This window comes from Bombus vancouverensis, chromosome 1, assembly GCF_051014615.1.
Source record: "Bombus vancouverensis nearcticus chromosome 1, iyBomVanc1_principal, whole genome shotgun sequence".
NCBI classification, from domain to species: Eukaryota; Metazoa; Arthropoda; class Insecta; order Hymenoptera; family Apidae; genus Bombus; species Bombus vancouverensis.
This window is the reverse complement of record NC_134911.1, coordinates 15754713-15815660: the sequence shown is the minus strand read 5'-3', so window position 1 is coordinate 15815660 and position 60948 is coordinate 15754713. Positions and strand designations below refer to the sequence as shown.

At 46.0% G+C, this 60948-nt stretch overlaps 1 protein-coding gene across 2 annotated transcripts; it reads left to right on the top strand.

The window, feature by feature from the left end:
- The first annotated feature begins 2851 nt into the window (after window positions 1–2851).
- On the top strand, window positions 2852–38125 carry mirr (iroquois-class homeodomain protein mirror). 2 transcript variants are annotated; one of them, XM_076621057.1, is made up of 6 exons: window positions 2854–6116; window positions 15755–15829; window positions 21372–21863; window positions 24322–24434; window positions 35228–35532; window positions 35680–38125. In XM_076621057.1, exons 3-6 carry the CDS (start codon window positions 21525–21527, stop codon window positions 36600–36602), a joined length of 1680 nt encoding a protein of 559 aa, XP_076477172.1. In that variant the 5' UTR covers window positions 2854–6116; window positions 15755–15829; window positions 21372–21524; the 3' UTR covers window positions 36603–38125. The 2 variants fall into 2 exon arrangements, with proteins under 2 accessions (XP_033183473.1, XP_076477172.1); XM_033327582.2 differs by lacking the exon at window positions 15755–15829 and having other exon boundaries at window positions 2852–6116.
- The last annotated feature ends 22823 nt before the right edge of the window (window positions 38126–60948 follow it).

Genomic DNA, 60948 nt, shown 5'->3' with positions numbered 1-60948 from the left:
ACGTTGGTGAGTTACTGGAAATTCAACATCGACGGCGACGACAAACGAAACGTCCAGGTGTCGATTCGAAACTCGTGTTGAATCTAGATTCTAGCCACTGGCTTTGACGTTTGAAGCAACGCAAATGCATGAGGATATTGCCATACACGGTGTTATCGAAGGAATCGTATAGAACACGAGCAAATCGAATTACGTGTGGCACGCGCGCGTTGTCGAATCAGATAAGCTTTGAGGGTAATTTAGAGGAATTGCAACGTTTGGATATATTAGATAAACGTTTCAAACGTGGTTGCAACATGTATCGTGCGAATAATTGTGGATTCAACGAACGGTTGAATCTATACATCGGATGAACTTTCACTAGGCATTACGTGTGCTCCTCGTATCATGCATGATCTATAATTATAGACCCTGGTCGTGACAGTTTTTATGCATTTTCAAAGTAACAGATAAAGAAGACGTACGCTTGCATATAATAGTTATTGTATGCCTGAACTTACGGACTTCACTTAAGAATCTTTATTACAGCGTGTATCGCTTACCGTACGTTATCTTAACCTATGTTCTCGTATTCTAGGGAAATCCCGTGATAAAGAACATGATAACTATGTTTAAATGTATTGTTACAGTCGTATAATGTGCTTTTATTACACAATCTGATTAACAGTTCGTATTTTTATTTTTAGCTCTGCATAAATTATTTAATAATATCTTGGAAGAATTTAATTACGATAAGAAAATGTATATTACATATAATAAATATGAATGACTTATGTAAATACGGGATGTTAGCGTGCGTCGCATCAGAGAATAGGATTTTTATACATTACTTTAATTATTTCTTCCATAATTTATTAACACTTATACAAGCTTAGAATTGCAAACACACAACTCTTCAAAACGCCACGAGTCCATTCTGCATAAGGTGGCATGTGTATATGTAACGTTAAACCGTATCATCTTTCCTTTCATTTACATTCAAATTCACGGCAAAATGCGAATCATTAGTTGAAGCGTAACAATGCGTAGGGCCAATGCATTTAACATGAATTGCATGTACGTACTGTGCTAGACTATAGACTATAGAGTAGGACGCATTAACATGTTAATGCCTTGTCTCGCGCTACAGTTAACTGTCTCATCTCACTACAGCTAAACGTGTTGGTTGATCCACGGCATTAGTAATTCAAAGCGCGGAGACACCTATAGTGCGCACAGTCATAATAAAACACCCCCAACGGTATACCACCGTTTGTAGATTGACTCGCTACAAATTGCTCCATTACGATTAATTCCATTTTGTAATCGATATTCCTCTTACGAATTAACACACGCGAAAAGAAAAGGAAAACGTTGCATAAACAGTGAGATGCGACAGAATTTTTCAAAAGATATGATTTACGAGGGTCGCGCGATAAATAATTCAAGGTTTATTAGTCAATGGTGATGCAGTGATAACACACGATTTAAAAACGGTCCTTTGCCGAGAATTTCGTGACACTGGCGGCTACATCGGTAATTCGATTTATCGGTAACTTGTATAGAGTATGGCGAGAGGAACACGATACAAAGCCACTATTACTCCCTGTTGGCTCCTTAATTCCCGATTCCGAAGACGCACGGTTGATCCTCGTAACACACGCACAGAGACGGGAAATCCAAAATCGATGTGCGACGACATCGGTCAGCGGCTTAGCTTGGGCGTAGTCGTAGCGGAACGTCGACGTTCTGTGCCGTCGACAAATTCGGTGTCGCATTCTCGGAAAGTCACCGTTGTAGGGATAGAAACTGATCAGGCAAGGGGAGTTTAAGGTGGAGTCAAAGAGCGGGAGAGAGAGACGGGAGTGGAAGACTTGCGAGTAAAACAAAGAGAGAAAATCCCTTGAGCAGGAGCATACCTTCTACGACACACACTGGAATGACACTCGCGTATATTGGCTCATACACTTGCACACGAGCTTACAAAGCGTATACGCATAGTAGCGGCCTCTTGAAGTCACCGGTAGAAGGGTACGGAGGAACCATGAGGAGAGGAGTGAGAGTTGCGCGCGGCTATGTGTAGACCGCGGTGTTAACAAACGGTACACTAATGTTTCACGTCTCGGTGTGCCTCACCGTATGCTTCTATCTCGCTCCAGCTTGCGGAATCTCTCTGTTCCGCAATGTGTTCCTCCGTCGACGTCGCCGTGGCGAGCAAGAGCGCGAAGTAGTAGCTCAACGTGCTGCGCACACTGCGGGGTGATGAGAAAGGCAGTGGCACGATTTGGTGGTAGTACGAGTAGCTTCGAATATAGAGGGGGTAGGGAAAGGTGATAAAGGCGGGGCAAGGTTAGTCCGCGCCCACGGAGGGGAAAAAAGCCGAGCTCCGCACCCACCGCGGTGTATTAGAGGGGAGACGAAAGAAGTGTGGAAGGGGACGATTTATCCAGTTTCCTCTCTCTCTCTTTCTCCTATACACCGTCGAACACCACTACAGAGATTCGTTTAAGCGAGAGGGGTAAGCGCGAGCGTGTGAGTTTCACCACGAAACGACAAAAATATCTTCGCTGGCAGGTACTCTCGTAGGTAGGTGTGTATATCGGCAATCTGCCGGCCGGCGAAAAATGTCAGTGCACCTTTTTACCCACCCCGCGAACCACATCGGCCCCTTCGACTGTCCCCACCCGTTCTAGCGAATGTCCTCCCCCGCAACCTCTATGCTCGCGATCCACCACCTACAGCCGCCCCTACCCGCCCCTTTGATCGGCGGTCGCGCCAGGAGGGCGACAAGTAAGCGCGAGGAGGCGAGTTCCCTTGAAAGAACTGCGCAAAACACACTTTCGCGATGCCACGGCCGAAGTCGTCGTTGTCGTCATCGTATCCGTCGCTCGCCGTTGTCAACTTGTATATTGTTAGTGATCATCGGCACGTTGCCGCACTCGCGTACAACGGCCACGGACCAATCGCCCGATTCGGATGGCGATAGTCGACCGAACTTGTCGTTCGACGTGAATCAGTTTTTAAATTCAACCGTGGCTACGTGAAAAGAATTTGAAATCTCGAGGATCAATAGCGAGCGCGTCGTTTGTCATCGCAGGACTTTCTAAAACCGATGAGAATTGGTGGTGAAACGCGCGATGGGACATCCACGCATCATCGGCGCATTAAACTGCCGGTACGCGTTTATGCCGCGTAAACGTGCTCGTGTAATACGTTCGTCAGCTGGTGATCGTGCCTTTCACTGTATAAGTGTCGAGCGAGAGAGACGTCGCGACGGTGTTGGATCGAAGTGAAAAGCAAACGCGAAGTCAAAGTTGGACAGAAAGAGAGAAAAGTTGTGTAGTCAAGTGTCGCGTTGTGTGTGGAGCAAGAGGAAGGATCTCAGGAGGTGGGGGCCAGTGGTGTAGCGAGGGGACACCAAGTAGTTGACGATCGCCGCGGTGAAGGAGAAGAGATAGAAAGAGAAAGAAATAGAGTGGGAATATCGTAGTGGTAGTGGTGGTGGTGGGGAAACGTCAGAGTGTGCGGTCGTGTCCAAGAAAGAGGTGGAGAAGCGAACAGCAACGGGAGAGAGGGCAGCGAACAAACTACCGGGAAGAAGTCAGCGGCAAGTAAAGCAGCGCCGCCGAGGCTAAACTTCAGGATCTATCGAACTAAAATTGTCGTGTAGTTTCTGCCTCCTCTTCTCGCCCCTCCTAGCGCAACCTACCTCTCCCTTGACCCCACCAGAGCCCAACACGGTGGCAACGGCAGCATCTCGGCCGGTTGCGCCCCCTCTGACTCGAGCACCCATCCCCTCCACAAAACGAAAGCCGAACGAAGAGGGAAGAAAGCGGCGACGGTGGGGCGTCACGAGGGACGAGGAGCGTGCGATCGAGGGAGAAGAAGAGATCGGAACGTGTTGAGAAAGAGAGAGACCGAGAAACAGAAAGAGGAAAAGGAGAGAAAGAGAGGGAAGAACGGGTAACGAAGTGAGAGGGGGTAGGCAGGGAGCGCGTTAGCTGGCCCCACGGGCGACTCACCATATTTTATTGTCGCGTTTGCCGACGCTAACCGCTGGTGTACGGCTCCGTGCCCGATCTACGAAGATGCCGACCTGACTCGGAGAGAAGAGAAGTACACAGAACACTCGGCCTACTAGTAGAGTGCAGTACGAATTCGCGTGGGTTCGAGGTGCCGGTAGTGGCATCATCAGCCACCAGCAGAGGTGGCACCAGCTCCCCCACTACACCGCGCGGCGTGCCGGCCTGGACCCTCCCACCCGTCTCACCGAGGGCAAACCATCTCGCAAAAATCGTCCCCCTTTCCATGGAAGGAAAAGAACTACGGCGACGACTCTGCCACCACCACTGTCGAGCCGACCGTTTCTCGTCACTACCACCACCACCATCGGCACACTACCATCGTTATCGCCAGCGCCACCGTCACTGTACCGCCGCCTCCTCCTACACCGCGATCAACCGTCATCTCGGGGAACGAGGATACCAGAACTTACGGATTTCGATTGCGTTGTTCGCTCCTTCGACGAACGCACTACTTATAAACCACCGCTGGATTTACCATCACCTATTTACGTTTTCGGTGATTACCGATCAAAATCAGATGTCAGTGCCGATTTAAAAGAAGTGCGCGTGTGGATTGAACTCAACGGATAATCGAGATACTTATCGTTGATCGAATCATTATCCTTTGTAGCGCGCGCAAAAGAAGTTTCCGCCAAGTTCGAAAGGAGAGAGGGAAGAGTCGTCGCATGGACACGCGCCCTCCTTGTACCCCCTCTAAACAGTGAAAACATATACATACACACGCGTGTAGACGCACACGCACGCGGATCACGCAGAGGAGAAGACAGAAGTGCCGGGGCATTATACACGTGTGAGCCGCGCCAGTTTGTAGTTACTTGTTTAGAGTGCGCGCATGGATTTCGTGGTACTGTACAATCTGTGAATTAAGAAAATTCGTATCGACGAATTTTCGATTAACAAAAAAAAAAAAAAAAGAAAATACAAGCTGTTCCGTGACATCACTACACGGGGTGCGAAACAATCCGCCGTGTGGACGTATTCTACGAGCAAGAGAAGAAAAAAAGGAGAGCGGTGTGCGCGAACAAGTCGAACCTCACCTTTCCTTTTTCACGAACGTCTCTCCGTCACCATCGCTCGAGTTCTCGACCTACCACTCTCTCCCTCTCTATCTCTCGTTTCGCCTCTTGTCCGTCCCTCTAGCGCTTCCTCTCGCTCGCTCCTCCCTCTATTCCGTCTCGCTTTCTCATTTCCTCTCTTTCTATATCACGTTTTCTTCTTCGCACTCACACTTATGTACCTCCGCCTTCCTAACCGCTGAGCGGAGGACTGGATTCCGTCGAAAAGAAACGACGATTCGGAGGATAGTCGCGACCGATCATAGCTGGCGCGTCGATCGGATCAACGACGTGAGTTAGCTACACGAGCGAATCATCCACCGGCGCGTATAATACCCGCATTCAAGTACCGTGTTAATACTGTTGTAATTAGTTTATGGTTTACCGTTTTCTGCTCGTGAAACATCGTTTCTATTACCTGGACAAAACGATCCTTATTTTTCGATCTCGATCGTACACGGTGGCTAGTGTGAACTGTTCTCGTTGACTTACGGTTGTCATCGGTCTGTGCTAGTCGTGAACGAGTCCCGAAACCAACAGTGTCATCTACACGACTGCGTTGCGGTCGAAGCTCGGAAAACTGGTCCCTGCCTCTCTGGTGCCTGCGTCTGTGACAGTGCGAGTGTATACGACTGAAGACCGCTTTCAGGGTTGAGTACAGTTTGGTACTAGACAGTGCAATAAAACACACGTGAGTTACGTATCTATAGTGAAAAATTTCTCTCCGCTTTTTACGCTGTTTTGTCATTTGTGACTATATCTGTACAACTCTATTTCTTTCTCGTCGCGTGCCACGTGGTGAAAAGAAAGAAGTTAAGAAGGGATACACGGAGAAAAGAAAAAAGCAAAAGTGATAGTTGTTTCGAGTGACTTGGTGAGACTGCAACAGATGCCACAGTCTGAAAGGATGATCGCGTAGCGGCGCCCGACCATCACGGCCCTGAGTGGCCGACACATCATGTCACAGTTCTCTTTTCGAGGATCACCAAATCTACAGGTGAGTCCTCCACTTTTCGTGCTTATTCGCTTTTTTCATTCGAAATCTATCGTTTACCAGGATAGTTTTGCGATTGCGTCGAGTGACACGATTACGATAGTGATGGATGTACTTTCGAATCGATGTCTTTCGATGACATTAATCAGCGCGTTCTAACTGAACTCAATCGTCTGATTTGTGAACTTCGTTGCCTCATTGTCGATATCATTCAAGGAAACTGTATCAAGTTTTGATTTAATCGAGCAAACGAGTCTTATAAAAGTAGGAATACAAAGTGTACACACAGGAATTTGCATATTTATACGTTGTGGCGTTATAATAGGAAAGATAGATGCTAGACAAACTGATCAAAACATGTTTATCTATCCCTTTATTCATGCGCATTATGTTAAAAAACAGGGAACAACATAGATTTCTTTCGTTATCTGTGACGTCATTCACATCTAATCGTTTTATCACGAAACTATTAAAAGAATCTTTTTGCTTCTATCATGTTTGAAGGTTCTCTTACAACAAAAAAAGGAAGCTCATTATATCCAGTCGTTATGTTATGTATATGTTTAAATTCAGCATAATTTACCTCAAGTACCTTTTTGTTCATAAAGTTCTGAGCAATGAAGCACTTAGAAATCAATTTCCTTGGTCTTGGAAAAAATGGTCTTATACAAGAGCAGAATAAAGGAAACATTAGCTGTATCTACATGTGACTACGATAACTGGGGAAACAAAACTCGGTATTGAAATATCCGTGACAAGTGCGCGCATATTTCAACGTTAAACGTTCGATATCGGAAGAAACGCAAAGTACACAATTCTAGAACCATCATGATATGTAGTTGTCGTTCGGTCGGTAGATGTACGAATCCGGATATAATTTCAACCGTTTGAAAGTCAAATGTATTCAACGGTCAAAAGCCTCACCTATTTGTGACTATCTGTTCCTTCTCGTGTGTGACTTCGCATATGCCAAGCTAACCAGCGAATGAATCGTTTATGCTGTTGACTATTCACCGCGAAAGCGGATATCGTCCCTGCCGTTGCGGACGCGCTTTTACGAGCTGTCGAGGAAGCTGCTTTCTTCGTTCCCCCGAGTTACGACTGTTGCTTGATTTCGTTGGAAGAGGCTATTAACGAAATTGCACGTGATACATTTTCAACTTCTTTAATCTTTGGGATTTCCCCGATGTATTTAATGTGTTTGTCGTATACTAAAAATGGCTTGTTATGATTTCTGTAGCCATTAGTGTATGAAATACTTTTAGAACTAATATTAAAGTAATAATATTACAATAACGTTACGTTATAGGAGTTTTGAAGATATAAAATAGGAAGAATTAACAAACGAATTGAATATCATAGAGAACATAATTTAGTGGTGGCGCTGCTGAAATTTTAAGTGTAATATGGCGCTCGAATTTTGTGTGCCACGAGAGCAATTTCTTAATATATTCAGTTGAGTTTAATCTTGTCCACCTGAATTGATTACATAGATTAAAGACGTTATAAGCTTTCAAAAATTACCATTTAGATTAATCGTTATATCTTATTAACTTTGAAATTACAAAGTCTATATACATATAGGCATTATGGATAAAACATGAGATTTAGAGATGGCGCTGTCATAAAATCACACCCTGCGAAACATACAAACTTCATACGTGGCATGTATGATATATCACGCGTTTACAATTTTCCAACTTGTTTATGTCGTCCAATTATATCATCAGTAATGAGTTATCCATAAAAATTTCAAGTCGAAAGCCTAACAATTAGTCGCCGCACCGATTCATTTCGGTTGCATGACCGCAACGGATAATTTGTAGCGTGGGATCTTGTTCGTTGCGAAAATGGATAGCCGTTGGCAAGCCTGAGAGATTCGGTACCACGTGTCCTGACATGTTGCATATAGGTGTACGTTGCATACCTATGCACTGTGCATAGCGCCGAGCTGAGAACATGTGTTGCCACGCCTAAAGCAACGTTCCGAAATGATCGAAGAGCTTGCGCCCGGCTAGAATAATTATCTCGTCTTACCATGAACGAGCTTTTTACCATGAACGACCTTTTTGCCGCGATATCTACGCTGTTGGTATGGCTGCAACGCGTCTTTGAAATGACGATTCGAACGCCCCTTTTTCCATCATTAACGTTCCTTAAAGTATGTTATTACTTCTACATAATTTATAGAATATAAGAAATGTTCTTATAGTCTTACATTTGTGTACTGGAAATCGTGTTTAAGTTTAAAAATTAAGTTGGAAATTTTGTCTACATGCTTAAAATATACTTTTTCTGTACATTTTTATTTTCTGCATAAATTAGTTTATTACGTAACGTTTAAAAAGCTTAATCATCTTCGCGAGTTTGTACAAAATTGTTATACTACTACTTTGTAGACGAAAGTGGTTAACCGTGTTTCTACCGGACACGCTTTGTCTAGTAGACTAAAATAACGTGTTTGAAAGGTGGCAATTTTTCACGTGACCAACAATTCAAAATAGCAATCGATAATGCCTTCTGTAAACAAGGCACGAAGCATATAGTGGAATCGTTTGCGTATCACATTGTTTAAGTGCCGATAAAAATTAATGGTTTATTATCTATGAGTATTACTCCACTTATAACACAGTTAAATAAACAAGCAAGCACTTTAGTCACGGTTGTTGTTTTATCGTTGACATACTTTTCTTTCCGATTCCCGTTGCCCGTCATCTTTACAAGTTAATCATAGCGTCGCTTAGCGCACATCATTTGTTATACCATAATAATTAGAGAGAGAGAGAGAGCCGTTGAATCATCGAACGCCACTTTCTCGAAGAGCGTGTGCGACATTTTATCATAATTATGTCACAGCCTAGCTAAAAATCAATGATAAGCTGCATTTATATTCCGTCGTTCGTGAAGCCAAGTTTTGTCCTTTTATCTCCTATATTCTTCCTTTTTTCGTGGTCTGTTCGTCTAATAAACAATAAGATGTTAATTGTAGTTAGCTCTCTTATTGTGGATATATCTGCTTCGTATCGGTTGACATTTGCGCTACGTCGATGACGTAACGAGTCGTTGCGCCCGTCGAAGGAATTGCAAGCCGTAAGTACGTACAACACGCGAAGCGTGTAAACTGATCGTTAATAACTGCAAACTACATTCAGGCGTGTTCAACATCGGCTATCGTTGAGTACTTTCTTAATATTCAACCGATGATACTCGTCTCGACGAAATCACACTGAACCGTTCAATTTTAATTTCTTCATCACGATAGAAATCACTCCGTATTCTTACTTAACCTTACACCATCGTTTCGATTAGATCTCTTCGATTGAAACCTCTGGTGGAATACTTGTTAAGAAGCATTCACGACAACGAACATGTTTCACGTTCGTTCTCGTATGAGTGCAACGTGTTTAGTGTTTACGGCGAGAAAAAGGAATGTCCTCGGTATGGCAACGGGCTTTAATTTTGGCCTGAAAAACACTGAGCGGTTCACCCTCGAAGAATGAAGATCTCGTCTCGCAGCAACGACGACCGTGCATTAAATTTAGAACGTGATGAATTCATATCGCTAATCTGTGTCATTAAATCTAATTGAAGTAACGATACTTCCATCCTTTCCGTCGTATCACTCTTTCTTAAATCCGTCGTGTATTTTTGTCTCTGAACATATCGAAAGCGAAGTGACTCCAGACAAGATCAAGACCGAACGAGTGTATTTTTGTATTTCTCCATGTATGTATCGCGGACGATTTCGATTTTGTGATAAGCAAAGATTGCAAGTATGATACAAAGTTGAAATAACTTTTAGTGTGAACAGCTTTTGATCGAAGGTTATCTTGTTTGCCTATGGGCGTTGAAAATAAAAATCAGCAGAAAAGGTACTATAGACTTTCTTAAATAAGATAATCCGAAGGCAACATTTCTATGTACACTAACGTGTAAATATTACCTTAATACTAATCATTAACACATAACATTCCATATGTAAGTATAAATCATCCTATACACGTTTACCTTCATACTTTCCATTTGGTTTTTACATATCAAGCCGAACATATGTCCAGGATTTACGTAAATATAGCTTCGCGGCGTGTACATTCTTTTTTTGGCAAGCCTCTATCTGTTCTTATCAGTATCCGTCCTTCTAAAATTCCATATGCTTTTCGTATCTTTGTAACACACATACAATGTCTTCGGCATTCGTGATAGCAGTAATAGTCCACGTTTGTAGACGAAGCTACAAAAAGCGTTGAGCGCGATTATTAGCGCAAGCTCGCCACGAAATTACCTTCGTGGCCGCTTCTCGTGACCGCCCTTCTCCACGACTCGAATTATAAATCGAGTTGCCGTGGAATTCGCGGAATTGCGAGGCCTGCGTAATCCGCGTGATATCGAAGCGCGGGGTGGTGGCGAGTGGCGAGGGAAGAAAATTCGGCCGCGTTTCCAGCCTCTACCGGAATGCGGTTCCACACGGGCAGAGCGTATGACGATGGACGACGATCACGAAGTGGTCGCGACTAGAATTCCTGAATGACGCTGGTCGCGTAAAAATTATGAATGGCCATATTATTGCAAGTTGGCAGCGAGATGTGCCGCAGCACGATACGTTGCTATATAGATACGATCTCCGGTAGTAGTTTGCGCCCGGCAGTTAGCGCTGTTTCGCTCGCTGACTCGACGCTACTCGATCCAATCGAGCTGACTCAGATCCTCCGCCCTCACTCTCTTGCACGTTCGCGCTCTCCTTCTTCCTCTCTTCCTTGCTCTTTCACTTCTTTTCTCCGTCTCTTGGTGCTTCGCTGTTGCCTCATTGCATTCATTCACTCTCGCATGCTGGTTCTTCTCTCTCTCTCCTCTCCTTTCCTTTCTTTCAAGTCCTGTCTCTTGTTCCTTCCGATCGTTGTTACCCCTTTCTCTCTCCCACCCACTTCTGCCCTCCTTTTTCTCTCCTTTCCACGGATTCTTCTATTCATTCATTCGAGCACACGCTCTCACGCGTTTTGCACCCGTTTTTCTTTTGCTTTCTTCCCTTCTTTTTTCTCCCTTGCCCACTATCTTGCCACCAACTTTCCTCTTTCTCACCTTTTTTTTATTTAGTTCTCTTTTTAGCCACCGTCTTTTATTTTCTTCGCCTTTAAATTCTCTTTTTTCTTCCTCTTCTATCTTTTTTCTTAATCATTCTTTCTTACTTCGAATTCATTCAGCCCGAGTTTCGCGACCGTCTTTCCAACTAACAGCCCCCTGTCACACCCCTACACTGATCTCCTTTGGAATAAATGCACGGTGCCCGTTGCAGTTACACGCATACAATCGCGTATATAGAGCTGCGTGTGTTGAACGCGTGCAAGGAGCCGTGCGCGCGGCGTTGTGACAGGAACATTGTTGCTGGTTGACGGTCACCATGCGCCTGAGACTTCCGGCGCTCCGGTTACATTTCGACATAGCGGTCCAATTGTCGTCGCCGATAAATCAGCCAGGCTTTATCGTTCGCGATTAGTCTTATGAAATCTGCTAGCCTCTTTCTTCCGCTTCGATTCCGCTGCTGTCGATACTGCTACGTAGAATCGGCAGATAAAGAGTCGAGAATCAAACCTTCGCGGATCAAACATGCACCGTTATTATTCGAGTAATGCATACGAGGTTAACGTTACTCATACACTTTATCTCGTTTTAGCTGGAATAAGTTGTATCGCATAAAAAAGCATATATTAAATATAGCGATATTTGTACATATTTCTTTTTTCTATAGTGATTGAAGGATTCGAGGAAAACTAGACGTACCATTTGTCGTACAAAGAAAGCGTTCAGTGGAAATCTTACGAACGAAACAGAGAGATTATATATTTCTAACTGTGTGTCTCTCCATTTAATCTCGAAAAACTCCTCTCCCCGTCGTGAAGACTAGCCCCACTTACAAACTTCGCCCATGAAGGATAGAGTCTTGACAACTTAATGATTCCCGGATACGAAAACACCAATCCCTTCCCCAACTATGTGTGAGTTCATCAATATCGAAGCCTCTCGTACTTCTCTTCATCCTAACTTTATCTCTTGAAAACAAAAAACCCTATCACTGCATCGACGTTACTGTAAAATAATTCGGTCGAATGAACCGCAGAAACCTACCTATAATGAAACATCCTTACCAGAGTAACCCTGTTACCGATGAAAATCCACCGACAGAATCTTCCCGGTCTAAGAACGTCCATCGAACAATGGGATCCTCCTTCCGTGAGGACGCAAATGTTCGATCAGTTTTTACTGAGAGAAACGTCGTTCCATGGATTTCTCGTTGCTCGGGGATGGGAGACGTCGATGCAGATTCTACGGAAGCCAAAGAGAGAGAACGCTAAGTTCTGAGGTAGAAAGATCGGTGTGTAATCGGTGTTGGAAACGTTCGAGGGAAGGCGAGACGCGCCGCAGATCTCTGATCGTTCGCGCGCGCGGCAGCTGGATAATTTATTGAAATTGTCGTTACAGGAGTCGTTGCTATTTTATCCAAGCAGAGACGTGAGCACACGTTTTCCACGCGCGTGTAACGGTAGTGGTACCCGCGCGAAAGAAGGGTTCAGCCGCGAATGCCTAATCTTTCTCACGGTATAAATCATTGGTTCGCGACCACCGATCTCTGCGTATGTGTGTGTGTGTGTATCGCGTGCAGTGCAATAAATTCCGCGGGGCTGCTTGTAAACGAACCATTACGAATTCGGTGTCCCGTGACTTTCCTGTTTCAGCGGTTTCCCCGTCTGTCTCTCTGTATTCCGAGATCGTTTAACCCTTAGCAGTCCGCGAACATTGCAGTCAGTTCCAATTCGTGTTGGGACGAATTTTTTCCCTTGCCAGCTAGTAACTTGTATGGTGGAATAGCCACGTGGTTGTTAGTCGAAGTACGCGAAACTCGCTCTCGAGAACAGAGTAGATTTCCTGGTAATTGATGTTGTTAGAGACGTTTAGGTGCAGACTGTGTACCTCCTTTGGAATAGTGCTCCCATTTTTTTCTTAAAAAACGCAAAATTGTCTTCAGAAGTAAAGTGAAGTCAAAGAGATTGTTATAATATGTGCTCTACCTAATGTCATTGGTTCTTCGTCATCGTTGAAGGAACTTATACACAAACAAAGAATATCTAACAATGTATTAAGAAATCGTAACTAGTATTATTAATAAACGTGTAACTATATCTCGAAGATAAAAAATCCACACCTTTCATAGGGTAAACCTACACTATACAAGCAAATAAAAAAAAAATTTCCTTATCGAGGTATACATTTAGATAACTGTGGCGGATCGATATCAATAGGACGCCGACAGGTCGAGCCGCGTTTACCAACCGCCAACACTAGAGGGCTACGACGACAACGAGTCTGTCTGTATAACTCGCTAGCGGTCGAATATACGAGCGATCGATATAAATACCGCGAGACTCCCTCTACGTCTAAGGCAGGGACTACCGGACATAGCTCGAAACCCGAGGGAGGCGAGAACAAGTGGTGGCAAAGGAACACACGAGGACCCCAGATTCGTTTCGCTTACAAGCTCAGTACGAAGTTGCGCTCCATACGAGTGTTCATCCAAGCTGTAACGTTCGAGTAGCTTGGATGAACACTCGTATGGGGCGCGACTTCTTATTGAGCTTGTAAGCGAAACGAATCTGGGGTCCTCGTGTTCCTTTTGCCACCACTTGTTCGCCTGCCTGGGGTTTCCAGCTATGTCCAGTAGTCCCTGCCTTAGACGTAGAGGGAGTCTCGCTAGGTGCGGTATTTATATCGATCGCTCGTATATTCGACCGCTAGCGAGTTAGACAGACAGACTCGTTGTCGTCGTAGTCCTCTAGTGTTTGGCGGTTGGGTACCCGCGGCTCGACCTGTCGGCGTCCTATTGATACCACATAACTCTGACTCTGCACAGAGACAAGACTCGATTCGGTCTTCGCTAGAGAAGGAGACAGGATCGAAAGCGAGGCGTGAAAAACAGATCACAGACTAGTCGTAGGAAGAGTGTCTCGAGCTCGAGTTTCGAGTTTTGTTTCTCGCAACGCAACATCTAACACGTTGCTTTGAGATTACAAAGTAACTTTTTTCCGAGCGATAAGCCTCGGTATCGCTTAATAGCCTGGCTCGACTACGTGTGTGTATGTTTAATAGAGATCGAGGTGCCTAGGTATACCGGCACGGAGAATACGATCATGCCAACGAGGACGAAAGTATCGTGCGACAATGCGTAGAGACGGATGTATACCGGTATCGTTCGGCTGACAGTGTTAGCAAATGACGCCGGATGCGCTATTGTATCGTTGCGAGTTCTCTTTTGATAACGCCACTCACGCTGTTAATCGCATTACGGCGAAACTTAGGTGTCAGATGGCGATCCTGCGGAGAGTCCAGAACCAAAGACCGCTCGTTCCTCGTCTGCTCGCTTTTGTCGAAACGCGTGCAAATCTTTCTCGTCGCCCTTTAACCTTCTTCCGTGCTCGGGAACCATGATTGTCTCTCCGTTCGTTCGCAACCCCTTGCCTCGATCTTACGTTTTGATAACGTTCCTCCAGTCAACCGTCTTATATACGAGAGCCACGAGTGTGAAGGAGCGTACCGATTAGTAACGAGCAGCGAATTAATTTAACCGGATACCGCGCAGCACATGCGGCCACAGTGAAACCCCGTGAGAACGAACGATTTCACGGTTTATCAGATTTCGTTTACATTCGGGGTCCTAGGAACCAAAACCGACCAGGTTTCCTGTCTTTTCGATGTGCCACGATTTCCCTGGGATTCCCCAGGGATTTCGTCTTTCACTACGGATCGGCACATCTTTTAGGTTACAGAAGTTTTCGTGTCGTATCGTTCGATTTTGAGAATTTCAAAAGTTCTTTCTTTGCGAGCTTTCAGAAAAGAACTTTGGCTCTCTTTTTGTCCTGTTTATGTCTCGATTTTACGATTGCTCGTGTTTTATGTATTGACTATTTGTTTCATTTCGAGTTTCGATATTTTGAAATAATTTTTGTCACGAATATTGGTTTTTCATCGTTCATTAGTGAAATTGGCGGATCGAATTCTAAGAAAGTACGTGAGCGCTGTTCGTTACGTGTTTACCCGTTTGAAGGTTTCGCAAACGTTTTGGTCAATGAGGTGTGATCGACGAATTCGGTGTGATTATGAATGGTTAGTGTTTTCATTCTGCCCCCATTGCAAAGCGGGAGCAAAGCGGAAGTTTTGTTCGATAATAATACGAAACGCACGCCGATAAATAAAATTCGCGGATCGATGTTCTCAGAAATCGGTTCGAACGAAACGCGATCGGATTATTGATAAAATAATCGCACTTTCTACGAAGCGTTTCTTAATGAACTCTAAAGTTACACTCGGTTTGGTACAATCGAAATTTCAGAATTCCACGAACAATCTACAGGAAGTGCATTTATTAGACGTGCGATCACAATCAATTTTAGTACCAGGATACGTATTTAACCAAACAATTAGTCTTTATAAAGTTGATCAGTTTGGTTTCTGTCTGTTTCAAACGATTCTCTCCATATGTACTTCAAATATTTCAATCGAATCTTAACCAAACATGTCCTCATTCAATCGAGAATAACTATCAAAATTATGACAACGTTAACCTACTATACATTACTATCTTGCATCTTACGTAGGTTTCCCGGAACGATCGAACGAAACAGCAAGGGGCGAACTAAACAGGGACTAACGAGAACAGGGTGGGAACATAAGTAAGTGCTGCGAGGCCTAAACACACACGCGAAGAAGGTCCATCAATCTGGCCTGGAGTCAATATTGACTCGGTTGGGCCTCGTTGCAAAGAGGGCATCATCTCTCGACCGGTCCCTTTTCTCTCGCCAGGACACGCGTGACAAATGCTTCGTGTGCAAACAGCGGCGCATCTGTGTCCACAGGATAACCGATTCTCTTTTCGGATCTATAAATCGTGGAAACACGACGTAGTTCGTTGCTGAATCCAGCTCCTGCGCATCGGTCCTCTATGTACCGTGTGCTCATCCTCGCTATCCGATTCTTCGTTCTAACGCGCGCTTTCTACTCGTATTCTCGCTCTTTAGCTTTTTCCACGCGAATAGGATTGCTCAGCCAGCGTGCTCGCGATTTCTTAAAACACACGCAGCGGTCTCGAATTTTTTCTGCTATGCGATTAGTCGCCGAGGCGGTTATATGCGGCTCGGCATCGCGTGCTACGTTTTTCAAAGAACGATCGATAAAACGTGCTTATATCGGAGAGACACGTTCGTCCAAGCATCTTCCCTTCCTCTGCTTTTTCCCTTTTTCCACGCTTCCGCCCCACTCTGTACTCGTTCCACGGAAACAACGAATGGCGACGATGAACGTGTTAAAGCGAACCATCTGCCCGCTGAATATGGATACGCAATAAATTCGAAGGAGCGCGCCACGTCCGCGCTGCTGTTCCTCGCCACGGCGCGGTGCGAGACGATCCGCACGCCGCGTGCACCGCCAAAAAAAGCCATTGGTCAATCTACCATCGCGATCGCGTGTCTTTCCTTCGGACCCGGTCCCCGATGATCTTTCCTCGCCGCGGAACCAAGAGAAGGGACAGTTCTTGTCGGGGCGAGCAGAAGAAAGGAACGACACGAGATCGCGACGTTACGTGTTCCCACGTCGACGCGACTGTTACATTGTGCATATAAATCGCGTCATAAAACGCGTGTATACCGAGGGCTGATCTCCCGTGGCCATGTGCACGGATCGAGCTGGGCGAGAGCAAGAGGAAGGAGGAGAGCCGAGTAGAGTGTATGTACTGGTTTGCTAGGCCCTTCTCTCGATCGCGTAGCCAAGCATTCTCTCGACGACCGTTTCCACCCGAGGACTTCCAGTTTTTTCCATAGCCGAGATCGGACGTCCATCGATCATCCATCCAGTGCATCCATGCAGTGTCTACGCAGCCCCGCGTGCACGATATATCGCTTTTTCGTGGGGCCCGCCGACACAGGTATGCCGAGCTTAGAATGGCATTGTCCATGAGCGGAATCGCGAAGAATTTTCTGCAAAGCCGCGCACAAGGTGTCATCCGATATCTCGGGCCTTCCGCGAACCCCTCTTTTACCATTCCCGTTCCTCTGCGTCCCGTTCGCGTGATTTCACGCCGATACAGATAATTTCCGAAAATATATACTTGGTGGCTTTGGTATCAGGGGACTTGTTAGAATAACCCGATTCTTTTGCAGTATCATAGGACGCGTTAGAAGAATTGTCTCTCTTTTTTACTTCAATATAATCATCTGACAGTCTACTATCGTAGTATTGAAAATATACGGTATCGGACAAGCTCCGTTACTACAGGACGTTCTATGGAATTCGTAGATAATCTTACGTACGATTTAACTCGACTAAGGCATTCCACCTCTATCTAAACTATTAACGCTACCAATTGCCTTGTTCGAGACATTTACAGCGCTGACACCTAGAAATGTTAGTCGCCATCAAGCTACCGAACACTAAAATTCTTTTTCCACATGTTCTCAACACGTTCAGCTACGATAGAACCTGTAGCTGGAGTCGTGCAGTAATCGTATCGTAATGCATCCTTGCCATACGTGACAGTGGTCGCAGCTTCCGTTTTCCTTTGGCCAAGAGCTGCGTGCGCCCCGGAGAGAAATCGTGGCACTAGCAATTAGCATCGTCGTGGAACAAACGAGCCATCCTATCGGGCTAATGCCTCGATATATCGATCCCTCGGCGCGCGAATAATTGTCGCTCTTCGTGGTAGCCAGCTTCGACGAACTCTCCAGCTCTATAGCCACGACACGGCTACCTTGAACGCTACTTTAAAGGCGGCGAGAGCCAGGCGAATCTGGCGACTACGAGCTCCAAGGTGTGATATAGTTGCCGGTTCTGTGTACACGGTTGCGAGAGTGCTGCACACGGGCTCTCACTTCTCTCGTTCGATGCGATCGCGTGGAGTAACTCAGGAACTGGCGGCCGCTTCTTCTTCTCCTCTCGGACCGTAGCACTGAATTATGGTCCGTGGCTCCGGACACTCGCCAACACGCTTCGTCGTTTAACCCCATGCCCGATCCCGAGCCCCGAAGCGCATTCTTCCCGTCCTCTGCTTTTCTCTCGAGGACCTCTCACAGGATTCTTACGATTCCCGGTGAGAACAGCCGCCTCGCAGTATATCTGCCGCCCCGATGCACTCTTCCTGCGGCTCCTGCGACCTTCTGTCTTTTACCCGATACACAGGCGTACCGAATCTTGTCCATAGAAGCATACCTATAGCGGGATGAAAAACATAGCGGTGCATGCTAAGATTTAGGGAATTTGAATTTCGTCAGGTATTCAAATTTTTGAAAGTATGTCCCTTTAACTTTTATGATTAGATCGTGATTTCGTTCTCTGTCACAGAAAGATACGATGCCGCTTTTACAACAATAAGCATAGAACAGTCTGCTTCATGAAAGTTAAGGTTTAACCTACGCCATTATGTATACGTATGAGCGGACCAAAATTCTTTTCACAATTCTTACCAGACTCCATAAAAATTGATTCGTACTGTAGCAAAAACGATTGACAAATACCGGCAAATAAATCGCGAAATAGAGCGTCGCTCGATCATCGCGACCGCGATTAAAATATCAACCGGTGTAAGCCCCTGTAGCTTACAATTCGCGCGTGCGCGTATTAGCAAAACCGTAGCTCGAAACGCGGCATGATCAAAAAGAGAGAAGGGACGATGTGTATTTGGCGAACCGGGTATTCCAACGCGCGTATCGAGTTTTATCGAGTTCGATCGAGATACTTTTGTCCTTCCTGTCAAACGCGATTTCCAGCCACGGCTGCGTGGATCCTGACCATCACAGTGTTATACTGGCAGGCAGTTGGAAGCGTCAGACAGAACGGCGTAACCGGGACACGCATTAACGCCACTCTCTCGGTGCCATAATGCGCGGCGGGTCACGTTTTTCGTCCCAATACAATGCACGCGCGGTCCTGCCTTTCGGCAATATGTTACGGAGCCATCGAAACGAGGCGATGGATGGATGGATGGATGGATGGATGGATTGATGCGGTCGAATAGGGACGTTCCACACGCAGGGGGTTTGTTTAGGCTCCGCCGCGCGAAAGCCACTCAACCCGCTAATCTATTTAGCCGTGCTGTTTGATATGGAATTAATGAGGACGCCTTGGTATTATGTACGGGCTTGATTTTCGGTTTACCTTCCCGAGGATGAAAAGGGGGGAGCGCGCGTCCAAGACCTTTAGACTTAGCAGTTGCTCCTCTGGCTTTTCACGCCGCTGCGCTGCTGGAAAAGTCCTTTTAGGGTGGTGGTTTCTCTCTTTCACTCTCTCTCTCTCTCTTTCTCTTTCTGGGTGTGGTTCGTTCGCGCAGCTGCTCTCCCGTTGTTGCTCTGCCTGTCGCCGATTATCGGCGTCGAACGTGCCACCGGAGGCGTTTATTGTTTCGTAAATCGGAAACAATCGCGTCGGCAGGTGTGTGTTTAACGGAAGTCCCTCGGTTCCCTGGAGGCTGCGCGCCACGGATATATCGGGTTAAACGGATACGTTTCGGATATTTCGTACACACAATTCGCTCTGAGAGAAAGTCGCACGATTAATATGGAAATGTTACATCGTTTATTAGCGTGTTTAGATAACGCCGAGTAAATTATGCGCGTGTTCTTACGGAAGTTGCTAAAATTCGACGAACGGTTGGAATAATTTGTAATAGTTTCCACGACGAATCGGCTGTCTTTCTATCCGGTCAAACGATCTAACCTACGGACTCGCGTATCAACGAATTCATCGGTCCGTTTCGAGAAACGCTAAACCAACCGGACTTGCAACCGAACACGATATCGTTCGCAGTTAACTCGTGGCGGGTTTCATAACGCCGTTCGATCAATTTTCCCGCGATCAACCACCATTAATTCGTTCTTAACGAGCTCTGGCGCGCAGCAAAATGGGAAGCTTGCGACCTGCTCCACTTCGCGTGCATCCGTGCAATCGGAGAACGTGTAACACGGCTGGAGATCGAGTAACGATTAAAACGTCCAGTCTCGGTGATGCTGGCGTTGACGTTGTCAGCGAATCTTCGACGGTGATACCGGTAGTCTCTCCTGAGCAAACTTTTTTTTATGTTAATATGCTTCCCCATATGTGTACCCAGTTGCGTACGTACGGTCGTAGGAGCAAGTCTCGACGCGTATGGCAGTTTCGAACGAGTGTCTACAAATGTGAAAACACGACGATTACGAGTTTCCCGATTTCGTAACCAGCTAATGGCGGCGCGAATGGACGACGGTTCGTAGCACCTGGTACACGGTCGTTCGCCGTCGCTTAAACGACAAATGTCGAGCGTAAATCTGACCGCGAGTAGGTCAAGAGACGGAGGTAAATTTTAAGCTCGCGATAAAAAATTGCGGTAAAAAGAGGAGCAGTTAGCGTGTAACGCGAGAAAAGGTAAAGAGAGGGATCCATGGAGAGTGGGTGACCTACGGAACATAAACGCACTCTCCCACTCTGGATTGTTTACCGAGAGAAAGGAGCAGGACGGTCGTCGAGGATTTTCAAGCAAACAGTGGCGTTGTAACGAGTCGTTGTTTAAGCTCAGCGTTTTCGGAACGATTTTGTCGAAAGACGCGAAACATCTTGTTTTCGCGAAGATACGCAAGTTATCCTTCCCCCTTTTAACGCGTGGCTCGCAACCGATACGCGGCAATGCAAACAATTTTTAGTCAAGAATGTATCTCCTGTTTTGATTATGATACGTACCGACGAATGTTCAGGGCGCTGGACATGTATACGATCGATCACGTAGCCGTCTGTTGTTTGGTAAATATAATAATACGTCATATCTCAGTCGAAGCTAAGAAGTCTTTTTATCTAAATACGTATTTCTCGTCGAATATCACAATATATCGATAAAACGCTGAAAAAGTTAATTTTTTCTTATACGTCTCTCAAATGAATTTCGTACACTGTCGTCCTAATTATTGCATCAGCCTAGTGATCACGTTTCATAATTTAATATCTGTAACGACGATTACAAAAAAATCAATCAGGGATCTCTTGTATAATTTCTGCACACGCTTCTTATCGCTAATGATACCGATAACAACAACAGAATTTATCTTTTCCTAACTTAAGTAATTAATCAATATCACGCGAGTACTTTCTCGACCATCCTTTTATTTCTTCTAAATATATCTATGTAATCTGTATAATACTATCACACACTACGTATATATTATACAATCTTATCAAAAATTATGCTATCTGTTGTACCAGTGTCCTGTGACAGTGAGCTCGTCGCTGACGTCCTCTGCGGCCTCGCCGGTCTCCGGTACGATCCTGAGCGCAGGCGGTTCGTCGCTGGTCAGCGTAGCGGGCACCACCACGAATCATCCCCTGGGCGTAGCTGCCGGTCTATCGAACGCGAGGATGGCGGTGACCAGCGCGGTGGTTAGGCCGCCAGGTAGCCCAACCACGTCGGTCAGCCCGTCGCAGGGTCATCCGCCACCGACGACCGGCGGCCCAACGCCGACCGGACGGTGTTGCGACACCGGAAGACCCATTTTCACGGATCCGCTCACGGGTCAAACCGTCTGCTCCTGTCAGTACGAGATTCTCGGCGGTTATCAACGCCTGGGTGCGCTACCTGCTGCGCTCTCCATGTACAGCGCACCGTACGCGGCAGCGGCGGCCGCCGCCGCCTCCGAGGGCATGGCAGCCTATTTTCCGCCCCTCGGGGCCGAACAGGCACCTTTTTACACGCCTACGGTGAGTAGATTTAGATCTTTTTCTTTTTTTTCATTGAAGATTATTATTTGTATTAAGTTAGGCAAAGTTTGAAATTATTTTTTTATAGAATTAAAAATTTATGGAGAATGACAGAATTCTATCATTTTTTATTTTTTTTTTTTTGTTTTAACGAAGGATCTATTAAAACAAAGGAAATCGAGATGATTTTTACCAGTACTATTTGTGACAATGGATATCAATGGGTGAATAACAGAGCTGAGAATTGTACAAAATCGGCAATCGGGTAAAATTATTCTCTGTACTCCATCCATTCACTGGTGCGTACTTTCCCGATTTCACCCTGCATTGTTTAATTATGCTATCACGGCTCGAGCGACTGTTCTCGCGCAATAAACGTCGCGCTCGATGTTCATACGACCAGCTTTTCATCCCTTTCAACCACCAACCTTAAAAGTTCGTTTCATTGCATCCACGGCAGTTCGAAGATCTTCTTGTCTTCGTTACTATCAATGTAATCAGTCCCAATCGCCGACATTTTCTTGATCTTTTACTATATATTTCCTCTCATCCTTTGTTTCTTTTCTTTTTCTTACCAGAATATAAATTTCTACCAGCGTCTAACCTTCGTTAAAATATTGTTCGTACGAATCTACCGCTTATCTTACATCACCGCTAGTTTCATCGGAGAGATAACGAACTCGTGGATTGACCAACTCGCGACGATACTATACGCGTTGGATTGTAAACGTATATCGAATCTCGTGCAAGTTTTTCTTCGCCAATGGTAGGAGAGAGAGAGAAAGAAAGATGCTTTCATTTGGCATGCACGTTCGCGAAGCGTTCAACGATAATCGAGATGTTATCGCAGCGAAAGATCCCGGACAGTGTGATGTTAATATAGGCGAGCATGGGAGGAGAGAAGAAGCATAGCGACTTTGGATCGGCAATCGCGTGTATTCGTCCGACCGAGAGAGGTTATCGGACCACACACAAAGCGCATACACGGAGAAAATAGCTGCGAAGCGTAAATTTATGAATCCGTCCTGTCGTAACAGTGGAACACTGTCGTGTTCGAGCCGTCGCCGTGGCCGGCCTGTTATCGTCGCTCTTTATGATCGAGCTTAAGGGGTAAGCGCATAAGAGTGTGGCCTCTCGTCGTAACCGAGCAGCAGATTGCACACACAGGTTGCGCGGAACCACGTACTCGAGGTACCTTCGTGGCTAATGTTCTCGAGACTCTTCTACTTGCACCTATCGAGCACCGTTTTTAATGAGATCGTTCGTTTCGATCGTGATTTCCTAGTTGCTTCGTGACTGATTTCAAACTTACACAACAGATGGTCGATTTTTATACGTATTTATATTTTCGTCAATACAACCGTAGAAAAGGAAATTGGAAGGTTTCGAACAAGCAAATATTACAACAATCGTGAAACATTTGTAAGATTTACGATAGAAGATATCGGTAAAACGTTAGTAAGATGGGCTAAAATGAAAATAAAAGAAAAATATTGTCACGAGCGAAAATTAGCGTTATCAATGTACGACAAAACGTTTGTGTTTTAGAATATTCATGTGCGTCGGAAATCTAGATCTCCTTTGCTTTTAAGTTCAGTTTAAGCACATGAAATTCCATGGGTCGAGCAGCAACGTTTTCAAAGAGTCTCAAATAAACGCGACATTGGGCGCGTGAATTTCCTAGGTCAAGGAACTCGAACCGCCCGTTATTTTCGAGTGCTAATTACGCCAATCCAACGATGGCTACGCAGTTCGAACACGATGTATAATTAATGTCGTTAATGCAAGACTAATGCATATGAAAAAGTCGGGGAGAAGAACAACGAATCGTTTGGAATCAGAAGGGGGAACGAAGGGCGAGAAGAATTCTATGGTTCTATTATTCTACCGGTTGATGGAGGTTTAAATGCGGCTGGTATACGAAGTCAAACCATCGGGGTTATGGGTTACAGAAACAAACAATAACGGCACACATCGATTCTAATTACTGTTATCGCTGCTTTGCCAGCTATTTTTCTCATTATCGTCGATGAATTGAAGATCGATCGTGAAGGCGCCGATTAACCGCCACGTCCTTAAAAAAAAGTGGATACTTCCGCTGGTTAAACTGGTTAGATGCTTTTTTTTTGTACCAGGATCCAGTAGTATAAGCATAATTGAGAATTAAAAGGAACGTTTTAACGTTGACAGAATTCCATTTTGGGACACGTTCTGTGATACACGTGATTTTTTAGTCGACTTCCACGAGTGGAAGATACACGATATCGGCCAGCGGCATTTCTACATCGAAAGATAGTACCACTATGTTCCGTTCGTTTTGCAATTGGGCATGCGTTCCAGATTGGAACGAATCACGACTCGAATCACGCATCGAAGAATTGGTCTTTTTTAGTTGCGTTAATTACTCATGCGAGGCGTTGCCACACGTTATTAACAAGTATAATTGCTTTACTTGCAGGCTGCTAGCCTCGATCTGAAGGAAAATCTTGGAGCAGGAGCCGCGGCAGCGTGGCCTTATCCATCAGTGTACCATCCTTACGATGCCGCTTTCGCCACCTACCCGTACAACGGGTGAGTTTTCGAAATATTTCTCCTACATCGATTTTTCGGATTTCCCTGCGAAGGGTAATAAAGACGAGAATAAAAGAAATCTACGCTTTCTCCTCGAGAAGGTAATATTCTTCCCAAATTCTAAATGGCGCATATCGCTTTGGACAATTAGGGGATAACGTTTATGGACAATTCGGAAAGAAATACCGCGTATTTAAAGCAACGAACTCTCCACGGAGAACGTACGAGTGGAGGCTTTCCAAAGTACCACCATATATTTCACGCGGTGATAAAGACAGTCGCGTACTAAATCTCCCTCGATTCGCTGGAAACTCGGCATAACCGTCGACGAACATTTTCGAAGCCGGAACGGGTAACTGTATAATTATTTTCAGTTGCACGCTCTTGGAAAAAGTGGCGCGAAACGATAACACGGTGTCGGTACAGAAATACGACTCGGCCGAGCAGATAGCAGTACGTTCGTACGATATGACCACTAAGAATAATATACCTTTCTCCAAATGCTTCAACGCAAATCGAACGTGCGTGCTCTCGTGTTAATTAACCGCCGAAGAAACCGAGCGACGTCACCCGCGCGGAAAGTTTTCCTGCCACTTGAAAATTATCTCAATTGTCTTTCGAGCGAGCAAGTCGAATCTCCAATACGCTCCTGTTCTCTCACACGAAATCTCGACAATATAGGAGAAGAAAGAGAGAAGAAGTCTTGCTTTACTCCGACGTGCGTTCACGCGAGTCAGCTTTGGTCGGGATGTCGACGCGTTCTCGCGCGCGCGTTCCCGATAACGCGCCAGAGAACCACATAAACATTCCAATAAATTAGCGCTCCGTTGACCCGGGACTGTCGCCTTGGGCGTTTTTATTCTCGCGCTTGGCGCTGGAATCGGTCAACGCGTGTCACGATGCGATCGGTGAAAGGTCTTGCCCGCCTGATAAATCGGAATCGTATTATCTGCGCAGGGCAAGATTATAAATATTCGGAGTGCTTGCCTTTGGAGACGCATGGCACAGAGAGGTGGACCAAGCGAACTCTGTCGATGATTAATCGGTCTATCTACGTTTCCGGCCTTCTTCTCGACGTCACCGGGATTTTTCAATTTTTCCTTCCCCTTTCTCCGTCCTTTTCTCGTTTCTGTCTTCAGCTGATATCGCGCTATCGTTATCGTCGCGTCCCCGCCATGGAATTTATGTACATAGAGATGCCAAACTGTGACACTCGAACCGATTTGTAAGCTCGCTTTTACGACTTGCTAATGAGATCGATGATTGTAAACAATGAGAATATGGGAAAGCGATATTGTAGCCAGTAATGGGCGAGTAGTTTATTAGTTCTTTACAAGATCGTTGCGAAGAATTATTCCGTATAAAGTAACACATAATTTACCGAAGAGTTATGTACGAACACAAAGAAATACTGAAACAGTGGTTCTCAGAAGAGGATATAGAAACGAGGATATAAACTGACGATATCTCTGCGTGCGAATTTTATAGTATATACATATTACATTTGACGTATTATGTCGCGATAATGTTGCAAATGATAAAACATCCGGCGCGTATCAGTTATTTCGATCTGATCCGGAGAAACGCGACCCGCGGTCACGTATCCGACGACCCGGTGACGAGTCAACGACGTCGTTCTACGCGCCGGTCTCACCTCGTGGAATCTATACTGCCGCGTGACGCACTTCCGGCGGAGACTGCTTCGTATGCAAGGAAGCGATCGGGTACTACAGCTTGCTTAGCATCCATTCGGTCTAGTCGGTTCGCGCACCGGGTCTTCCTTTACGGAGACCTACCGCGCCGGTCCACACCGGAACCGCAACTCCTCGCCGCGATAACAATTACCGGAAGATCCGGGGATGCACCTGCCGGCTTCGAGATCCGTTGTCAGTGATCGACGTCGAACAATCTAGTCTTTTTTACCTTTGATCGTACACGGACTGACGAAAGTATTCGAACATTTGCAGATACCTTTTACGAATGTATTATGTGTGTTGCAAGAAACATTTCGAAATTTCATTAGCTATTAGTAAATGACATTTAACAGTCACGATTATACGGACGAAGTGAAGAAACAAACCTGAAAATATACGATACAGAAATTACGTAATACGTATGTATTTAGTACGTGCATATATTTTGCGAAGATCGCAGATGTATTTAATTGCAAATTTTTGTACAATAATATAATCACGATAGTTGTGTCTGATTCTCATTACGGTGCCAATTCATTTATTCGGGGTATGTTAATTGATTTTATCGATCGAAAAAAGAAGGGAGAATCGATCGATTCGATCGGAGATACGATGAGCTAATTATATTGACACAACTTGTTGGAAATACAAGTGTTTAAATTTCCCGCGGAATTGATTGATACGTCGTGTTGCACGATTTGTCTCAATTTCTCGCGACCGTAATTCCATTTGTCAAGATAAGCGGTTATGAACTGATACACAGACCACTGTTTCTTCGTTCGGTTCTTCAGCGGACACTTGCTCGAGGAATACGTTGATTAATGCAAACGATGTATCGATAGGTGAAGATATCGAGCAGCGATTTGATTACCTCGACACACGGTACTCGCTTGCCCGAGCAATCGAATTCAAATTTAACACGATATTATTGAAATCAATTTTCTTTCGGTGGACGGAACGCTTGCACCGTCGTTGAAACATGGAATAATTCAACGTATTAACGACGCTATATCGTTAACAAACAAGGCTAATTTCTACCTACACTTCGCAATTAATTTCTACTCGAGTTAAACATGTTAATTGCCACGTTTTTCTACTTGGACGCATTGTCGTAGACACCAGAAGTTCGTATCTCGTTGCCAACGGATTATCCATCGGCCAAAAATATCGGTATACATATATTCGATAGTCGTTATTTTCCTTGCATTTTTCCTACACACACGTACGCCAGTCTATTCGTCGCTGTGGACTCGATACGTTATCGAAGTCTTTTTTCTCGAAACGTTGTAATAAAAGCCACGGCACGAGATTTATTTTTGCATGTTATGCTTCGATACAAAGTTTTCAACGTCGTTAGAGCGTACCAGTCAACGTTCAACGAGGATCGACCTGACCACACGACATTTATCAATGCTTTTTCCCACGCACGCACGTTTCTATGTCGCGAAGAAACTCAAGCTCGATGACGCTAATAACAGCTGAGTAACAATTGTCGCATCGATAATGCTCGTTCGATGTTCGACCGCTACTTACGTAACGCAGAACTTTTATCAGTACACCGTGTACCGGTATTAAGTCTGCTTCTTTTTGCGCTGGTTAATAAGATAGCGACGTGTTCACAGGTTCTTTTTGTGTAAACGATTATTTACTCAACTATGCTATGTATCGGAGGCGAAACTTGAGGATTGAACATCAATCCCGTATATGACCCTTCAATTGAGACGATCGTAAAAAGCAAAGATCAGTTTGGTTTCTGAGAGATCTAGATTTTACTCTACTTCGACTTTTATCGGTCTCTACGAAGTTTCTCATCGGCGAATCCTTTTTCGGCTATTCTAGTAACTCGTCGCAATTTTGCAACGTTTTCTAACGTACTCGATAAGAGGAGAAAGAAAAGAAGGATAAGGATATAGCAGCGAAGAGAAAGGATCGAGAAGCAGTCACGTAAAAATCGACGAGGTGGCGAGGATCGCAGAGCACATTATGCCAGGGCGCGCGCTTCGTCGACCGTTTAACATAAGCATACAAAAAGCCAATAATAAAGAGTTGGCATGCACGGCCGCGAGGTCTTGGGATCGTGTGGGTTAACGGTCTCGTCTTTCCGGCGGATTGGCCCTGCTTCCGGGGACATATAGGGTAAACAATAAGAAACAAGCGGCCAGTGGGTAGCGCAGTCACTGGTTGTACGAACACAGGCCGCGCTTACATAGGCTGCTCCTATGTCCGGCTTCGGCTTCCTCCCGTTTCGCGTCGCGTCCCTCGATCGACGACACGTATTATTAAGTGTGTCCGTACAACGACCGATGTGTCGGCACGCGCTTCGGGCCTCGAGCGCGTTTAAGGACGTCGCGACGATCCGCGAATCTTAATCGCCGCTCGCCCGGTCGTCGTCGCCTTTTCCTCGGCGAACAGGTGCGCGAACCCATTTCTTTCACGGATAGTTGGGGGAATCTATGTTTGGTGCGAGCATCTAGTTCAAGATTTTGTATAGGAAACAAATGAAGGAAGCTGAGAGTGCGAAAAATCGCGAAGTTTATTTTCTGTTTTCTAAAAGTTCTTCTTAGTGGAAGCTTCATGGCATTGGAAGTTAGAGATTTATTAGGAATTTTCTATGGTTGTTTCCTTTCCTTTAATTTGATTTACATAATTTTTCTAATCCACCGTTTTCATGGATTTCGTAGATAAGTATACAAATATGATAATTACTCGTAAGTTAGGAATACATATCAAGATGAAAGTATTTCTCGGAATTAGAGAAACTTTACGTAGGAACTAAATATTTAATGTATCAATCTACATATCTATTGTAACTTAAAAGGAAATGAGACACATATATATTCATTCGTTATCTAGAAACATTATACCATTGATACATATCAAATCTAACCCTAAATCCTCATATATCAATTTCGGTCAGTAGAGGAGTGTGATTGTTTGACGAATTATTACCGAGGGATCGTATATTTGTTCATGACAGAAATTGGCTCTTAGGCGAATTCATTTCCTTCGATATCCAGCACTGTTTCCCACGAATTTGATAAGATTAAAGGGAGTTTTTATACCGAAAGGTCCCTTCGTTGCACGATTGTGAAACGTTTTCCGTCGTTTCATACCTTTACGGACCGAGAGTTTTGTATCGAAAGGATATTGTCCGTGCATTATTTACTAAACCTAGAACGATACGAACGTCGATCCTATCTAAGACCATTTAGCGTTGCCAACAAGCGGTGTACGTTTCGACGATAAGATCGCTTATTTGATTTACGTCGCGAGTATATTGCCAACCCTTTCTGAAAGCCCCGCCAAATATTTGCCGTCTTCGCTCTCGCAATAGAATTACATCGAATCATGCCGCGCATCTGATTCATCCTAACGGTTAGTCGTCTAACAAGGTTGTTCATCGATCGTTCTCCTATCTACGTAGAACGCGCAACAGTGCCTACTCGCGTGTCTACATATTGAAATTTGTATAATCTTGTTTTCTAAAATGTCTACCTAGCTTAGCTCCAGATCCAAATTGATACTAGTCTATCATTTATTCTACGTATATCGGGAACTTACGGTCGATTGTGATCGAATTTCCATGACTCGAATCTCTTCTATCATTCCAACACCTGTAACATTGCACATATTTTTCAAATCCCCAATTTCTCATCTCAAACCTGCTACTCCAGAGCCAAGACCCTCCCGATCGATCTTCCAGCACCAATCGTACAAAAGGACAAATTCATTCTCGTCTATAGCGTTCCCGGAGGACTCGTTCGGTCGTCAAACCGTCCTCGGATCCGACAGAAACCGGGAATATCCCAAAGTTAATGAGTGCGGGCCCCACGCGCGGCGTTTCAGGACGTGTCACGTCCCCCGATGATGTACGGCCGTTTAATGACCCGGTTTTAGTCCTAGAGGGTGGTTTTTGCCTCGCAAGGGTTGCGCCGGTGAAAAGTCACCGACACGCGTTTTTCGTTAGCGGGGACATGCCACCGCGTCCCTCCTTCTCTTCTTGAAACTTCGACGTGCAGATGACAGCGCGTCGTCGTCTCGCAGCCGCGCCTCCGCGCTTTTCTCATTAGCCTTAATGGACGCAGATTAGGCCTGTCGAGCGGTCGACTTGGATTTAATGACCGGGCCGCACCCCTTCTACCGATATTCTCCTCGCGAGAACGAGCATCCAGGTGAACGTTGCTTTACGAATGACGCGTGTCGAAAGGTCATCCGTGCATGCTTCATGCTATGAGGAAAGAGTCGTTTTAAAGATTTATAGGTCGATCGATTAATCAATTCTTTGAGTACCTGCCAACACGGCTCCCCGTACAATTCTAAAACGCTTGCAAATTGTGCAAACGTATAGGTTGTTTCGAGTATCAAAGGTATATATATGTATATGTATGTAAGGAACACAGTTGAGTGAGTTGTAAAATGTTAAGCGTGGAAATTTTTCGAGGTTCGTAGACGCGTGGAATGAATTAATGTTTTACAGAAGAGCGTGTCCTTTTACCTAAAGGGTAGCTGGTTACATTTCAGACACAAATTACATACTCGACTCAGCGTGTTCTTTATCGAGCGTTAAAGACTCGTGCAGCGGTGTAACGGTAGAACGAGACATACGAGCGTGTAGCCGCTGGAACTCGCAGCTCCGAGTCGTTTGGCTTTTGTAAATTTTCGCGAGTTAGCCATAACAGAGCGCCGCGCTGCCGAGTAATCTCGGTCGACGATAATTCAGCGGCGAGTGACTTTAATCGTGGCTCCTACGGGGCGGTGTGTGCTTCGTGATGGATTTAAACGATCGTATGACAAAGTAGCGAACCGTGTATCATTTTATATAAACTCGGTTGCACGTACAATGGAGACGGAGAAAGGGAGTGAGAGTGAGATTGTATAATCTTCGTCGTGAGAGTTAGTCGTGTCCGCGTGTGGGTGCACTTACCTCTTCTGCCAGGTTTCTCAACGCACGTTCACACGTGCGTGCACACGCGCGCACCGCCGGGTTTACGATCGATCTGTCACGTTGCGAGCAACTGGTAATAAAGTTGGATGTGGAACAACCGACTGTCACCACGTTCGCAAAACTTCAACGCGACGTGTTGCAAGTCTGCGAAGCGCTTCTGAGAACTTAACGCGACGACATCGGTACACGGTAGGTGCGTTCGTTGTATAAACCGCCAGGAGAGAATCATCGTCGTCGTCTTCTACCTTTTATCCGTCTTTGGTTCGATCGTGCATCGATCGAAGCAGTCTCATCGTCGGTTCACGATGGAAATTTAAAGCAATTCCATTCCTATTCTTTTAAAAATTCCCCAACTCTGACGAGAACCCTCCGCGAACCAGTTATGTCCATATTTTTACATTCCCACGTTTAATCTTTTTTTTTTTTTTTTGTTCTTCCGAGCTTGGAAGAAATATGACAGAATTTTTTTGACAATGTTAGGCGATCAGGTTTTAGGTGGAATATTTGAAAGGTTTTGCTTGATACGTAGAGGACTCACAGCTTACCTGTGGACAATCGATTACTGTAAAAAATATTTACTATAAAAGATATCAAAAAAGGAAGAAGTGAAAGCGTTCAAAGCTGTCCACTCGAACACACACCGTACATGTATCTAATTGTCGCGATATTCTAGCCGACCATGAATCGGAGGTAGAGACGGATGAAAAGGGGCCGCAGAAGGTTGGCGTGGCTTCGCGGTTGATTAAACCGAAGCTCGACCATGAGGCAGGTACTTCCTTCTAGGTGAGTGAACGCGTGCGAAGGGACGCGGTATGCGTGCATACACGTATCTACCAAGGGAAGATGGCGCCGTCACCGAAATGGCTGCATTTTCGCGTTGATAAAGACCGCGGAGCCCGCGGAACCATACCTGTGAAAGGTGTGTGTCGAGGGTATAGATTCTAAGAGTGGGAAAAGGGGGATAGTGGTGGTAGCGTGAGAACGACAGAGAGGGAAAAAAGAAGTCGGATATCACCCCTAGTTACGAGCGGTAACGAGGGGCGGAGTCGGTCGAGCCCGCACACCTGCCTCGTTTCGAGCTGGCCATGGTCACTCACCCCCGTTCTTATCCCTCTTAAAAGCTACGCCATGACAAACGCGTTTACGTTAACCGCCGTGCGGCCGAGGGTCGCGAAAAATGGCTGTTTCAGCGGGCTTTAATGGTTGATTCGCTCGAACCGTTTCTTTAAGGGGTGGTGTTGTATCTTCGTGTCCGGAGAATTGGAAGGGTGAAGACCAATTCCGTTATCGTAGAGTTATTGCTACTTCGGATTCGATTACTTTCCTTTTCAATCACTCAGTCTTTATCTCGATATACCTATCTATAATTAACAGACAGAAAGGATATTCAAACGTGTCAGTTATTTAATAGAAGAAAGTGACAGTACTAAAAAGCATAAATGGAGTATTTATAGGCAGCTGAGCGGTAGGGAAAGAACCGGATAAAGTTATTGGGACCTCTGGAGGCAGATTGCCTGTAGCTTGACGCGTTAACCCCCGGGCGGGTGCGAGGAACGTGAACAAAGGCGCGACGTTGAAACGGGAAGCAAAGGACGGGCCGATTAGCAATCGCCATGGAAACAAGCAGTTGATGCGATCAACCCCTGGCGCGCGAGAAGAGGAAAGAGGCCGATCTGGCTCGCACGTACGATCATAGCTGTGCCTATATACGCGTATATAATACGATTTGTATATAGATATACACGACACGTCTCTATATGCGGGAACGGGAGAACGGCTTGGCGCGCATGCAGCGGCCGTATTTAAAGCGGTCGACGAAATGCCCTTTGGTGTATGCGTTCGCGATGGTTGTATGGCGATACCGGAGGCCGAGCGAGAGACAGATTGGAAGAGAAGCGTTACAGAGAAGCGAGGCGTCGCGTCGCGTCGCGTCGCGTCGTGTGGAAAGAGATGGAAAAAGTTGGAGCGCTCTGGCGCACAAGAGGAAAAGGAAACAGAGAAACGAAATGTGGAAGAGAGAGACGAATGGACGCGGAAGAGGCGGAGAGATAGAAGCTCGACAACCGCGGGGGGTTGGCAGTAGCTGGCAGGGAGACGGAATCGGTAGAAAGCAGCAGCAGTTCCCGCTCTCGGGGGCGGCTGGCTGTTATCATGAGAAACAAGCTTCCACTCTGATTTTTTAATCCGATCCGCACCCCCTGCCACCGGCTGAATTTTAAAATAACTGCAGAACGCCATTTGCTCCTCGCAAACAGACCGGAGTTAAGCCATCCTCGCCTCTCTTTCTCTCGCCACTTTTCTATCTTCCTGCTCCTCTCTGTATCACCGGTACGCCGCGCCGTGCCATGGCCCACCTCTCTCGCCTCCTTCTCTCCTCCTCCGTCTCTTCCTGCTTCTCCCGTTTGCCGTCTCCACTCTTTCGCTCTCTTTGCGCGCGTGTACGAGCCTTCGACCCTCGACGCTTTTGCCGGATGGATAGGATAGAACAGAACGTAGGATATGATAGCCTAGAGAACAAAGAGGATAGAGCGTATCCTGGGAGAAACGCGCGTGTACGAGTGCGCGCGCTCGCGAACCACCACGTTACATCTACACTCTCGCGGAGGCGGCTGCGATGTCAAATTGAAATGTTTAGCGCCTCGTTTCAGCTGCTGCGAATCCCGCGTACAGACTTCGGTACAGCGGTGGAAGAGAGAGACAGATGGGGCCGCGAAGTGAAAACACAATCGGCACGGAAAGATAGGGGCGAAAGGAAGACAGAAGAGACGGCAGATAGCGCGTGTAGCCCTGCCCCGGGGAGGGGCAGATAAGTGACAGTTTTATTAATTTCCCATCTCATCCCGTCGCGACCATCTCCCCAACCCGCTCGATCCGTCGACACGTCAGTCGCGCGTCCACACACGCCTGCCTCTCTTCTTCCCCCGTATTTTCTTCCCAGCTCGCTGGAACGAAAGAGGGTGAAAATAAAGCTCAATAATGGCGGTTGCCCGTCACGGGGCATCGCCGTCGACGAAGGTGCGCTTCCGTGTCGAGTCTATTGGGATTTCGGCTAACGGTATCTCGTCGTTTCGTATTTTTGCGCCGAGGGTGAATTTTGCGTGGGTAGAAATTTCCTAAATTTTATCCAATTCTATGTCCTTAGAAAAGAAAAAAGATACGTTAAAACTCTTAAGAAAATATATTCATCCGTTTACGTCAGAGGAGAGAAAATAAAGAAACACAGGGCGGAAGACCGCAACGTCGGAAAAGATGTCGAGATGTCGCAAGGGGTGGAACAAGGAAAAAGGCCAAGAGCCGAGCAAAGAAGGAAAAAGAAGAAGGGAGTAAGCATCTCCCAGCCGTGCTCGCCGCTGGAAAATTTAATTTCGATCCCGTCGATTCAGCAGTTATACCGAAGTTTAATCTTTGATAAGGGTTAGTCTTTTAGTAATGGGATCCCAGGGGGTCGGTCGCTCCGGACGGTCTGGGCGAGGCGCGCCGAAGGGTGAGACGAAACGAATCGTGTTCTCTTTCTCTCTTGCTACGCTCCTTTCCACTCCACTCCACTACGACCGCGATGGAAGGAAGGAGCTTAAACCGTTAGATAGAGATCTGCTCTCGGGATGAAAGTAGTAGCTACCCGCTTATATCGTTCCTCTAACCGAGCAGGACTCGGACTTTTATACCGAGCTCTGGGGGGAGGCGTAACGAGCCTCACGATTGGATAAGTTTCCCGACACGAGCTTCCACCGGAGGCTTTGCCTTCTTCTTCTTCTTCTTCTTCTTCTTCTTCTTCTACGTTTCTCCTCCTCCTCCGGTTTCTCTCTTCCCCGCAATGTGTCTCTGTTATCCAACTCACTCGTATAACGTATCGCGACCTATGTACGTTCTCGACCGCCTTACATCCGGGTTACGTGCATCGTACGACGATGAAAGCGACCGATGTCGAAGAATTTAATAAAAAGATGAACGAGTGGCTCCTGTTAAAGACTTCGTTCGACTCGTTGCCTCTTTTAGTATTGGCCGGTGGAACGTGTTTAATCCCGTATACGTTTCTCGATTTTACAGGAGGACATCACTGATCTTTCGGAAAGGAAAGCTGAAAGTTTAACGCGAAACGGGGACAAGACGGTGGGCTTTGATACTGAACAGCCGCCTACTTTGATCTGTTTCAGTTATGGGATGGATCTAAATGGCGCCAGACGAAAAAACGCGACGCGGGAAACGACGAGTACGTTAAAGGCTTGGTTGAACGATCATAAGAAGAATCCGTATCCAACAAAGGGCGAGAAAATCATGCTGGCCATTATCACGAAGATGACTCTGACTCAGGTGTCTACGTGGTTCGCGAATGCGCGGAGACGTTTGAAGAAAGAGAACAAGATGACATGGGAGCCGAGGAATAGGGTCGAGGACGAGGACAACAACAACGACGACGACGATAGCGGAAGAAAAAGCGTGGACGAGAAAGACCGGCTAGGTAAGAACCACGGCAAACATCCGCCTACCTTTCTCCACCTTTTCATCGATTCTATACATTCCTTTCTTACTCCCAACAAAACGCGTCGTCTCCCGACAATCCTTTTCCCTTTCATTGCCCAAAGACAAATCCTATTCTCTGCCACAGACTCAAAGGATTCGGGTACCGGATCAAGCGAGGACGGAGAACGACCGGCCCATCGGATGGACTCTCTTGGCACTAGCGGTGGGTCCACCGGTGTCCAAGGTAGAACCGAGAGCGAATGGAGCGAGTCGCGAGCAGATAGCGGTCCAGATAGCCCGGAGTGCCTATACGATCAGAGAGAGCCTAGGCATCCATTACAGCTTCAGCATCCCGCGTATCTTGCGTCGTCTCATGGTCGACTGCTGCGCCATCCTTCCCCGGAAAGCACACCGCCTAGTAGTCATCTTCCACCGACCACGACCGCGTCGTCTACGGGCAGTGGAGTCACTACGAAACCGAGGATCTGGTCTTTGGCCGACATGGCGAGCAAGGACGGTGAACAACAGAGTCCTACACCGACCGCAATGACTGGTCTCTCGTCTCCTTATAGCGGAAGCGGCGGAGGTGGTGGTGGAGTCGCAGGTGGAGGTGGCGGTGGCGGAAAGCTGGTGAGCCCTCTGGCGAGTCGTTTGCCACCTCATCATCCTCTTCATCCAGCTATGCACTCGGGAACGCAGTTCGTTCGGCACCCGGATTTCTACCGAAACCTCTACGGTGCTTCTCACCTTGGATCCGGAGATATGGCCTTGTTGGAAACTTATTCGAGAACCTTGGGCGGTCTGAGTGGGGTGATGCCTCCTTCCACGGCTCCCAGTATACTGACGACCTCCGCGTCGGCTGTGTCAGCGAGTGGTAATGTTAAATCTTTCTCGATCAACGGGGCTAGCGGTGTCCCCGGTGGAGGCGGCGTGCTTCTGACCACCGCGACTTCAGGCTTGTCTCCCTCGTCGTCGTCAACGACGTCCTCCGGTGGGTCCGATCTGTCGCCCCATCCGAGCGGAAGCCTGCCGTCTACGCAGGAGCTCAAGTCACCGGGGCGAGTGTGATTGCCATGCGCGGGGACGATGGACTAATTACTATTAATCGAAGTTTCGAGGGACGGTTCGCCGCGCAGCCGTTCGCGCGTTGTGTGGTGTGTATGACAATAATAATCAGAGACTACATTCTTGTAATTAGTGTACAGTAACTGAACGAAGAACGTCGGAACGAGATACATGATATGTACTGCCCCTCAAGTCCCTGATCTCTCTCCACCGTTCCTAGTCTCTGTCTCTCTCACATTATCTTCTTCTCCTTTTGGATTCCTTTCGCTTCCCTCGGTCCTTTGGTATATCCTGCCCCTCTCTCCTTGATTCCTATTTTCTCTCGTCCTTCGTCGCGAATTTTTCTTCTGTCCGCAGCAAGAACGGGACAGCAGAGAAAGAAAGGTTGGAAATCGATCGATGAAAGATGAAAAAAAAGATGGAAAGATGGAATGGTGTAGGCTCGTTTAACTCTTCCGTAGAGCAGCAGCGCAGCTAATCGCGGTTTAAAAGGAAAATAAGACAAAAAAATACGAAGAAAAAAGATACACTATCCTAGGCGTGTCTACTATGCAGTAATATTATACATAAAGAATACTATATATATAAATACACGATAATAATTAATAATTATTTATGCGTTTGTAAATAGTAGAGAGGGCCCAGTAGAGAGCGTCCGGCCAGTGTATGTATTGTATGTAGAGTAGGTACGATATTATTATTATAATATTGGAGATCATAATTCATACTAACGACGAAGACGATTATTATTATTATTATGATTATTATTATTATTATGGATTATTATTATTGTTATCGCGATGTTTATTATAACATTATCGATTCACGTCAACTCGGTCGATCATGACGGGGTATAGATCGTTGATTAACTGTGACAGATTACGGAGGAGCACAACCCGTGCGAGGAAAACCACGTTGAAAGCGTGCGTCTTGCGCCTGAGTTTCTCCGTACGTAAGTATTATTTATTTATTGCTCGAGAGCGCTTTAGCGCGACGACGAATCCTGGAGAAACCGTCGCAGATCGTGATAATAATAATCGACGACGCATCGTTCGCTACGCGTTTTTCTTTCTTTCTTTCTTTCTTCTTTCCCCTTTATTTTTTCTTCTATTCGTTTCCTATCTCCGACTTTTTTTGTTTCGGTCGATTTCGCAAGCGACGCTCTATCGTCGAACACGCCCGACTCCGCCCGTAATCTGACAGAACCTGGAACTTGTGTCGCGCTCCGATCTGTTCGCGACACAGGGTGGTGTGTGTGTCCAGCTTTTCCAGAAAAATAAAGGGAAAAATACGAATGTACTCGGAGATACTACGTCGGAGGTTCGTGGTGTTCTCGTTAAACGAGACGCGACAGCCGCAGGGCGCAGCGACTGTCAACATATCATGTCATGTCGAGAGTGAACGATCGCCATCACCTTTTAGTCATTCGTGTCCAAAATTTCACGCGAGCTCGTTGATGCCACATTGGCAGATAGCTTGCAGACTGTGTCCTTTCGCAATAAACGAATCATTATAAAAAAAAAAAAACAACACGTCTCAAAGCCTTCGTCATTCTTCCTCCCTATCTACCCATCCATCCCTTGTACCTTCGATCGATCATTCGATCCCCTATTGCTGTCTTGATCTGTGAGAAGAAACTACGAAGGATACTTCCAGGTATATCAGCGAAAGGTGAGCAGTTTTGCAGATACCGTTACATAATTTCTTGCCGATAATTCACTTTAAACTTACCAAAGCTGCATACAAAGGAAACGAAGAATTTATTCAACGTGTTCTCGCGTATACCACCAACGTTCAGCGAAACAGATCCTTCGTCCTAACGATCCGACTTACGGACGAGTAACGATGGAACGCGAACGATTATACCGGTGGCTGGCTAATCGTGGGCGAATGCATCGAGAGCAGAGAGACAATACGCGCCAGAAGGAGTCCTCCTCGTATCACGGAGAGGAGAGGACAGTCGGCCGGCGACGGCAGCATCGGCGGATGAATATGAAACGTCTTCTCGTTCTCGGAACCGGCCGTAAGATGTACTTATAAAAATGCAAAGCGACCGACTTCTGGGTGGTTGCGGGACAAGCTTGGTTATTAGTAAACATTTAAATCGACAATCGCTATAGGTATACGGGCAGCAGCGGGGAATGCCGGCCTCGTTCCCTTCTTTTGCCCTCTCCCGTCGTTGGTTCCCTCTGTCACTGTCCTACGACCGTGCTCGATCCGTTCTTCCGTCGCGTTCTTCGGCGAGATCGAGCGAGAGAGCGATAGTGGAGAACGCAGGCCAGATCGAGCGTGGTGTAGGAAACAAGAAATCAAGTCGCGGGACCACCCGCCACGGCCTTGGAGGCACCGAGCCGCGGATCCCAAGGAGGTCCATCCCGTCTTCATGAATCAACTCGTTCCTGAATCGGCATAAACCTTCAAAGGGTTGTTGTGCTGGTCCTGCCTCCGTGCCCCGCTCGCTAGATCCCGCAGAGTTATGTGGACGTTCGTGTCCCTTTCCGTTCGACTCTCTCTCTGCTTGCTACGACACTCGCTCTTTCTTGGCCTTTGCCTTTTGCGTGCGTTGCTTACGAAAATTGGACGAGTATTCTCGTTCATGGTAAACAGGGCAGATAGTTGGAGTATTGGAACGAAATGGACGTCGCAAGCTTTTAAAGTATGGAAGAAGTTGCGCGATCGACAAGTATTACCGAACCTTGGTACGATTCAAATCCTTAATTATATTTCCTGCGATATTCTTTTTATCTTTTTCACGGAGAAACTGCGAGGAACGTGCTTTCCAGGGAATCTAACGAGTAATATTAATTTGTCGGTACGTGCGATTACATGGCGCGCATTGCTCGCTCTTCTTCGCTCGCGCTGTGGAGCGTCTAATTTTAGAATTACAAAAATGTATCTATTAAGGCGCGCTGTTAATGCGACGAACGGCATTTAAATTGCTCGGTAAACCCGTTTTATGTTACCATAAAGATACCGATGTGCAAAAATGCAGGTGTGTACGTACGAGGGGGATAGAAGTCTAAGGCAACGTTTCCACGGGACAGAGGACCGAGTTACCAGATAAAGCCGACCCATTACCAATATATAGTAGCTCAGTTGTAAAATGATCGTGTCGTCGAGTACCAACCCGAGACAACACTATCTGCCGACCAACGGAGATGCTGTTTTTTAGTGGCATTACCCGACGAACAGACGATAATCGACCACTTATCTTACGTGTACGTCGTGGTCACTCTGGCGAACTCTCGGTGCGTGCGACGATTCTACAACCTGCGACCGACCGATCTCGTCTTACGGTTCTTCTGCAAAGTGCCTAAAGCAAGGTTTTTCGAGTTTAAAAGCGCGGGTTTATTCAATCAAATTTTCCCTTAACGCAACTATTCATAATGGTAATGTTTTCTGTAGTTTAACAAATTCTACGTAACATTGCCCTCGACAGGATCCATCGGAAATTTTTCGCTCACTTTACTGTAAAAAAAGCAAATAGAACTTTATCTCAAATATATTGGATTTTAAAGATACGGAATATGCAGTGTTCCCCGCGATTTAACAGATTTCGTACGAGGTAATAGCAAGAAGGAATACGATAACTTTCGTATTCGACCCGGAGCCAATAAAAATTAACAGCTGGTCGTTGGCTCCTCGCGAACAGCGCAGGGACCAGATCCTCCCGGGTCTCGGAGGATCGGGATCCGTAGGTCGCGAGGTCCTCGAACTCTCCTTCCTTAGAATCCTCGTAAGTCTTATCCGAGAACGCTGCAAATGGGCGCAGGTTGGCACCGGTTAACTGTGGACACCAGCTCGTGAGAGTTCGTGAAGGGGAAGGACGATAAACTATACTAAACTGCGCTCTCCGTGGCGATGCTTTATTGGCTTTTATCGAGTTTTAACGCAAGCACACCGGATTCCTTTATGGAAACGCCGTTAATTTTACGACGCGGGCATATTTAGCCCGCGGGCTTCTCGTAAAATCATACTTCGGTCGCGATAAAGTTAAAACATCGGCAGGCTTAAAGCAAAGTTCGCCTCGTAAATATGACGAAAGTGGGCAAAGGGGGTGGCAATAGTGGTGGTAGCTAACGGATATATATACGATACATATACAAGACTAGGCTTAGACGAGGGGAGCGGAGCGGAGGTTGGCAAGTCGACGCAAGGGGTTGGCTCTGCTTTCACGTCGTTGTAATTAACTTATGGTAATTAACGGAGTCGTAGGCGGGAAAAGATTTTTATTAGGCTTCCGCGACTTTGCAACTTTTTTTTTATTACGCCGGTTTAATTGAAGTCTTTACTCGGTGACGCTGCGAATCCCCCGGGACCCGCTTTCTCTTTGAACTTGGAGCGGTTTGGTGAAAGCGATTGCTTTTGCGATTTATTACGGGGAAAATTGGAAAGCAATCTTAGAACGAATGTCGTTGTGTCCAGTCGTATCTTCTTGTAATTAATCTTGTCCTTTTCAATTTTGTTCAATGTCTCGTGAATATTCCACGCGTAATTCTAACCATAGTTCTGCAAAATAATTTCAACTCGATGGAAGACCAATTCCTACAACTTTCCACCATTTGAACGATCTAAAAAGTTCAAAAGTGATCCACGTCCGAGTCAAGCTTCCGTCAACTGCAACACTGCGCGTCTCTCGTTTATTGAAACAACCCCGTTGTAACGAAGTTGAGCTGTTTTTGTAAAACACACGATCGTCCCTTTTCCCTGGTCGTATTCTCGCGCAACTGCGTGCCGTGTGTCGAAAGGTAGCGTGGCTGTGTAGGACGTGAATAATGAATGGCGACGTCGAAACAACTTGCTGGACCAGCGTTGAGGAGACGCGCATCAGGCTGCGAAGGGGGCGGGACGCTGCAGTTACGGCGTGAGTTCCGGGTGAAACGACATGAAAAATTAACGGGCCCGCGTTTTGACGTCGCGTCAAAGTTTCGTTGTACGAGTGATAGATCGTCCCCGCGACCGTGTAGATTACTCTCGAAGAGCATCGCGTCGAAGAACCAAGGGGCAAGGTGGAAAAGGGCACCGCGGCCGAAGCCAGATCGTGCGGAGACCATCGCAAGACGGTTTTGAATTTCTCTCTCTTAACGACCGCTGCGGCCAGGCAAATCCGAATTTTACGAGCCGCGCGTTCTTCGCTACCTGTCGCTTCTACGAATCTGGCCCGAACATTTTTTCGAAGATTCATCGTCGCTCAGGCTCGGCTGTAGACTTTGTGTCTAACGTCTACGCAAGTTCTACGATCTGTAATTCATTCAGTGATCAATCCCAGTCGAAAATGAGAATATTATCGATCCTCGTCTTTCAAGATTCTCTTGCACAATGATCATCAACTCGTAAAGCTTTATTTGCTTCGTTACAAAACTTGGTACTGTCGTGCGTGCAAACTTATTGGTATTGGAAAATTGAAAAAATTCATCAATATAAAATATCAGATCGATTGTACAAAAGCCGCTATTCTCCGTCAAGAAGTGGTTATCTGGAAAAATTTCATCACGAATAGATGTATATCAGAGAATCGTACAGTTTACATAATGAAACGTTTATTTATTATCTTATCCTAGATTATCAAGCATGGAAGTGACGTAACAACATTACACAGGAATTGTTCCGTATTCGAGTATCGGAGATTAAGTTATCGCGATTGCACAATTGCTCGACGATACGAATTGCAAAGCCAGAGCCAGATACAAGATTTCTCGTCAGATGTGGAGGACGTTGAACGCAATATGAAATAAACAGGCCATAGGGAAACCTCCGAGAACAAGTTCGCGGATCTTTTCCTTCTTTTCTTCCTTTTCTTTTTTTTTTCTCTTCTCCGTCTTCCTCGACATGAATGCTCGAGTAACAGCAGTTGAATCGGTAAAGAACACCGGGGACGTCCGCGACGATCATAATATATCGTCGACGTCTGGCTTCCCGATTTGTGGCCCCGATATCGAATGTTTGATGCGGCCGCTCCTCTTCGACGTAGGTCCCGGATGCTGCGCGGGGCTATCTATTGTTCCTGAATAAACCATCGTATGGCCGAATACCGACGGCAGGCAGTAACTCTTCGACTTCCTGCGCGATTACATGAAAAAGTCGCGTGTCTGTTCCCTTCCACCGCGTCTTTTCGTTCGCTCGCCACAGTTCCCAATGGAAACCGATCGACTTTTACTCGCGGGACCACATTTTGAGAACTTTCGGGAAACCCTTGCTTGCTTGCTTACAATCCTTGGAAACGATATACTTAGCAAATCTGAAGATGGATTTTCGTAACTTAGTAGAATTGTAATACAATTCAAATTTAGTTACACCGTCGTTAGACAACCACGGCATTTTGAGTATTTACGCGAGCATTAAGAGAGGTATTACAACGAATATTTATTCGTTTTCTAATACTTGGAGTTACCACACTTAGATAGAAATACTACGAATAGAAATTTGATGGCGTGAAACAGAGAGAAAAAAATCTGTCGATGAAAGTAGCTGTGAGAAAAAAGGCGAGCAAATTTCTCGGAAGCTGTAGAGAAGCGGCGACTAAAGACCGTGGTCTTGGTTCGTCGCGCAATAAACCGATTGCGAGGAGAAACTAAGTAATCCCCGGTAAGCGGGTCTCGACGTATATCCGGGCTAAGGATTCGCTGGAAGCTCGACGGGTAGAAAGAGCCACGGCGATATTTCATTCGGCGTACGATCCCGCGAATTCGGTCGCTCAAAGACTTCAAAGGAGTGCTCGCGAGTTGCCGGATGTCCGGCTGCTGGCGACACCGAGGCCGCTTCTCGTCGTCGAGCGATCGAGCCGGAGAGACAGAAGAGGAGTATCAACCGCAAGAAGAAGAAGACGACCGCGAAGACGAAGAAGAAGAGAAGCACGACGAAGTAGACAACGACGACGACGACGACGACGACGACGACGACGAAGAAGAAGGAGAAAAGGACGAAAAAGAAGAAGCAGAAGGAAGCTTACCGTTCAGCGAGGTACTCGAATTCGTCCGGGGCTTGTCGGCTGGCAAGTACGACATAAGTCACCTACTAAATTAGTGGGTAAGGGGCGGTGCATAATTCACCGTGGGTTAATTGGCGAGCGTTTTCACGCCAGCCGCCAGTCTGTCAAAGCGGCTACAGTTTAGAGAGGAACGTGAGAGGACGGTCGGACTTCGCCTTGCCGCTGCTATAGAATCAATTTTTAAGCGGTTAACGGCCTGTCTCCGTACGGAATTCCGATGGAAACACGGCCGACGGTGAAAAGATGAATTAACGACCGACAGCGATAACTAGTTTACGTCATTGCGTAATCGTAATTGTCGGGATGATTATTCCGATGCCAGAAAGGAGAATCCATTTGTTACCTGGAGAACTCAATCGAAGTTGAAATAGGATTATTTCTGAACGATGGTATAATAGAAATTCGCGAATGTTCCATTCTTCGATAGAAACATCATTTTTATTTATTAGAAATCAACTACTCGCTGTATTTAATACGATAGTCAATTAAACTAGGGGACGAGAGGAAATTTGTTTGCCAATTAAAATATCATCGATTAGAACAGATCGATTCTGTAACGCAGCTTGCAACGAAGAACAAAAATCAACATACTGCAGGTTCTCTCCACGGATCTGTCTCGGGCTGCCTGCTCTCCTGCTTGTTTATAAATACTGCGTCTGGAGCACGCGGCCAGCCAGAGAAGGCACGGACCTCTCGGCAGGCTGGAAGATGGGAGCAGCAGGAAAAAGAAGCTCTCCGCTGGCCGAGGATCGCGTCAGACGACGTCGAACGACGCGCGAGGATGCCGCGGCGCTTCATTAGGGACCGCGACGATATGACTTATTTAATCGTCCGGGATGAACGTTGATGCGTAGCTCTGTGTGGCTTCCTCGAATGCTTTCGGAATCAGAGTCGGGGGAACGCGATTTACGAGTCGTTCGCTACTGAATATATAGGGTGTTGCTAAGTTGTCAATATAAACCGAAATAGGGTAGCTTTATGAGGTTGGAAGTAGAAGAAATTTTCTTGTCTCAAGTGCGCAATAGTGTAAATTATTTTTAAGAGCGACTCTTTTTACATTCTGACCTTGCAATTTGTTAGTATACCTTATTTCACACACTTTCATTTACGAGTAATTTGCATCAACGAATATATATTTATGTCACGTTTAACGAGTTTCGCTAGATGAATTGGTTACACACGTTGGGTATAAAGTTCTAATTTTATTACACCAAGCATAGTATGTAAATGTTGAAAATTATTACGTGTTCCACGTTATTTCCAGCAGCTTAAGAGTTTACTGCTTTTTAGTCCCTATATATTATACAGGACGTTGCAGCGTGTAAAACGCTGCCTGGTGAAACGAGGCATTGGAACATTCGTCGGAGATGGTTTTGGATATGAAAGACATCAATCATTATAACGACTCTGCGCGACGGCTCCCTGTTTTGAGGCAAGCCTGACAACCGGGGGACTTTTAATCTCTTTCGAACTTTTATAAACTTCTTCGATCGACCTTCCTTCCATTACCGCGAGTCTCAAACTCTCCTGAATTTTCTGCCACCTCACTGTTCTCGTTAACGATTATTCCCGATTTGCATATCCAACGTGCGTCCAGCGTTAAGAATAAAAACTAATCTTCCGACGCTATCGTTCAAATGTTGAGATTCTACCGCAAAGTACACGCATCTTTCGATAAAATTTTGTACCGTCAATTTTCCTGCAAATTCTCTCTACCGCAGAGCTCAACCGATACTCGATCGGAGCTCGATCGAAAGGAAAGTTAGCACGGACACGCGCGTCCACTAATTACATCGACGACTGGTGTTTGCCTTCCAGGAAGACGATATAGTGGACGGATTGGCTCGCCTCCTCTGTCGTTCCTCCTTTGATTTATTTGCCGGCGTTCCCCGGTCGCGGTTCCCTTCGTCCCAGCGGGGCGACCGCGGATTCGGCCTACCGGATGAAAAACTGTATTTAATTAAACGACTCGGGCCGAGCGACGACGGCGTCCGGCAAGAACACGAAAACTACGACGCGACGTGGAAGATGACTGGTGACTAGTCGGGGGATCGCGGGCAAAAACACGATAGCCGCGGCCCCGATGGATGACGAATCAATCCTCTGGACGTTCACGTCGATCGATCCAGGTTACCTTGGTCGCTTCGTGGATCAGTCAGCGGAGGATGGATCGCTTCGTGGGAGGGAAACGAACGTTTGTCCTGCGTAGAGTTTCTGCGGAATATGAACGGAGCGAAGAAATTGATTCGTCTTATAGGGCAAACGCGCAGATTAATTTTTAGTTTAGCTATTAAAGTTCCAAAGATTACAGCGCTACTTCGATGTAGTTTAAGGGTCGACAGACTGTTCTCATTTCGCGGTAATACAAATCTTTCAACGACTGTACGATCGACGAAATAAGAAAAAGAAGTATTCGTGCCCCCGAGCGTAACGTATGAGTAAGGATAACCTGGTTAATTGACGTACTCAAATGAGGTTCGACGTTCGTCCCAACGATCGTGTAGCCGATGTTGGAATCCGAACAAAGAAGCAGAAGACATGAGTTACAGCTCGAAAGCAATTCTAGCAGTCCAAGTACACGATCCATGGGACCGTTGGGTAGCAACAGACAAGGACTGGTGACATGTGGATGCCATCGACGAAGAACAGACGCGCATCGGTTGTCACGGAACGCATTCTTGCCGAGAGATCGAGGAGTTCAGGTCAAGTTACGGAATGTATTATTGTAACCTGCCTGAGAAGCTTTAAGATCCTGTCGAAAAGTAACATTAGCACCGAACTCTTCACCTCTGTCTCTTCCACTCGTCCATCTTGTTCTTTCTTCTTCTCACGCGATAAAATTATCTATCGAGATAATAAAATACTCTACCAAGCTTCAAATCTTCATCAAGAAACTTTCACGTTGTAGCCGAATAAAATCGATCACCCTCGTCCCTGAAACTTCAAAATCTAGAATTTAACCATTGAAAACGTTCAAAGTATCGTCAGATTTATTTCCATTGGTTTTCAATAGCAACTTTTCGATTCTCGAACGATCGTACGGATCGTGATAGAGTGTCATGAACCCAGAAATTCGCCGTAAGCGTTGCACGCGCTAGCGGCCCACGGTATACATAAGTCGGCAGTGGCACGTCATCCTGTGGTCACGTCTCAATCAGTGTCTGGCCAGAACGAAACGAGGGGGATACGGTTGGTGGCAAGAAGCTCCTCGAGGACTGGCTAAACGTGCCGAATGTTAATTACGCCAGCGGGGTTCCCGGTGTTCCGTAGGGGCCCAGGTGAAAAAGTTCTCGTTCGAATCTCGCCCAACCTCCCCGCTCCTCGATTATGGGACCGCGGATGGAGCAACGATACCGAGACGAAAGAAACGTTACCGTCCGCCTTCTGCCGGCGGCACGGCGTCCTCGCCTCGTGGATTAACATTCTGAAAGCAGCGGGATACCGTCGTCTAACGAGATAATTGACCGTAAAAAGCGCAATTAGAGAACCGATCGATGTCCGTCGTTGTCTAACTACTTGTTTTTCCCTTTTTCTCGATATTGTCAACGAGGTAATCGCCGATGCTAATTTCCTGACAATCTTATTTGCCGCATTTTTATCGAAGAGAGTTCGTATATTTATATATTTTAAACGAAGACGTCATTGGCTTGCAAGAGTTATCGAATGACGCTCGATTCCTGTAAAAAAAATGAGATATATTCGAGGTGAAAAACTTGCAAGTGCCGCATTAACGGCTCGCTGTTTAATTACTTTTGACTAAGCAATAAGAAATCCGCTGGTTCGAATAGCCGAGTCGGAACATTCTTCGAGAGGAAAAAGATGGAGCTCGGAATTCCAGACCTGCGATCCGATCGACCGATTTTTTCCCCTAGAATATTCAGAATTAGGCCATCGTGCCGTCACGTTTCATCTTCTCCTTCTTCCAAATCTATCTCGCTCGTCTAACAACGAATAGCGAACCATCTGTTAAACTTCCAGGCCTTCGAATATGCTGTACGCTTTATCTCTCCATAAAATTCAAAATCCATCTCAGTTAGCCGTTGCCTATCTCACCCTCTGTTCCCAGCTACCCCTTTCCAATCGCCTGATCCGTTCCTTTCCGACGATCGAACGTTACGACACGCATTCGACCTTTCATTTTCCGCTTTCCATCAGCATCCTTCAAACAATGCCGGTTGTCACGCGCGAGAGCAACGTAGGCTGAGACGAGATCGCGGTTCGAATTCATCGCGAGATAATGGAGTCGGAGGTTGAACGCGGGATCTCGTTAAAGTGGCGAGAACGCCGCTTTGATCGTCCGCCGCGAGAATCGTAATTCAACGAGGAAGCTTTTATACCCTCCGAAAAGCCGGCTACATCCGGCGACGCTTGTTGTGACACATCCTCAACGCCACGTCGTAACATAATTAGTAATACACCGATGCCGGGGGTGACTATGTCACTGACTAACAGTCGTTCTATTAATGTTCGTTTTCCACGTGCGCCACCTCGTCCACGATATATATCAGTGCCGGCGTCGCGATTTACGGGTGGCAACGCGTTTTTTCCAACGCGCAGCGTGGCCGTCGATCTTTCCACCGCCCTCGTGAGCGCGTATAAATAAATGACGTTTGTTATGAGAGAATCGCCGCCGCGAGGAGAGAGGACGAGGCACGTTAGGTTTTAAACTCGCGAACCGTCAAAGTGGATTTATGATATTTTCCCACCGACCGGTGTCTTCCAACCGAGAAGGCGCTCGTTGCCTTTGATCTGCTGCGTTTCGCCACCCCTTCCTACCGCCAATGGCGACTGTTTTCAGCGTAACGTCGTCGTTACGCCCTTCGCGGCTGCCCCCTTTTTCCCTCCCCTTTCGTGACTTTGGCGGTCCGCTGAAATCGCGGATGCAATCGTACGAAGATGAATGGAGGGACATACTTGGGGAGAGTGGGTTAAGTTGATGGATTCTGAAGCATAGCTTCCTTCGTCTAGTCGTTGCATCGGTAAACTATCGGTGATTTATTAACGGCAGTCAGTCCTTTATCGAATCATTTGTTGAACTCTTCAAGGTATAATACTTTATTTATCTAAACGGAATTTGCGAAATAGAATATAATTTCGTAGAACTTAATTTCTTCTATCTAGCTGTATAATAAAAATTATAAGGAGTATTCTAATTTCTACATTTCATCTAGTTTTTGCGTATTGCATGCATTTCGTGTAATTTTGCATCTTGCAAATTCGCACAAATACATACAAATCCGCGGTCTGTATCTTTTATTTCGTGTATGCGTGCATCAAAGGTTTCATTTATCCGCAAATAAACATACGATATAAACAAGTAAACTATTCTCGATATTCTCGATTTCCGTTCACATAGGAACTTTTCGTTACAAGTTTCTCTAAGATTCCTCGCTCGAATCTGTTCGTTTCTCGGAGACCGTGGCCAGGGAATCGAAAACAGGACGATCAGCATTGATCCGTAGATCATGACGGATCGTACAATGCGAGGTGAACGATGCACGCGTTAAAATGTATGAGCCACGCGAAATAGATCGGCTAAATAAATCAACATTGGCCGCGGCGGCCACGCGAGATGAATGGAAATGGAACGCAAACCGCACGCGGCCATTCGTCGCCGTGGACGATTTAATTCTTCGAGACTTCGGCGGAAGAGGTCATCGTGGCTCCAGTGTTCTTTATTCAGAAAGCAGAACTCGTTTCATTCGATTATACGTTCGTACTATTATCAATTTCGTAGCGTTATCAATTTCGTGTTTCAAAGTTAGTAAAAGGAATATGTACGTTAAACAAAGCTGTCTCGCAATTGGAATAATTAGGCAGATACGATTCTAGACAATTTTGGAATTATGTATAACAACGATGAATTTAAACATTGTAATTTCTAAAGATAAAAGTATTTCGGTGAATAATAATATCGCGAGTGACATTTAACTTAAACTGCGTCGCATCCTCGTCGATGTGCAATTGTTGAATTTCTAAGTTCCCCTTTCGGATTAATTCGTTCGATCTCAGCAGGTAAACACTCGCAATACACAAATTATCTTTTCAATCGTCTTCTCATCTGGTAATAATCTTTCACGAGCGAAAAGCCACGCTCGCATTCCTCTCGCTTAATGAACTTTGTATCATAAATAATACAAACGTTTTTTTTTCGGAAGACCGTAGAAATCCGAGTCAACTATTCCGGAATATGCATTAAAAAAAAAAAAAAAAAAAAAAGAATCGTTCCATGACGAACATTCTCTTGCCCGAGTTTTTTGGTTCCGGTAAAAAGACGAAGATTAATGCGCTCAAAGGTACGAGTCTCGACCGGCGTGACGATCGACGTTACAAATTATGCGCGATATCGTCGATGCACAGACGGATCTTCGATCGTCGCCCATCCCAGTCGAGAGTCTATTAATTATAAATAATTAGACGCGATTCGTTAAAATAACCGGAATAAGTCGTGACAGTCGGCAAGGGCGCGCTTAACGATCGCTGCCAGACAAACGACCGGTTCCTTTCTGTCGTCTTATTTCGTCCTCGCCACAGAAAGAACCGACGCGTCACCAAGATCGTTACGTTGACGGATCCGTGGCTGTCGCACGCGACGGAAGTCACGTGGTGGCGCCTCGCAGGCCCGTTTCAACCGCGACCTTCCGTCGCTCAGTGTTTCAAATTTCACGCGGATGCTCGAAGCTTGTCGTAGTTTGTTTGTCGCTACACTTTTATCGGCGATTTATTTCTTCTTACGTGAGTAATTGATCGTAATCGAGTTTTAATAGACGTTTCATAACGACGTAAATAATTTAATTATCGACACTTGATCTTCTAATTGAGAATATTTCTAACAAATTAACAAGTATTTCTCAATTATATCTTTCCGTCGATATGAACTTTTTAAATCCTTGTCCGTAGGTTTCAGAGATTCTATTTTGATAAAAAATACCTTTCAACCTAACTTTGCCGCCTTCTTTTATCGTTGTTATCGGCTCAATCGTATTCTTCTAACGCGAATATCCTCATTTGCAAAAAGCACTGTCGCTTTGCACTTAAACGATCTGTGACTTTCTCGGTCTTCGTTCGAAAAAGAAGAAACGAACGCAACGTCGCTTTGCGCGTCTGTGACGCAAACGAGGCGAGCACAAATCGTCGAGGTATCCGTTGGAAGTGTGCTAGCACGGGATTTAGCCGGCAGCCGCGATTCCTAGCTGCTCGAAACGGGTCGGCCGCACTATTCCCTCATCAATCACCGCGGCTCGCAAGCCCGTTTATTTTAAGTCGACCGCGTTTTTAATACACACGCGTCATTAACGCGTGCTGGCACCTAGCAGCGCGAGAACGAAGAGGCGGGCCGTGTCGACGTGGCGTGCAATTAGGTATTCGATGTTCGCAGCAACGAAGGAAGTGTCCTTCTGTTCGTCGTGGTGGCGCACGTCCGTGGCCAAGGTTCCTCGCCAAATTTGAGACGGCCCACGACCAAACCGACGTCCATCCACTCTTTGCACAGCGATTTTAGAGCGTATGTCATTCTTATATCTGATCGTATCTGTTCTTTGTTCTTTTTGATCGAATATAACATCGTCCTCCTTAGTTAAGGTATTTTATATAATATTTGTCCACCTCTCAAGATTAAAAGTGACGATGATAGAATGTATGTGACAGATTATTCATATAGACTCTCTTATGTCAATATCATTAATGTATGAAAAAGATTCATAATCGAATGTCAAGCAATTAGATAATTCTAGAAATAATTAATCAAGCTTCGAGTATAATCAACGTGGTTATATCGAGTTGCTCTGTCATATTTGTCGTTTTAAATATAATCTCACGACGCAAACCGATTGCGTCACTGGGAAGACGCATTTTAATTTATATAATTCGGAGAAAAGAAAGAAGATATTCAGCCTGCTTCGTTAGAAATGTTAATATTGCTGGTTTTGGGATAAGAGGAACTATAATAAATCAGCGTAATAGCTTCTTCGTTAAAAACCTTAAAAATGTGAAAGCGACAGTTACAAATAGAATATTTCCTATTATAGCAATATCGTTAAAAATGTATCCGAAAAGAGATAAATCGAGGGCGCGATATAATCAACCAGGGCAGAAAACTGGGCTTCGTTAACGAAACTCTGATCATTCCGTATAGCCGGAAGGCTATGTCACGTTCGTTTCCGCTCATCGAAATCGCTGGAAGCGATTCGTTCGAGAAGCTGTCTATTTCACATCGCATAATTGATCCTCGATTCATCGGTGAATAGCGGGGCCGACCTACGATGATCCGCATTGCCAGGAGCATCTGCATAGGCGAGAGAAAACGTCTTAATCGTGTCCTCCGACTCCTTTCAGCCGAATCTCCATTCACCCATCTTCCTGGTGTGTTCCGGAGCGAAAGCCGTTTCCCAAGAGGTCGTATCATAATTTTTACTCCTGCAATGTGACTCGGTGACCCAGAAAATAACGCGAGTTTCGTTCGAAGACTATCTTAAGACAGTCTCGCGGTTGTTAGAAACGATATCTTTCCACGACGAATAGAACGACGCTATTCATAGTTGGTCGTACGATATTTCTAGTTATGTTTGAAAAATATTTCAGTGATTTTTAGCCTTCGTTAAAAGCATAGATATAATTGAAACGTGTATCCGTATTCGTTCGACGAGTCTGTCGGATACGTAACGGCATTAAAAGGTCGAAACTTATCGGGCGAAAGTTTTATCGTCTGTCACGACACAGGTGTGTGCATATGCGTCCGGTACACCGGAACTGGGTTCGTACATGGTTGTTTTTTAAATTAGCCAATGCGCCCGCTGTCATTCCACGCATTTGCATATTCCATGCTAATATGGCCGACGTTATCTAACGTTCTCCCGCCAAAATTTCTCGGCACGGATAGTTTTCCACGTACTATGACACTCATCCTAGAAACCTTCGTTCGCGAACCGATCACTGGAAATATTTTTGTCGATTGATCTCTCGTCCTTCCACCTCCGCTAGCACCGTAACGCGCTCGCAATGCAAAAGAGGCTCACGTTCGACGATATTAACCGAAGGGAGAGAAAAAAAAGGCGATCGCGCGAAATACGAAACAGCGGGAGTAAGAGATTTATCGACGAGGCGGCGAATCGGCGCAAATCTTCGGAAGCGACGATTTAGAGGCGACGCGAACGCGGAGAGGCACGCGCAGAATGTTTCGTGTCACGGAGCCACCGTACATGGAAAACCATCGACGCCGCAATCTCTGCCATTGTCTGGCCGACACACGGATCGTGTACACCGGCGCAATACACTTCTCTATGGTCGCGCCTATGAATTATTGTCGTACAACGGAGGGCTTCGAACATTTTTGTTTGCTCCGTTGCGCGATTTTACAACGCGGAATTCGGCCAATGCGATTTCACCATGCCGAGCCATACGTGTTTCTTGTTCCGCAAGACAATTCGTGTCCCTTCGATTTCGTTCGATCGAACGAGGTTACTCGAGCCGTCAGAATTTATGGATCAGAGTCGTTGGTTCTCTGACGAAATTTTGAGATAGCTGAATTTTATTTTGTTTTTCCCCGGTCCTGTATTATCGCGATTTATTATCAGTGTGTTGAAACGAAACAATTTTGTAGAGCACATATTATTTCATATACTTGGAGCTTGTACTTTCATACGTAGTCGAGCTTTACACGAATTTGTTGGCAGATACGCAACACATACATCTAATTAGAATTCACCGATTCTCTGCCCAATTTACGATTTTTCGTTTATACAATAGTAGTACATGCGCGTACCAGTGAATCGAACGAGCAGACATTCATTTAATCGAACATTTAATTAAATATCTTTTAAATGGAATTCGTACGAAGAGAATTATTCTGTATTTGAAATCAGAACAAGACATAGCAACTAATTATAACGTTTTATCTTTAAAGTGTATCAAATTCTGGTTGTACAAGTTTAACTACTTTTGCACGAACATGTATTCCATCTCCAGCATATATTCCGCGTGTTCACTCATTAGGAATTCATTTAACCAACAAGACCCGAATCAACGATAAGCTGCCAAAACCTAATCGCGATTGCCCATCTCTGAAAACCGGTGGACATTCAAACGCTGTCCCCTTAATTCACCGAAGAGAGACGTTTCCGATACGTCCGTGAGATACAAACGATCCGGTGACATCAACCAAAGTGGCAGCCGCGTTCCTTCCGACTAGTCAGCCGAGTAAATGCACATTTACGATCTCATATTAACCCGATGATCCGCCCACGCGACTCGCACCCTCTCAGGGGGACGGCCAATTAACAGGGCGTTCTCATCGCGATCGCTGTGTCGATCTCTCGACGCAACGGTGTCTCGATTAAAATTCATTAAAGTCGACGAGATTAGCGCGGTTCTGGAAATGAACTCGAAAGGCCGCGCGACGCATATCAATCGGTTGTCGGGACGATGGTGAAACCGAGGTGGAGTCAAGGAAAAAAAAGGAGCGAAACAGAAGTTGGGAGGGTGAAAAGGGTGGCGAAGAGGATACCGGACTCCGCGGAGGCGGACGAACGCGCAACGACCAGAAAGAGCGCGAAAGAGCGAGAACGGCGGTGATAGAGGAAGAAAGAAAAACGGGCCGAGTCGCTAATGAGAGCGACAATTCAGTGTGTCGAGTACAGGCCGCGTGGAATGCAGCCAGCCCCGGGTTCCAGCATTCATAAATTTATTCCCGCCGCCTTCCTTCTGCCAGCTTCGTTTTATCGCCTGACAATATGCCGCTGCGACCAGTTCAACGGAGCGCTGCCACGAACTTTGAAAATCGACCGAGTAGCGCTCGACCCGCTCTCATTCGCTCGTATTACCAACGCATAGATGTTCTAGAAATCGCGTAGATTCGCTCTTCTTCGGAGACCTCGTTTAGATCCATTCCATCGATTTTTTACATCCGTACGATCATCGAAAGCGATGAGATCTATTTTTTATTTTCGTAAAGCGATTTGTGCTTGCAACGTCATCGCTTGTTTCTATTTGTCGCGGCACGGAGTTGTTTAACGTGGCTGTCGAACAGCTCATATTTGATCGCAGTGACGTCTTCGTCAGACTCGTTCATTGCGTGTATTTATTTCAAGTAACGTTACATCTATTACGTTTATGTGTCTGCGCTCTTACAATTGTACATTACGTAATTCTGAATTACATCGAAACATTATCAAGCCACTACGTTATTTAACTAAACGTTATCGATTAAAATGTCATCATCCATTTCATCTTATAATAACGTCTTTCGTATTATATTAAATCTTACGATCTGATTTCAATCAGCAGAGTATACAAATTAGCGACAGCAGATTCTTATTTATCCGAAGTCGGGCAGAAACAGGAGAGAGATTAGCCGCAGACCGCTTGGAAATCTGGTAACGAATCTCCCTGACTTAACCCGAGTTTTACGCACGGCTTTAGGTAAGACAATGGCGAGGTCCCAGGTTTACATTATTTAATGCCCCGTCGGCGACGGTGGTCGGGGCGTTAATTAGGCAGCGCTCATATGCTAATACGGGGGACTAAGCTTCGCTTACTCGCATAGTAGTTGCCATGAGCCGCGTACAAGCATACTGCGCTCACTTGGTTACTCGGTTATACTACACGAAGCCTCTTTCGCTGGCCTCCCGCGTGTCCTACCAATCCGAAACTAACACGTTTTCGTTGTCGACCCTGGATACACTAACGCGTTCACACCCTTAACCTACCAAGTTATTTGTTTCGCTAATATCTCCCTCCCATTTTGCCCACCTTCTCCGTTTCCTATTTCGTGCTGCGTGCAACCAAACAATGATAACCTTCTTACCTCCCGTCCCATGAAGGAACGTGTAACCACCTACTGGAATAATCTAGCTTCCTATCCTTTGCCAAGATTTCTGGTTTATCTCGTGGTTAGAGTTGTATCGTTGATAGAAATATAAAGCGGCGATTAGTTAAGTTGGAACAGTTGTACGTTTGGTATACTACTTCGAACATTTGATATTGGTAGTTTCTCCAAAGTGTTAGATCCTGGAATTTCGAGTCTCAAGAGCTGCCTACAAATTCTTATTCTCAAACGCGACACCGGGCCGAAACAAAGAAATAAACAACACCTTTAGCCTAGCTAGCCACCAAGTGGCTTCGTTCCCGCAGAAAACGTCGTTGGTTCGGCTTTCAGCGGTTTTGATCAAGGCAGCTCTCGTCGCCTAAGATTCCAGCGATAGGAGAGAACCCGGTGCCCCCGTCGAGATCGGTATCTATAGACTAAATGGCCCCTCGAACGGATCCGTCATTCTAACACAGAAGGGATCGGGCTCGATGGAACAGCTCCTCTCTCCGTGTCCTCCGCCGCTTTAATTTATCCCGCCTGACACCGAGGAAGCGCGAACTGTGCAGCCCGCTCGAATTGTTCGACTAATTCCAGTCTGAGACCACCGTGAAATCGTCCAGCTTCTGCCTCGGCGAGTCTTTAAATCTAGGCGAGAATCCACTTGTGAAATCGCCGCGAAACTATCCGAAAGAAATCGACGTTCTTTATTCGATCCAGGTGTTGGCCGCAGACTTCTTTGAAGCGACGACACCCTACCTCCTTTGGAAGGACGAGTTTGATACTTCGAAGATCATTTTTAGTGCCAGAGCTATCGATTTTTAACATGTAATTAAAGATGTTACACACGCGAGTACAATGGTTCGTGAAAGTATTTCAACACATAGAATAATTTATGCGTTTCTCGTATGCGTTAAATAAAACATCTTGGAATTTTATTAGTTGCAACGAATTCTTTGTAGAATTAAATTCTACGAGGAAAATATGCGATTCTCATGTATGTATGTGTTTCGTAACCCGTAGAAATATGCAGCGCGTTGCATTGTGATTTATGAAGCTCTCCGCGGATGAACTGTTGGCGGCGGCCAGAAACCCTCATTAACACTTTGAATTATAATAGGCAACGCGGTTCGAAATGAGCGCCTACCAATTTACTCAATTACATCAAACAGGTTCAATTAGGTCAACCATACTTCCTTCACGTCCTTTGATCATCGTTAACCTTGTTTCTTAAATGGTTTTCATAAACGACGTCGTTTACAATTTACGCGATACGTATAATCGAACATAATATCGACACGTGTTTCACCTATTCATCATAATCATCCTTGACGACTTCTCTTTACATGTTCTTAGAAAAAAATCATGTATCGTTGAGTGCTCCACTTGCCGATAATTAGTTTTGCATTATAATTTTCTATCAAACGAAACCGGTTCGCTGATTTTAATTAACTGTACTTAATATACGAGCGATCGACCGCGGGGGAATCGGCCGAGTGCGAGAGTACTGGTCGATCACGGTTGCAACGTGACCGGTAACATCGCATCGGACTCGTTACGTCAGTGAAAGAAAACGCGGCTCGCGGCGATTCGCGACGCGTTTATTTACCGATATAGAAGCAACTGATTGATCGACCGCTCGGTGCCTTGTCGCTGCGCCCTTACACGACCGACAAAAATAGATTAAGCTCATTAGATGCATTAGGCCGCAGCCGATCGTGGCGACGCGGCGGCTACGGTTCGCTGCTCGCTATTTATTAGCATCGAATCCCATCGTGGTTGCAGGAACGCCGTTTATGGGAGGGACTCGTGTCATTCGCGGGTGGCTGGCAATTTCTCTCGGCTACTCGACGTGCTTTGTGATCGAGCGTCGATTCCGTTGATGGCAGATTCGTTTCAACTTTATGCGCGTTCGAAGGCTGCTCGTCTCCCAGTATATCCTTCGTGCAACGCGATATTAGGTCAAGGATTACGTATTCGATGAGTCTATAATCGAGGAACAGCGTACATTCTACGAGCTTCTTCGGATTTTGTAAGTCTAGACGCGGATTAAGATGGATTAAGTCGAGACCAGCGCGACCGTGTTCTCGTGATCACACGCGACCAATTCACGCGCCTCCGCGCACCGACAAGGCGGAAAGAGGCTTCGGTGAAAGAGCGCGCGACTCTCGACACCTGTTTTTTCAAGCAGCCGATCCATAGTTTCCATCTCGTCTCGAAGAAATCTTTGCGCGGAACCGTGGTGGGGCCGCGCGAGGACCTGTTCGAATAGATGTACTCTTTCGAAAGGAGGCAAACCATTGTCGAGACGACGACGCGTCGTGTCTACAGCTCACGCTTCGCCGACTACAAATAGGGGAGGAAGAGGACCAGGGTGATTTTCGCTCTCGAGGACTCGTGCGCACGTAGCTACGCGACCGAGAGTCGGATGGCAAGAAAACAGAAGAGGGACACGAACAAACAGATAGATAGGGTAAGAAAAGCGAGAAGAAAAGAGACAGAGGACGAGAAGATCGGGATAGGGTTCGGCGACTGTAGAAGGGAGAAAGAAACGAAGCGAACGAAGCTCGAAACTGCTATATACAGCCGTCCTAACCCAATACAGGCTATTAGGAGGAATAACCTGGCCTATGGCGAGTCGGTAACCCTATATCCTGGTGGCGGCGCCCTTTGATGCGCCGCGAGTCCCTCCACCTTCGCCTCGGTGCTCACCCACCGCCGTGCTCCCCGTGGTCCATCCACCGAGGACAGGCTACAAGAGTCTCGAATACCTCGTCGGATACTCCCGGTGTCCGATCACCGCGAGTGCCAGAAGAGGGAGGGTACATCCTCTCTTCTCGATGAGCGGCTGCACGGCCACGCTGTGTGTCTGGCCCCGTGTATTCGGGGGACCGTGTGTGTTCGTACGTTCTTCCCCCGTCCTGCGACCTTGCTTTCCTCCGACGTCTTTCGTTATAAATGCGAAACATCGTTCGTTCGGACTTCTGCCGGAGTCGCGTTCGCCGCTGTACAGGATGCGCCCCCGCCGCTCGCAACACCGCCGATTGCGCGCTTCTTCGGCCCCCATCGCTCTGGCATTTTTGCGCGAGCTTCGTTGAAATGCGACGGTTTTTAGAAAAATAGGGGTTTGTCGAATGGTTTTTCGATATAATAGCAAGTATGATTGAGTCATAGATAATCTCAAAGGTTTAGATTTTGTATCGAAGCTACAACTCTCACAGCGATTAGTTTCCGATCCTTTTACTTTGATAATTATTCAAATTACGAAGCTGTTTTTGGAGCAAGCAACGTTAACGTTTATTAAGGTGCAAACCTCTTTGCCTCTATCGTATCTAATTTCATTTTAAAGTCTAGCGTGAAAATAAGATGTAAAATTGGATAACTCGAATCAAGATTGTTATATCTGTGTATACACAACTCGATCGAGGGTTAAAATACATTTTATCCTACATTCGTGATTTGATGACTACTTCGAAACGGAGAAGACACCAGATAACAGAGATTACAGTAAAGTCTACGATGCATAGACGTGGTTCTCGAGCTTGGGATTCATTTTGAGTTCAGGTTAAGATACACGGGGTCCGGTTACCGCGAAGTCCTCTGGGCCTCGTTCTCCCTTTCGTTGACGTGGTCTTCCACATCTTCGAGTATGTTTCGCTCGGTCTCTGGTTTCGAGAAAACACGCTGAGGTTTCGGAGGCCTTTATGGGCACGGTTTAATGGCCGGGTATGCGGTTAATGGACACAAACACCGTCCTCGAACTGGTTATGTCTCATTTACCGATTAAGATTACCTGACACGGCCAATCCTGGAGGACTTTTATTTCTTCCTGTTGTTGCCGCTTCGAAACATCCGTATTCCTCTACGTTTCTTCGTTAATTTCTCATCCGAATCTACCCTTAACGTTCGTTAGCAGTAACACGTGATCTAGGTTCCCCTAGTTCTCTGCTCTTCGCCGATATCTTCTAAATAATTAGCAGTGGCGCTAAGATAGAGACGCGTTTCGTAGAGTAATAAAAAGGTCTGAGAGTTCTATGAAATTTTTACTCGATTTGTTCGTATCCTAGTGTTTACGAACACAATCGATATACGATACATTTTAACAGACAATCGGTTACTTTTCACCTACACGATCTCATCTTCTGCAAAGTGAATACTTATTCGACGAGAAGCAACGGACCCCATTTGCCTTGTATCTTCTCACCCATCTACCTTCTCATTACACCGCGCGAAAATTCCCCAGTCCCTCGGCTAAAATCTCGTCGAAAAAAAGCGTTGGGTTCGCGAAAAAAGGATCAAGGACTGGTGGCCTCGAGGCGGCGTCAAACCGCGCGAGCACGCACGCACAAACGACAGACGTGGCGCGATAACGAGACTCGCAGCGTCTCGTCTCCTTGCACCGGATGCGACGATTATCCTTGCCGATACACAGCGGGTCGATCGTTAAGGAGATGTCGGCTCGACCGTTCGTGGAAACGGCTCTCTCGGCACGAATCCTTCTCTATATGTCGAGTCACACCATCGAGCGGTCGACGAGCTCCTTGATTGGATGCAGATTACGCTTGATGGAGTTGTGCCCGATCGAAAGTGGACGATCTCGGTTCTTCGCTCTCGATAGAGGCGCCGGTTATGGCGTTCGGGCTGTGCTCCTGCAAATAGGCACTTGATTGCCGTCGCTTTTTGCGTATTTTAACTTTGAATATCAACGAAGAAACTTTTTGTCACCGAATCGCTTCGAAACGAATAGCTACTGGTTTGAAATCGCCGAGTATATTACTGCCTCTGTTCGGTAACACGGTATCTGTCGCGAGAATACTGTATATTAAATCGAGAACCCTGGTTTTACACCGATGACGATGAGACACGCTCGATGCGGTTGACAACTTTATATATATCGCTCGTTTATTTATATATTTGCTTGTTTTATCCATCTACTTGTTTACGTAATTTCATTTGTATTCATAATTGTTCTCGATATTGTATTTATTTTCTTATATCTTTTTCCTTGTCTACGTAATTGAATGGTTTATCGAGCATATAATATGTGTTCGGTTTCTACCATCCTTCATCGCCGTATTTCGTATTCAACATCGGTATAGGTAACGATCTCTTCCGTATAACACACCTTTATCGATATTTCAATACACGTTCGCCTAAAGTTCCTCCGATTTTTCCCGCACGATCGTCCCCAAAATTGCTTTCGTTTAAATATCGGTCACCCATTTGCTGATCGAACGAAGCCACCTATCGTCGCACCCGCATCGATACCCAAAAGCTCTCTGTCCTGCCACCCTCTGATATCTCGTCGTCAGGTGGTAAGCCGGGAGTCGGGGGCAAGATCTCGAGAGCGTAAAGGCTCGTCATTATTTATAATTTTCCGCTTGGTCGACCTAGCGAGCCGACACCCTTCTGTTTCCACGGGTTGAAAGAATGGCCCAAGAGTCGGAGGTGCGGAGCTTTTCTTCTCGCGTTCGTTCTCGTTCCTCGAGGTCGAACGACGAGGCGGAACGACGACGATCGCGTCGACGAGACGAGGAAATGAACGAGCGAAAGAAAGGAAG

Bases quoted from the DNA above. Each gene is read 5' to 3' on its own strand.
- mirr (XM_033327582.2), top strand. From the start codon at position 6,078: ATGTCACAGTTCTCTTTTCGAGGATCACCAAATCTACAG. The intron at 24,435-35,227 runs GTGAGTTTTCGA...GATCTGTTTCAG, and splicing joins GCCACCTACCCGTACAACGG to TTATGGGATGGATCTAAATG. The intron at 35,533-35,679 runs GTAAGAACCACG...TCTCTGCCACAG, and splicing joins GGACGAGAAAGACCGGCTAG to ACTCAAAGGATTCGGGTACC.